The 67,630-nt window shown below is 62.9% G+C and overlaps 4 protein-coding genes across 4 annotated transcripts; all 4 read right to left on the bottom strand.

The window, feature by feature from the left end:
- Positions 1 to 12,804: 12,804 nt before the first annotated feature.
- VSIG10L (V-set and immunoglobulin domain containing 10 like) lies at positions 12,805 to 19,753 on the bottom strand. Its single transcript, XM_065420289.1, has 11 exons — positions 19,696 to 19,753; positions 17,702 to 18,034; positions 17,205 to 17,468; positions 16,754 to 17,038; positions 15,861 to 16,115; positions 14,912 to 15,184; positions 14,475 to 14,762; positions 14,152 to 14,265; positions 13,289 to 13,350; positions 13,018 to 13,161; positions 12,805 to 12,897 (listed from the first exon to the last, which is right to left on the bottom strand). Exons 1-11 carry the CDS (start codon positions 19,751 to 19,753, stop codon positions 12,805 to 12,807), a joined length of 2,169 nt encoding a protein of 722 aa, XP_065276361.1.
- A 1,388-nt stretch (positions 19,754 to 21,141) lies between these two features.
- On the bottom strand, positions 21,142 to 25,762 carry ETFB (electron transfer flavoprotein subunit beta). The gene is made up of 7 exons (XM_065420290.1): positions 25,695 to 25,762; positions 25,001 to 25,156; positions 23,963 to 24,121; positions 23,514 to 23,576; positions 22,861 to 23,019; positions 21,638 to 21,819; positions 21,142 to 21,333 (listed from the first exon to the last, which is right to left on the bottom strand). The coding sequence occupies exons 1-6, from the start codon at positions 25,749 to 25,751 to the stop codon at positions 21,649 to 21,651; spliced, it is 765 nt and encodes a 254-aa protein (XP_065276362.1). The 5' UTR covers positions 25,752 to 25,762; the 3' UTR covers positions 21,142 to 21,333; positions 21,638 to 21,648.
- An 834-nt stretch (positions 25,763 to 26,596) lies between these two features.
- On the bottom strand, positions 26,597 to 27,992 carry LOC135892228 (lens fiber membrane intrinsic protein-like). The gene is made up of 4 exons (XM_065419933.1): positions 27,815 to 27,992; positions 27,102 to 27,251; positions 26,762 to 26,881; positions 26,597 to 26,673 (listed from the first exon to the last, which is right to left on the bottom strand). The coding sequence occupies exons 1-4, from the start codon at positions 27,990 to 27,992 to the stop codon at positions 26,597 to 26,599; spliced, it is 525 nt and encodes a 174-aa protein (XP_065276005.1).
- Positions 27,993 to 28,969: 977 nt separating this feature from the next.
- LOC135892179 (protein NKG7-like) lies at positions 28,970 to 32,242 on the bottom strand. The gene is made up of 5 exons (XM_065419891.1): positions 32,219 to 32,242; positions 30,922 to 31,140; positions 29,951 to 30,097; positions 29,545 to 29,679; positions 28,970 to 29,022 (listed from the first exon to the last, which is right to left on the bottom strand). Exons 2-5 carry the CDS (start codon positions 31,094 to 31,096, stop codon positions 28,970 to 28,972), a joined length of 510 nt encoding a protein of 169 aa, XP_065275963.1. The 5' UTR covers positions 31,097 to 31,140; positions 32,219 to 32,242.
- Between the last annotated feature and the right edge of the window lie 35,388 nt (positions 32,243 to 67,630).

The raw sequence follows: 67,630 nt of genomic DNA, 5'->3' as shown, positions 1-67,630 counted from the left end.
CGGTGATGGGCACCTTGGAGAGCTAGACAGTTTAGGGTCCCTGGGAATCCCGGCTTGTTGGGGTATCTGACCCTTGTGTTTCTAACCGTGCTCACTGGGTCTCCACGCTGGCTGGAGTGAGAGCGGGTGTGGGGGGGTGTTCTTCTTCCTACCTGCGGGGGGTGCTGCCGGGCACCTGTGATATCATAGCTTCGGTGGCGGCATCCTCTGGCGTCCCAGCGTTGAGCCTGATGTTAGAGTCCAGGTGTCATCAGCGCCTGTGACATCACAGTCATGGGATCAGCCTTGTCTCTGATGTCACAGTCACAGAATCGCCCTCCCTGGTGACATCACATTCATGGGCTCAACAGCCATCAAGCCCTAGGGGGACCCTGCTCCCTTCCTCCTGCGTGTGGCCCCCTTGGGACAGCTTCAGATCTTGGTGTAGGTGGGTGTAGTAATTCATCCCCCCATCCATGCCCCCATCCCCCATCCATCCCCCCCACACCTCCATCCATCCCCCATCCCTCTCACTGCACACGCCCCACCCATCCCCCCTCGCGTCCATCCATCTCTCCAGCCCCCACCCCTCCATCCATCCACAAATACACCCCTCTGGCCATTCATCCATCTCCACACACCCCACCCATCCCCCATCCATCCCCCCCTACACCCCTCCATTCATCCCGCCCTCCAGCCCCATACACCGCCTTCATCCTTCCATCCCCACATCCCTGCCCTCCGCTCCCATCGGTCGGGCAGTATAGTCTAGGCAAAGCCAGTCCACGCTCACAAGGGGCTGGGGGGGGGGGGGTCATTGGAGTCGTAAACGTCTGCAGAATCATCATTTCAATGGTGTTCGCTCTGCAGCGGGGGGGAGCACTCGCTCCGCTGCCCCCCCCCCCGGCTCCCAGCCCCACGGCTGCCGGGTGGTGGCAGTTTTGCTAACACCTGTCGTTGGCACTGGGGCGAGTTGGGTATCGCGGGAAAGGCCCCTCTACCCTGAACCCCAGGGCGCCCCCGGGATGTTCCTGACGCGTTAGCCCCTGGCCTGCTTTGCTCGGCCTCGCACGCAGGACTCACCCCACAGAGTCCCCAGCGTCCTGGCTGGCGTGGGTCCCCCGCGAGCCGCGTCCTCACGCTGCCCCGCCGCCGGCTCCGCTTCACGCCCGTCCATTCGGGAGCCCGGGGTATTTCACACACCACTGGCCCCATGATCCGGCCTCCAAGACCCATCCGTGCCCGGTGCCCCGGGCTCAGCCGTCCCAGAGGCGCTGACTTTTATATTTCCTGGGGGGGGCTTCGCCCCCCACTCCACCCCGAGGCCCCGCCCCCACTCCGCCCCTTCCCACAAGGTCCTGCCTTCGATCTGCCTCTTCCCACCCCCCACTCCGCCCCTTCCCACAAGGTCCCGCCTTCGATCTGCCTCTTCCCACCCCGCACTCTACCCCAAGGCCCCGCCCCCCACTCCGCCCCTTCCCCCGAGTCCCGCCTTCGATCTGCCTCTTCCCACCCCCCAATCTGCCCTAAGGCCACGCCTTCGATCTGCCTCTTCCCATCCCCCACTCTGCCCCGAGGCCCCTCCCCCCACTCCACCCCTTCCCCCGAGGTCCCGCCTTCGATCTGCCTCTTCCCACCCCCCACTCTGCCCCGAGGCCCCTCCCCCCACTCCACCCCTTCCCCCGAGGTCCCGCCTTCGATCTGCTTCTTCCCACCCCCCACTCTGCCCCGAGGCCCCTCCCCCCACTCCACCCCTTCCCCCGAGGTCCCGCCTTCGATCTGCCTCTTCCCACCCCCACTCTGCCCCGAGGCCCCTCCCCCCACTCCGCCCCTTCCCCTGAGGTCCCGCCTTCGATCTGCCTCTTCCCACCCCCCACTCTACCCCAAGGCCCCGCCCCCCACTCCGCCCCTTCCCCCGAGGTCCCGCCTTCGATCTGCCTCTTCCCACCCCCCACTCTGCCCTGAGGCCCCGTCCCCCACTCCGCCCCTTCCCCCGAGGCCCCGCCTTCGATCTGCCTCTTCCCACCCCCCACTCTGCCCCGAGGCCCCTCCCCCCACTCCACCCCTTCCCCTGAGGTCCTGCCTTCGATCTGCCTCTTCCCACCCCCCGCTCTGCCCCGAGGCCCCTCCCCCCACTCCACCCCTTCCCCCGAGGTCCCGCCTTCGATCTGCCTCTTCCCACCCCCCACTCTGCCCTGAGGCCCCTCCCCCCACTCCACCCCTTCCCCCGAGGTCCCGCCTTCGATCTGCCTCTTCCCACCCCTGCTCCGCCCCCTCCCCCAAGAGCCTCCCGCCTCCCACCAAACAGCTGATTGTAGGTCCCGCCGAACAGCTGTGGCTGGTGGGTGCTGAGCACCCGCTATTTTCTCCCCATGCGTGCTTCAGCCCCGGAGCCCCCACGGAGCCGGCTTCTCCCGGAGCCTTTCCCCCGCTTGGTCATTTGCCCTCTCGCCAGCAGGTGTAACTGCTCCCCCTGTCCATGGCACGGCTGCACCCCCCGGTAGCCCTGCGCGGGGCATCGTGCTGGGCTTCCCACGAGAAACGCGGCGGCGGGACGCCTCCGGGCCAGCACGGAGCTCAGCGATGACCGTCTCCGCCGTCCCGAGAGAGTCTCCGGGGGCTGAAGCCAAGCGGCGTTCCCCCGGTGCCCTGCAACCTTTTCTCATTTGCAGACCCAGACACGTTTGGAAGGGGGGGCGCAGCCCCCATCGGCATAACCTGCAGAGCCCAGGGTGAAAACCACAGCATCACGCCACGCGCCGGCCAAGTCCCTCAAAGGACAATTCCCACACTGGAGACTTCGTCCTGCAAGCAACGAGGTTAACGCCACCTCGGTGTAGCGTCTTTGCTGGGCCGTCGGGAAGCTCCGTGGAGTCACTGACTTGCCGGACAGGTGCCGCACCGCGGGGTCTCCTCTGCGGGAGTATTTCCCATTGATTCCTCCGCATACGCGTCAAACGCGAGGTGGATTTCGTCCTCGGGCCAGTGTTTTCCCTGGCGCCTCATAACAGACAAATCTCAGCTGGCGTTAGCAGATCCTCGTGTGTCGAGCGCTTGTCCCTCTGTGATCGCCATGTGGAAAGGGCTTGGTGGGAAGAAGGAACCGTCCGCGGGTGTTGGCGTCGGCCATGCCGGACGTGTGTTCGTTTGGTTTTCACCCGGCCCCCCGGCATTGTTCCGTCGCATTCGAACAGCAATCGTGCTGCCCTGGAGAACTTGTCCTGACCCAAAGTCTCATGTCGCTGAGCTCTGGACACGACCAGCAAACGGCGACCCGGCCTGCGGTTAGCTCCGTCCCCACCACCTCCTTCTTTGCATTCGAGCTCAGTGTGACTCTGTTCTTCCTGCCGCGCACCAGGAGAGCGACGGAGCCTTGGATGATTCTCATGACCCAACGTGCCCATTGGACTGGCATCTGGAGCGAGCTCCTCGCCGCTTCCCTCTTCCCGTGCCGTTCAAATCGCCCCAGCACATCATGAATGTAGCTGGAGCTTGATTAGCTCTGGGGACGTCATCCCGGCCAGGCTAAACGGTTCGTTCGGAAGCCAGCGGCGCTCTTGGGTGGTCAGGAGAGACCGGGACAGAGTGTTTGGACGTGTCCCACCCGCCAGCCCCCGGCGGCTGTCACAGCTGCATTTCGGGTGCTGGGGGCCCCCGGAAGGGAACGCGGGCCGGGGACTTGGCAGAAGGGGAAACTCGCCCACAGCTGGCGTCAGTTGTCCCGCTGCTCCGAGTACTTCCTCTCCCGCCTGGCAGCCCATGGCACGTAAGGGGCCACCGAGCGATGTGCTTACCCGGCCCCTCCACGGGGGGGTGCTCCAGAGAGTCAGCCGCGCCGACACTCGGCCCCTCCACATGGGACCAAGCCCCAGGGGATCCTGAGGTCTCTGGAATTGGTGCCTCTGGGATTGTGCTTCGTTCTGGGATGGTGGCCAGAACGTGGGGGCCCCGCCTGCGCCCTGCCTCTTCCCATCCCCTCCATTCACCACCCCCCGGAGGTCCCTGCTGCTCACCTTGTCCCTCTCCTCAACCCCTCTCCAGTGAGGCCCCCCGCCCACCACTCGCGGCATCCCTGTGGGTGGGGGGAGCTTGTAGGAGAGGGGGGAGGAGAGGAGGGACACGGCGAGCGGCAGTGGGCAGGCCAAGCGGGGATGGGGCCACGTGGGGGTGGGGCCTGGGGCGGAGTGTGGGCGGGGCCATAGGTGGAAGAGGTGGGGCAGGGAGCTAAACTTCACCCTCCCCAGATACCCCATCCATCCCCACACAAGCCCCTCCCTCCCTCCCTCCCTCCCTCCATCCATTCCACACACACCCCTTGGTCTGTCCATCCACCCCACACACATCCCTCCAACCATCCCCAAATACCCCTCCATCCATCCATCTATCCACCCCTCTGTCCATCCGTCCATCCATCCCCACACAACCCCTCCCTCCATCCCCAGACACTACTCTGTCTATCCATCCATCAATCTGCCTACATACTCCTTCATCCATCCATCCATCCATCCATCCCCAGAAGCTGCTATCCACCTGTCCGTCCCCCCCACCCCCCTGCCCATCTGTCCATCCATCCACCCTCCCCAGATACCCCATCCATCCCCACACAAACCCCTCCCTCCCTCCATCCATCCCACACATACACCCCTCGGCCTGTCTATCCATCCATCTCCACATCCCGCTATCCACCCATCCATCCCACACACACCCCTCCAACCATCCCCAAATACCCTTCCATCCATCCATCTATCCACAGGTGCACCCTCCGTCTGTCCATCCATCCATCCATCCATCCACCCTCCCCAGATACCCCATCCGTCACACAAACACACCCCCAGTCTGTCCATCCATCCATCTCCACATCCCGCTATCCACCCGTCCATCCTACACACACCCCTCCAACCATCCCCAAATACCCCTCCATCCATCCACCTGCATACACTCCATCCATCCATCCATGTACCCCTCTCTCTGTCCATCCATCTCCACACACACCCCTCCATCCCTCTATCCACAGCTCCATCCCTCCATCCACCCCCATGCTCCTCCATCCATCCTTCCTTCCTCCGTTCCGTGCCGCTCGGCCCGTCTCAAGCCAGGTGAGCGACCAAGGCCTTGCACGTGGGAGGAGCTGAGATCTGACTCCTGGCAATGGGGGCGTTTCCTCTGAGGCAGGGGAGCAGATTTCAACCGACTTCGGATGTGTAAACGGGTTCATTTGCCAGCCTGAAAGCTCGTGCTGCTTGCATGGAATTATGGGACAAAAACATGGCTTCCTCCACCCAGGGCATTATGGGAACACTCACAGCCCAAGTTGCACAATGGTTCGGAGCTCAGGGCTGGATTCGGATCTTAGCTCCCCTAGGGAGAATCTGGAGTCACTCCACATAACTCGGCAATATTCCTCTGTCTTTGGAGTGCGTAGCCCAGAATACAGCTTCTGAATTCTTTCCCTGGCACCCGGGTTCTGACACTTTGTTATTTCCGTTGCTAAAAGCCCCTGGTGTTAATATTGAGTTTCCGTGAGTGAAATAACGGTTTCTGTCGGTTTTGCAAGGTTGTTCACTTGCTTTACCTTGTGTTTACAGCAAAACTAGATGCTGAGTTTGTAAGCGTATGCAAGCCACGTAAAAGGGCCGGCTGACGTATCGGCGAACAGTGCCAAACTGTGTGCAGACACTTTGTAAAGCTGATGTAAGCGAGTGACTCATGTAACCGATGAGTAACCCGTATGTGAAGCACGCATGAACAATGTGCAAGGCATATGGAAGCTACGAGTAAATCATAGAATCATAGAATATCAGGGTTGGAAGGGACCTCAGGAGGTATCTAGTCCAACCCCCTGCTCAAAGCAGGACCAATTCCCAACAAAATCATCCCAGCCAGGGCTTTGTCAAGCCGGGCCTTGAAAACCTCTAAGGAAGGAGATTCCACCACCTCCCTAGGGAACCCATTCTAGTGCTTCACCGCCCTCCTAGTGAAATAGTGTTTCCTAATATCTAACCTAGACCTCCCCCACTGCCACTTGAGACCATTGCTCCTTGTTCTGTCATCTGCCACCACTGAGAACAGTCTAGATCCATCCTCTTTGGAACCCCCTTTCAGGTAGTTGAAAGCAGCTATCACATCCCCCCTCATTCTTCTCTTCTGCAGACTAAATAACCCCAGTTCCCTCAGCCTCTCCTCGTAAGTCATGTGCTCCAGCCCCCTAATCATTTTTGTTGCCCTCCGCTGGACTCTTTCCAATTTTTCCACATCCTTCTTGTAGTGTGGGGCCCAAAACTGGACACAGTACTCCAGATGAGGCCTCACCGATGCCGAATAGAGGGGAATGATCACATCCCTCGATCTGCTGGCAATGCCCCTACTTATACAGACCAAAATACCATTAGTCTTCTTGGCAACAAGGGCACACTGTTGACTCCTATCCAGCTTCTTGTCCACTGTAACCTCTAGGTCTTTTTCTGCAGAACTGCTTCCTAGCCACTCAGTCCCTAGTCTGTAGCAGTGCATGGGTAAACCATGTGTAAACAATGCAAAGCACTTGCAAGCAATGAATAAGATCTAAAGTACATGTACGCTATGAGTAAACCATGTGCAAAGCATGTGTAAACCATGAGTAAATCATGTGTAGACAAGTAAACCATCTGCAAACAATGAGTGAGCAGTGTGGAAAATCATATGCAAAGCATGTGTAATTCATGAGTGAACATTTGAAAGCCAGATGTGCAAGACACATGCTAATCATGAGTAAGCCATATGTAAAGCATGAGTAAACCATATGCAAACCATGAGTAAACACAGTGCAAAACACAAGTAAACTATGTGCAAACTTCATGCAAATCATGGGTAAGCCACTGTGTAAAGCATGAGCAAAGCATGCATTACCCATGATAAATCATTTGTTAACTGTGTGGAAATCACATGTAAGTGTCCCGCTACTACATGTAAACAATATGTCTGCCACAGCCATGTGCAGAGATCATAGAATCACAGAATATCAGGGTTGGAAGGGACCTCAGGAGGTCATCTAGTCCAACCCCCTGCTCAAAGAAGGACCAACCCCAACTAAATCACCCCAGCCAGGGCTTTGTCAAGCCTGACCTTAAAAACCTCTAAGGAAGGAGATTCCTAAGGATGGAGATCATGTGCACTAACACATGCTAAGCATGTGAGTTACATGTCCACGCTATAGTTAGTAAATATGCAAACCATGTGCCATACTGTATCATGTAACATGACGAATCACATGCAATACACGTCAATGCTAGTTAATATAGACACGTGGCAGCCAGCGTCTGCTTTCAGTGCGCGTCCTGAGTGACTCCGTTGGGGTGAGTGTTATAGCAAATGGCTAGGGAGGCTTTGATTTGCACCTGTTCACGTGTGACTCAGGAAGTGCTCACCGGTGTCACGCATGTGCAAACAAGGAGCACACTCTGTGCAAAAGCGGTGCAAGCAATGCGTAACCATAGCGTAAGCTGTCTGTAAAGCAGGGGTGAACGAGGGGTAAACTGTATGCAGCCAAGGCGTCAACTACAGGTCAAACCTATGTAAACAAGGCGCAAACTCTGAGTAAATCACGTGCAAACAATGGAGGAGCAAGGCGTAAGCTCTGGGTAAACCAGCTTGTGTACAGGGCCTGCGGACTCACCGTAAAGCGTGGGTCCATTCAGTGTCAAGCAGATGCAAATCCATGTAAATGAGTTGTACAGTCTGGGTAAAGCATGAGTCAGTTACATGCAAGCCAATTGTAAGTGCCGTGTAAAGCACATGCAAACAGAATGTGAGCTCGTGCAACAACCCCCATAGCTAAACCCTGGGTAAAGCATGCGGAAACAGGGTGTACCCACTTTGTGACCATCATCTAAACAGGGTTTAAACCACATGCACAAGAGCATGTAACCCTGAGTAAACCAAGTGCAAGCCCCACGTAACCATGGTGTACATTTCAGGTATGGTATGTGCAAGCCGAGTGGGCATTTTGTGCAAACTCCTTGTCGGTTCTGTGGAAGCGAGGCGTAGACCGGCGCCCACCGAATGTGTGAACCTGTCAAACAGGGTGTAAAGGTTTTGCAACCTGCGTGTAAATCAGGTGTAAAACCACGTGTAAACTGTGCAAGGCTGGTGCAGGCAGCGGGTCTAGTCTGTGCAAAAGACATGTCACGCCCTGTTTTTGAAGCACAGGTAAACTGCGTGGACACGGTGTGGACAGTACAGGTAAATGTGGTGTTAACTCTCAGCCAAGTGTGTGTAAACACGCATAAAGCACATGTCAACTGAGTGTAAACCTGGGGCAAGACCTCTGTAACCCTAACGTCAAGTCTGTGTAAACAGGGTGTAAACATTGTGCAAAGCAGGTGTAATCAGGGTGTGCGGACTGTGCAAACAGATGGAAACATGGTGCGAGCCATGTGTTACCACAGTGCAAAACACAGCTAGAGAAGGGGAAATCGCCCACGTGGCCTCCTTTTTGGTTTGCACGCTCAGCGCTCGTGATGCCCAACGGAGTGAAAAGAGAAATGGAATATGTGAGGGAGTGGAGAGGTAGCCGAGGGAGAGAGGGACCGGAGAAGGGACCGGAAGGAGGAACGAAGCAGAGGAGGGAGTGGAGGGGTAGGCCAGGGAGAGAGGGACCGGAGAAGGGAATGGGAGGAGGAATGAAACAGAGGAGGGAGTGGAGGGGTAGCTGAGGGAGAGAGGGACCAGAGAAGGGAACGGAGCAGTGGAGGGGTAGCTGGGGAGAGAGGGACCGGAGAAGGGACTGGAAGGAGGAACGGAGCAGAGGAGGGAGTGGAGGGGTAGCCAAGGGAGAGCGGGACCAGAGAAGGGAACAGAGCAGTGGAGGGGTAGCCGGGGAGAGAGGGACCAGAGAAGGGAACAGAGCAGTGGAGGGGTAGATGGGGAGAGAGGGACCGGAGAAGGGACCGGAACGAGGAACGGAGCAGAGGAGGGAGTGGAGGGGTAGCCGGGGAGAGAGGGACCGGAGAAGGGAACAGGAGGGATGAAGCAGAGGAGGGAGTGGAGGGGTAGCTGGGGAGAGAGGGTCCAGAGAAGGGAACGGAGCAGTGGAGGAGTAGCCGGGGAGGGACTGGAGAAGGGAACAGGAGGAGGAACGGAGCAATGGAGGGGTAGCTGGGGAGAGAGGGACCGAAAGGAGGAATGAAACAGAGGAGGGAGTGGAGGGGTAGCCGGGGAGAGAGGGACCGGAGAAGGGAACAGGAGAAATGCAGCGGGGAAGGACTAGGGGCAGGCCACAGGGACCGCAGCAGCCCCCCCAAAGGAGGCCAGGCGTGATGGCCATGGGGGGCACAGGGGGCAGGGCATGCGGCTCGATTCTGTACCTCAACGTTTGCAACACAAATGGGAGAAAAAGGACAAAAAATCTATTGTAAAAAAAAGGAAAAAAACTTTATTGCAAGAAACCACTAAAAAGCCACTTTGTCTTCCATTCCCACCGGGGGTCTGGGGCCGTGGGGGGCAGCTCCCCCCCATGCCCCCCGGATCCCCTTCACGAGGGACTCGCCGGGGTCTCTCGGTTGATTCGCTCGATTTTCCTTTGATCAAAACGCCCTTTTGTTTAATTTGTCAAAACTCCATGGGGGGCGGGGGAGGGGACCGACGTGAAAAAAAGATCATCAAAACTAATTCACGAAAATCCTTTTTCCAATAAAATGCAATAAAAGCAGCGTCGCAGGCCTGGCATTTGGTGTGGGGGTGGGGCTGGGGTCCGAGCCTCTGTTTGCAGCGACAGGGGATGGGTCACTTGGTGGTTCCCTGTTCGGTTCCTTCCCTCTGGGGCACCTGGCATTGGCCGCTGTCGGCAGACGGGACACAGCGCTGGATGGACCTTCGGTCTGACCCAGTCTGGCCGTTCTTATGTGGGGAGGATGGATGGAGGGGTGTGTGTGGAGATAGATGGTTGGGGGGTGGCTGGTTGGAGAGGATGAGGATGGATGGATGGAGGGGTGTGTGTGGAGATAGATGGGGGGTGGCTGGTTGGAGGGGATGGGGATGGATGGATGGAGGGGTGTGTGTGGAGATAGATGGTTGGGGGTGGGTGGTTGGAGAGGATGAGGATGGATGGAGGGAAGGGTGAGATAGATGGTTGTGGGGGGGGTGGATGGGTGGATGGGGGGAGGGGATGGCTGGTGGGAGGCGGTGAGGGTGTGTGTGTATGGAGATAGATAGTTGTGTGAGGGGGTGGGGGTGGCTGGTTGGAGGGGAGTGTGTGTGGAGATAGATGGTTGTGCGTGGGGGTGGATGGAGGAAAAAGGATGGGGGAAGGGCTGGCTAGAGGAGGAGGAGATGGTGGGGGAGGAGGGGGAGGTGGACTGGTGGTGTGATAGGATGGATGGGGGAGTGGGTGGATGGGGGCAGGGGATGGCTGGTGGCGGAGGAACTGGATGGTGGGTGGGATGGAGGGAGCCCCCTCCCCCCCCCCCAACTGGCTGAGACTGGCCATTCTTCTGCACCAGTTCCAGGTGGCTCTGCTCCGGGAGACAGGTGGGGCCTCACAGGTGGTGGGAAGCAGAGACTGACCAGAGCCGAAGGGGCACTGGGGTCTGGCCAGGGGGCAGAGAGGAGCTGGTGGGAGGAGCCAAGAGGCAGAGAGGAGCTGGTGGGAGGAGCCAGGGGGCAGAGAGGGGCAGGGGCTGGGGCCAGGGGGTGGAGAGGAGCCCTCGGCTGGCTGGGGGGGCTGGCCAAGAGAAGCAAGCGGTGGGCGGAGGGGGGCAGCGGGGTCTCGGGGCACAGTGCAAGGGGAACAGGCCGGGGCCCCTTCTGAGCATGGGCCCAGCTCCATTGGTGCCATGGCAAACCCGGCACTGAGTGAGGGGCACCGGCAGAGCTGTAGGGATTGGGGGGAGCCCAGCACTGGGCTAGCAGGGGGCTGCGGGTCGGGAGTGAGGGGCACTCAGGACGTGGGGAACTGCTGGGCTCAGGCACTTTGTGGCCAAGGGGATCATTTTGCAGAGGATGGGGGAGGGGGAGAGGCCAGCATGTAGGGGTGGGGGGGGGGGACGAGAAGCTGGCAGCCAATGGCCACTCAGTGGGGGCCTAACAACGGGAACCCCCCACAGCACGGACACGTATCCCCCTTCGCCCCCCCCCCCCCAAGGACACCTGGGTTCCGTCCCCAGCTCTGGGAAGGGAGTGGGGTCTACTGTGGTGGGGGAGGCCTGGGGGGAGCCAGGACTCTTGGGTTCTATTATTAGTTGTTTGCACCCATTGCTATGTGCACAGATACCGTATCCCAGCCCTGCCCCCCCCCGTCTGGTGCCTCTCAATCCCGACCCGCAGCCCCCTGCTATCCCACCTCCTACTTGAGGGTCTCTCTCATTTCCCTGGCCTGCCCTGGTTTGTTACCCTCCCTTCCACCCCATGGAGCAGCCAGCCTGGGGGCTGCCCCCCAACCCATGCCTGGAGCTGGGGCCCCATGCAGCCCAGCACTGGGGTCATGATTCAAATCCAGAGTCCATCAGTCTGGAGGGGACGGATTGTCTGTGCGGGAGGGGGTGCAGCGAGCTGGAGTTTGGGGGACCCTGGGGGGAGGGGCTGAGATGGGGGGGTCAGCATAGGCTGCAGCCAGGAAAACACACCCAGCAGGGCTTGTCCCCTCCCCGAGGAGGGGGCAACTCCAGTCCTTTCAGGCTCTTCCTGGCCCTCATATCATGTGGGAGGGAGTTCCACAGGTTAATCGGGTTTAAAAGAAAATGTGCCCCAATGACAAATCTTTCCCAGTGGATTCAGGCCGGGCTAGGTAGTCAACAGACACCAGCCTCCACCGCAGGCGCCGGAGGGAGGGGTTGGATTGGCAAGAAAAGTTCCGGAAACACGTTATTGAAAATATAAATCGCTGTTAGGCACAAAATAGATCAACACCTGTAACAGTTTATGATTATGCTCCAATACATCTGTTAGTCTTAAAGGTGCCACAGGACTCTCTGTTACCTGTAACAGTGGCACCTACTGCCAAAACACCCACTGTCAATCTCCCGTCCTTCCTTTCACCACCCCGCCCCCAGTCAGCCAAACCAGGCATCTTCAACCGTGTAACAAATGGGGGGTGGATGGATCGATGGGGATGGAAGGATGGATGGAGAGAAGGATGGAGATGGAGATGGATCAAAGGAAGGATGGAGGGATGGATGGAAGGATGAATGTGGATGGATGGAAGGATAGAGGGCTGTGTATGAGGATGGATGGATGTGAACGGAGATGGATGGATGGAAAGATAGAGGGCTGTGTATGGGGATGGATGGATGGATGTGGATGGAGATGGATGGATGGAAGGAGGAAGGCAGGGAGGAAGGAAGGAAGGATGGAAGGATGAATTTTTGATGGATGGATGGAAGGATAGAGGGCTGTGTATGGGGATGGATGGATGTGGACGGAGATGGATGGAAGGATGGGTGGACCAAGGGGTGTGGATGGGGTTGGGGGATGCAGGCACAGACAGACGTAATTCTCTCTCTCTCCAGAGATCTAATCAGAGCCATGTATAACCTGAGATAATTTGCAAAAACAGGAAGTCCCACCCTCTCCCCAAGCACACCAAGAAAGACAGGAAGTCCCGCCCCCTCCTGGCCAGTCGCTTTCTCCCAGCAGAAGCATGTGGACCCCTCCTAGACCCATAGTCAGTGCTGGGGAGGTTGGGGGGCCAGCACAGGGCCAGGGGACACTCAGGGGGGCTCCACAGAGCCTCGTCCTATACAGGCTCAGTCCATTCTATCGATGCCTCCCGGTCACCTGGGTTCATTGCTGGCACTCAGTCCCCTATAAGGCTCTCCCGGATGCCTGGCTCCCACGCTGGCTCTCCCATGCCAGTCACACCCGCGTGGCACTGCGCGCTGTCCTGGGGCCCTGCCAACTGGCCAGAGATGGGAGCCCGGGGCCCCTGCCGTCTCCAGGACGCCCAGGCTGGGAAAAGGAAAGTGAATGAGAGACGTACAGCCGGGGGACAGGGTGGGGGCTCTCCCCTGGCAGTCAGGGCTATGGGGAGCAGAAGGGGGTGCCGTGTTGCGGGGGGGGGGCACTTACCCAGGGGGCGGGGGGGCCGTGGATGCGCAGATGCTCCTCGTAGCTGATGGAGGACACGTCGCCATCCCCCCAGGAGCAGCGCGAAGACGCCCGAGAGGGGTGGGCCGGGGGCTCGACGGGGTCGGATTCTCTCCCGTTCGGGAACTGGAACAGAGCGACGCGTCGTCAGCGTCCCGCTTCAGGATGGGGAAACTGAGGCATGGGCCAGTCATCCTCGGCAGAACCCAGTGCTAGGCCCCGCCCCCATCTGGCCCCGCCCCCTCGCACTCACCTGACGGGGAAGGTAATGCTGGCGGATCCCAGGCGGGGTCAGGGGCATCTTCTCCCTCTTTCCTAGGATGGAGAAAAGGAACCCAATTGGCTGGTGCCAGGAGCACCCAATTCTCATTGGCTGGTGGTAAGACCACTGACTGATTCCCTTGCTTCTCATTGGCTGGTGCCAGGGCACCCCCCCCTTCCCATCTCCCTGTATTTTGATTGGCCAGTACCAGCCCCCCTTCCCCAACTGAAACAGTGAATTCTGACTGGCTGGTGCCCGAAGCCCCATGTGTCCGTTCCCCCCCCCCCCCCCCCCGAATCCCAATTGGATAATACCAGAGCCAGTGCATTTGGATTGGTTAATGGCAGCATGAACCTTTGGTGCTCACTGGCCAATGACAATGGCCCCGTCTTCCTGATTGGGCAGTAGAAGGCCACTGAGCCCATCCTGGCATCGGATTGGCTGAAAACAGGAGACTAATTCTGCCTTTTGGCTGTGATTGGACAACATCTCAATGACTCTGCCCCTTGCAACTGATTGGCCAACAAACAGTGACTCCCCCTTGCCATGTGATTGGCCAAAGCCTGGGGAAAAATCCCACCCCTTGCATCTGATTGGCTAGAAACAGCTCAATGACCATAGCTGCATCTGATTGGTCAGCACATATTTTAGCAACCCCATCCCCACTTGTCTCCTGGTTGGCAGTGATTCCAATCTTTGCATTTGATTGGATAAGAGCAGCCCTCCCTCCCATTGGCTGGGACTAGGGTAGCAATTCTACCCTTGCGTCTGATTGGCCGAGAGCAGCATATCCTGCCCCCAGACCTCCTTCCCGGGATGCTCTGGGGGTGGGGGGACCCCAACTTCGGACTCACCCCATCGTGCCCGGAGGAACCAGATCAGGAGCACGAGGAGGGCAAGGAGCAGGATCATGCCCAGGATTGAGCCCAACACGATGCCCGCGATGGCGCCGGGGCTCAGGGTAGAGGCTGCAGAGAGAGAGGAGACAGGGAGAGAACCCAGGATTCCGGGCTCCCAGCGCCCCCTAACCACCAGACCCCACTCCCCTTCCAGAGCTGGGGATAGAACCCAGGAATCCGGGCTCCCAGCCCCTCTGCTCTAACCACTAGACCCCATTCCCCTCCCGGAGCTGGAAAGAGAACCCAGGAGTCCGGGCTCCCAGCCCCCCCGTACTCACCTGGCAGGAGCGTCTGTGTGTGGCTGGGCTCCCCAGCCTGGGCACCCAGCAGGGGCAGCAGCCGGAAGGAATAGGGGGTGTGGGGCTGGAGCCCGCCCACGGTGCTGGAGCGAGTGGCGCCCCCTAGCGTCTGCAGCGTCTGCCACTCCCCAGCCGCCCGGCCCCCGGGGGGCCCCGGGACCTGGACCAAGAACCCAGTGACCACGGAGCCCTCTGGCACCTCCCAGCTCAGCTGGGCTGAGCCGGGCTCCGACCCACGCACCAGGCTCCAGCCGGAGACGGACGGACCTGCAGGGAGGAGGGCGGGTTAGAGGCGGGGGGGAGATCTGTGGGGACAGGACTCCTGGGTTCCATCCGCAGCTCGGGGAAGGGAGTGGAGTCTCGTGGTTACAGCAGTGGTGGAGGGGGGTTGGGAACCAGGACTTCAGGGTTCTCACCCGTCAGCGTGAGGTTACTCTCCTGCGAGCCCAGCGGGTTTTGGCACCGCACCGAGTAGCCCCCCAGGTCCTGCGGGGCCGTGAAGTTGCTGATGGTGAGTCGGGCCCCGTCGGCGCTGACCCGGTACCGCCCGCCTGGACCCAGCGGCGCCCCGTCCCGGGCCCAGGCGATTTCCACGGGCCGGTAGGTGCCCTGGCACTGCAGATCCAGCAGGACGGTGCCCCCGGGGTCCAGGGAGGCCTGGAATGAGAGAGAGACCCCCGAGGGGGCTTCTGGGGGTGGGGGGCGGGGAGTTGATTTGGGTGGAGTTGCCAGATGTTAACCCCGCCCCATCATCCAGGCCCTTCCCCCTTGGGGCTAGCCCCACCTGCAGAGTCCTGGACCCTCCCCCTGGATGCTAGCCCCACCCATAGCATTCAGGCCCCTCCCCCTGGAGGCCAGCCCCACCCAAAGTATCCTGGCCCCTTCCCCTGGATACTAGCTCCGCCCATAGTACCCTGGCCACTCCCCCTGGATACTAGCTCCTCCCATGGTATCCTGGCCCCTCCCCCTGGATGCTAGCCCCACCCATAGCATTCAGGCCCCTCCCCCTGGATGCTAACCCCACCCATGGTATCCTGGCCCTGTCCCCATCAGCTGGACTTTAGCTCCACCCTCACACTCCAGGCCACACCCATTGAATGCTAGCCCCGCCCACTTGATTCACACCCCACCCACTGGACATCCAGGCCTCTCCCCTGCATTTACTCCTCCCGTCCCGCCCATCCATTGGACACCAACTCTGCCGACATGGCCCATGCCCCGCCCATGTGGCAGGGACCCCTGCCCCTTCCCCCTGGGGGTGCCAGCCCCTCCCTAGAATTAGGGTCAGGGTCAGTGCCCAAGCCCGGTGCTGCCCCCCATGGCCGAAGCCGGTACTGCACCCCGGCAGTGGAGCTGGGGTCTCACCGGGTGTCATGCTGCAGTTCCCCTCTGCGGCGAGGTGTCTCCCCAGGCAGGTGACCTGGGTACCATTGAGGGCGGGCGGGGGGGAGCTCAGGGTCCGCTCGAGGGTGGGGCCGACCCCTTGCTCCCCACCCCCCGGCAGCCCCTGCAGATTCAGGCTGGGAGCCGGGGAGCCCCCCGGCCATGAGCAGAGGAAGCGAAGGGCTGTGCCATTGGCCACTGAGTCCAGGGAGCAGAAGGGGGATCCGGGGGGGATCTCTGGGTGGGGGAGAGAGAGAGAAACAGATCAGCCCGATAGTCCCTCCCCCACGCCTGAGACAGCCAATCCCCTGCCCTGGGGCTGGCTGGGAACCCGGCGCCCCCTAGAGGGGAAAGGCCCCGTGCCCCATTCCCCGCCCCCCTGAGCCAGCCAGTCCCTGCCCTGGGGCTGACTGGGAATCCAGCGCCCCCTAGAGGGGAAAGGCCCCGTGCCCCATTCCCCGCCCCCCTGAGCCAGCCAGTCCCTGCCCTGGGGCTGGCTGGGAACCCAGCGCCCCCTAGAGGGGAAAGGCCCCGTGCCCCATTCCCCACTCCCCTGAGCCAGCCAATCCCCTGCCCTGGGGCTGGCTGGGAACCCGGTGCCCCCTAGAGGGGAAAGGCCCCGTGCCCCATTCCCCGCCCCCCTGAGCCAGCCAGTCCCTGCCCTGGGGCTGGCTGGGAACCCAGCGCCCCCTAGAGGGGAAAGGCCCCGTGCCCCATTCCCCGCCCCCCTGAGCCTGCCAATCCTCTGCTCTGGGGCTGGCTGGGAACCCGGCGCCCCCTAAAGGGGAAAGGCCCCGTGCCCCATTCCCCGCCCCCACCCTGGGGACAGATGGGAGCTGGCGCCCCCTGGAGGGGAAGGGCCCGGCAGCACCCACGGATGACGGTGAGGATCAGGGTGGCGCGGAGCTGGCGCTGGGTTTGCGGGTTGCTGGCGAGGCAGGAGTAGAGCCCGGCCTGGCTGAGCTGCACCCGGGGCAGCGTCAGGTCCGGCTGGGCCGGGACCAGGGGGTCGCTGGCGTCGGCCAGGCTCCAGTAGATCTGGGCGGGGGGGTCCGACGGAGCCCGGCAGCCCAGCTCCACCGTGCTGTTCACCCGGACGTAGCGCCGGGGCTCCGGGTCACGGTCCGACGAGAGGCTGATCGTGGGGGGCTCCGGCCCGTCTGGGAAGGGAACCAGAACCGAGTCAGAACCGGGGAAGCGAGTCTGGTCTCCCCTGCTCCCTGCTTGGCCCAGGCAGCCCGGGATCCCCGACCCAGATGGGCCCCGCCCCCCCACCTTTCTGGCCCGGCTCAGGCCCATCTGCCCCGGCGTCCGGCCTGCACTCACAATAGACCCGGATCTGGGCGGTTCCGGTGCCGGTGCTGAACGGGTTGGACACGGTGCAGTAGTAGGTGCCGCTGTCGTTCCGGTTGGGCCGGCTGATCTGGAGGGTCCCAGCCGAGAGCCGGTACCGGGGGTTCTGGTCCAGGCTTTGCCCGTCCTTGGTCCAGGTGACGGTGCCCCGCACGGGGGCGCAGGTGAGAGCCGCCGACCCGGCGCCTTCGCTCACCGCCAGGGACGGGGGCGTCACAGAGACGTTCCCTACCAGCTCTGCGGGGGGGAAACAGGCATGGGGAAAAAACCCAGGTGTCCTGGCTCCCAGCCCCTCCCCCCTCTTCTCTATCCACTAGACCTCTCCCCCCCCCCCCCCCCGCCCTCCCAGAGGGGAGATAGAACCCAGGAGTCCTGGCTCCCAGCTCCCTCCCCCTCGCTCCAACCACTAAACCCCACTCCCCTCCCAGGGCTCGGCATAGAACCCAGGCGTCCGGGCCACCCCCACTTACCATACACCTCCACCTGGATGTGCCCCCTCCACACCTGGCCCCCCAGCGGGAAGACCTCGACCGTGTAGGGGCCGGCGTCCTGCAGGGCCACGGGGGCGATGGTGAGCGCCCCCCCTTGGGGGTCCACGCTGAGCCGGTCCTGGTAGGCCGAGGCCACGGCCACCGAGCCGTTGGGACCCAGGCGTCCGTCTGCCAGCGCCGTCAGGTTCCTCTGCCAGACAATTCTGGGGGGTGGCTGGGCCGGGGGGTAGGAGAGGGGGATCGAGAGGTTCCCCCCCAGCAGCACTGCCAGGGGGCCGGGAGGCAGCTGGAGGGGGAAGGGGAGTGCGGGGCCTTGGGGGAGACAGAGGGAGGCTGGTCAGTTCTGGGCTCGGTTCCGCCCCTCACCCCTAGCCAGGGAGCCTTTGCCCTCCCCCTCTCCCGCTGCTGGCCCAGCCCCCCCACCCCCAACACAGAGACTGAATCCCCCCGCCCCACGCGTCAGCTATGGGCAGCCAGTGGCAATGGAGGAACAGAACCCAGGAGTCCAGGCTCCCAGCTCCCCCCAGCTATAACTGGACCCCACTCCCCTCCCAGAGCCAGGCCTGACAGCTATCGGCAGAACACTGGGGGGGGGGGGGCAGGGCAGCTGGTTTAGCAGGGGGCTGCGGGTCGGGAGTGAGGGGCATCGGCAGGGCTGGGGGGGAGCCCAGGGCTGGGCTAGTGGGGGCTGCAGGTCGGGAGTGAGGCCTCTCCCAGATGAGTCAGGGACCCAGCTGCATGGGGCCAGGGGGAGAAGGAGCCATTGATGGGAGCAGCTGCCTTGTCCCAAACTAGATCAATGCAGAGAGGAATCGGGCAGGTCAGCGCTGCCGGTGCCCCTCACTCCGGACCCGCAGCCCCCTGCTAGCCCAGGCCTGGGCTCCCCCCTCCTACCCCAGCTCTCCCGACCCGCAGCCTGGCTCCTTCGTGGCCGTTAGGCCCCAGGACATTGGCCCTGGTGATTTGGTAATAGCCAAAGGAGGGTGATTTCCTGCTGCCTGATCCCTCCTGTGGCTGGATTTAACACAGGATCCTCCTCCCCTCCCGGCCTCAACTCTAGCGCGCTGTGCCCGAGTGGCGTTATGTCTGGCTGTTCCCCAGTTGCCCCGCCCCAGAGGCAGCTGCAGCTCTGTGCCTGGTGATCTGTGCCCGTGTTATATGTGGCTGTTCCCCAGTTGCCCCACCCCAGAGGCAGCTGCAGCTCTGTGCTGGGTGAGCTGTCCCCGTGTGGTCTTATATGTGGCTGTTCCCCAGGTGTCCCGCCCCACAGGTGGCTGCATCTCCACACTGGGATGAGCCGTCCCTACTGTTCCCTAGAAGCAGCCCGGCGATTGCAGGTTGGCCGTGGGCTGGGCCTGGGCCCAGAGGCTGTGGGCTGAGTCGGGGCTGGGGGGGGGCCGCGAGAGGCGCTGGCAGACGCGGGGTGGCTGAGCCCAGCGGGCACCGGGCGCTCGCCGCGGCTCTGATTCATCGGGTCCCTGGGGGGTCAAATGAGGCCTGCTGCTGTGGGAGGGGAGTGGGGTTTAGTGGTTACAGTGGGGGGGGGGCTGGAAGCCAGGACTCCTGGGTTCTCGGGGGGGCGGATCTAGTGGGGGGGGCTCGGAGCCAGGACTCCTGTGTTCTCTGGGCAGGGGGGGGGGTCTAGTGGGGGGGGGGGGCTCGGAGCCAGGACTCCTGTGTTCTCTGGGCAGGAGGGGTTTAGTGGCGGGGGGGTGGGAGTCAAGACTCCTGGCTTATCTCCCGAACCGTTTCCTCCCCCTGCCCCAATTCCGGGGGCACCGAATCCCTCGCGGGGGGGGGGGGTCACTACGGGGCGGGGGGAGGACAGGTCCCCGGGAGGTTCCGGTGAATCTTCCCGGAGCGAGTCTGTCCCGTGGTGACGTTTCTGGGACCGCGTCCCCCCACAGGTCCCGGGGGGAGGGGCCGGGTCCCCCTTGACCCCTCCCGGCAGGACCCCCCCAGCCCGCACTCACCCAGCAGCAGCAGGAGCCGGGCGGCGCCGGCCCAGGTGTCCGGGCACCTGCCGGCCATGACAGGGGCGGGGGGGAAGCTGGCCGGGGGGGAGGGGCCGGGACACAAACACCCGGGGGGGGGGGGGAGGGCGGACAAAGGCTCATTCTCCCGGCGAGGCGGGCGGGGAACCGGTTAAGCCGGCGGGGCGCGCGGGGGGGAGGCTGCCCGGGAGGGGTCGGGACCTTTCTAGCAATAGCTCCTGGGGGGGGAGAAACGACTGCTGTAATTAGCCACAAGCATCATCACCTCTGTGCCCTGCTCCTTGGGGGGGGGGGGGCTGCTCCTCGACTCCCCCCCCCTCTGAGCAAACTGTCCCCCGGCAGCGTTATATGCGGCTGCTCCAGCCCAGAAGTGACTGCAGCAGGGCCCAGCTCCCAAGTGCAGGGCAGGGAACATTGTGCATGTGGGGGGATGAAAGGTGTGGGACCGGTTCTTCGGCTTTGAAGAAGATAGACTCCCAGACACCCCCCATCCCCAGCAGGGGGCCCGGCTCAAGGGGCGAGGACAGCCGTACACACCCAAAACCTCCTCCCCCCTCCAAGGGGCCCCCCATGCCAGCCCCTGCTGCCAGGACGCTCTGAACCCCCCTTCTCAAGCTGGAAGGGGGGGCTCCTCCCCCCTCCTGGGCACTGAACTGATGGACCCATTGTGAAAGTTCCCCCCCCGGGCTGGGCTGCAGCAGGGCGGGGACCGGAGCCGGGATGGGGTGCGGCCGGATGAGCCCAGGCCCGTCTCCTCCAGGATGGGCCCTGACCGGGGCCAGCTGCGGCAGAGGAAGATGTGGGAGCCGGGCTGTAGCCGCCAGGGGGCTCCTCTCCCCCTCCCCCCCACAGGGGCTCTGCTACACCAGCAGGGGGAGCAGCATGGGAGGATGAACATTCGCAGCCTGGTCAGGCCTAGGGGCATCCAGCGGCAGGGAGTTCCAAAGGGGAACAGCAGGATCCCCCCTCTTTGCTTTCCCTCCACTGGGCCCCACATCCTGAGTTGGGAGTGAGGGGAAGAGCCGCCCGCCCGAGCCCAGCCGGGATCGATCCCGGCTCTCGTGAGGGGCCCCCGTCCGTCCGCGTCTCCCTGGGGGGCCCTACAGCAGCTCCTGGGTATCATTCCTCCAATAACGCCCCCACATCCTCCCAAGTCCCACCCCCAGACCTCTATCCACCCAACCCCACCCCTACCACTCCCCCCCCATAATCTGCACCCCCTCCTCTTCCCCACTAAGCCCCACCTTGTCTTCCCAAGCCATGCCCATCCTACAATAATCCCCCCCCCAAGTCCCCGTACGCCCCACCCTTATTCCACAACGCCCCCCCCCAAACTCCGCCTCTGGGCCTGGGCGGCCCCCCAAAGCCAGGGCCCCTCCCTGGGCGCGGCTGGGCCGGCCGAAGGACAGACGGACAGCGACTCTCCAAAGACCCAGCGGGGTTTATGGTTCCTGAGCACCGGGGGCTGACGGAGCAGCGGCTCAGGGGCAGCCGGCGGGGCCGGAAGGCAGCACGGTTACAATCATGGGGGGCAGTGCCAGGTCCCGGGGATGGGGACCCCCAGGGCACCGCCCGTCACAGCAGCAGGAGAGCTGGGCGCAGCGGCTCCAGGAGGGGCTGGAAGAGAAACAAGCCACAGAGAGATCAGTGTGGGGTGACTCCAGGGGTTATGGGGGGGGGGGAGCCAGGATTCCTGGTTCCCTCCCCAGCTCTGGGAGGGGAGTGGTCTCTAGTGGTTAGAGGAGGGCTGGGGGGGAGGGGCTGGGCATCAGGATTCCTGGGTTCGCTCCCCAGCTTCGGGAGGGGGGTTAGTGATTAGAGCGGGGGGGGGGGGGGGAGCTGAGAGCCCAGACTCCTGGGTTCTCTCCCCAGTACTGTCAGTGTCTGCAAGGGGAGAGCCGGGGCTAGGGGCCGCACTCACCGGCTGGGGGCTCAGATCAGGCCCCCCTCCTTCAGCTTGCCCACGAGGTCGTCCACTGTCTCCACCTTGACGCCGGCCTGGCGCTGGGGCGGCTCTTCCACGCACTGCACGGCCAGCCGGGAGGAGAGATCGACCCCCAGGTCCGACGCCTTCAGCACCTCGATCTTCTTCTTCTTGGCTTTCTGGGGAGAGAGCCAGGCGTGGAACCCAGGAGTCCGGGCTCCCAGCCCCCGGTGCTCTAACCACTAGACCCCACTCCCCTCCCAGAGCTGGGACAGAACCCAGGAGTCCCATCAGGCTCCAGTTCCTGACATTTCCCGCACAGGTAACTCCGATATTGTGATCTGGTGTCGTGTGGCTGTTACGGTGACACACTGCACCTCCAAACCGCCCCTGGTGACCCCCGTATTCACTCCAGCGTGGCTGGGATGTTCCATAGGGAGCAGGCCAGGTAAGGCATCTACGATCTGCTGAAACCCGCTGTTCTGTCCAAACACACACACCCTCCCGGGGCGCAAGAGGGGATGAGATTTTGCTGCGTGAAATACGCTAGTGACACACACAGGACCCCCACCCAGAGCGCTGGGGAAGAGAAAACTTCAACCGAGGAGCCTGGTCCTGGTATCGGAGGGAAACCGGCAACGTGCAGCGGGGTGAGAAAGTGGCAGATCTCAACCCTGCCCAGTGTGAGACGGTGTCAGATTGACATTGGGCCTTTAGCTTCTCTTTTCTTTGCTCTCTGCCCTTTGACGGCGACCAATCACGTACCATCCAGCTCTCGGGGGTTAATCGGCTCTGAGCTTTCCCTAAAACGGGGCGCTCGGGAAATCTCCGCTCGATTTACAAAGGCTGGTGCGTGTCCTGTCCGCATCGAGGGGGGGCTGGCCTAAGTAATGAACTTACACTGGTCAGGCAGCCGCCCAGGGCCGGAGAGTACAGACGTGGGGTGCCAGGCCTGGGCCTTTTCCTGGGTGAGCGGCTCTGGGAGCATTCCCGCGGCCTGACTGGGGGTGGGGTGACACCTGCTGGCGGCTGTGCGATGCCAGCGCCCGGAGGGTTTTGCGGCTTGGCACTAGCGAAGAGTTGTGCGAGACCCCCCAGGGGAAGGGTCCCCATATAACCAGCCCCTGCCCCGCCCCAGAGGTGGCTGCATCTCTGAGCCGGGGGAGGGGTCCCGGTATAAGCAGCGCCCCCGCCCCGCCCCAGAAGCGGCCTCCCCTCACCATGATGTTGGGCAGGGTGGCGTAACGGGGCTCGTTGAGCCGCAGGTCGGCCGTCACCACGGCCGGCAGCCTGAGCCGGATGCTCTCCAGCCCCCCGTCGACCTCCCGCTCCACCGTTAGCTGCTCCCCCTCCAGCGTCAGCGCCGAGGCGAAGGTCCCCTGCAGGGGCACGGGGGGGGGAGGGGGGTGTTATCGCCCATCACCCAGGATCCCCCCCCCCAGGCCCAGAATCCTTCGCCCCCAGCCCCTAGAATCCTACACTGCTGGGATCCCCCCCACCGCAGCTCCCAGAGCCCCCCGCTGCCAGGATCCAAACACGCCCCCCGCCGTAGGTCTCAGAGCCCCACGCTGCTGTGATCCCCGCCCCCCCCAGCTCCAAGAACCCCCCACTGCCGGGATCCTCCCCCCCTCCCCCCAGCTCCCAGAGCCTCCCCCGCAGCTCCCAGAGCCCCCCGCTGCCGGGATCCACCCCCCAGCTCCCAGAGTCCCCCGCTGCCAGGATCTGACACCACCACCCCCCAGCAGCTCCCAGAACGCCCCACTGCCAGGATCCTCCCCCTCCTTCCACCCCCCACCCCCCGCTGCTGGGATCCTCCCACCCGCAGCTTCCAGAACCCCCTGCTGCCAGGACCCCCCACCAGGGGGGCAACCACCTGGGGCCAGTCCAGCAGCGCCGCCGTCATCTGCCCCGTCTGGTTGCAGTCGTCGTCGATGGCCTGGGAAGGAGAAAACGAGTCACACCCTGGACGGGCCCCTTGGGCCCCTTCCCATCACTTGCCGCAGGGAGCAGTGTCACGAGCTGGGCCCGAGATGGGCTGAGTGGGGAGGAGGCGGGATAGCGGGGTAGATGAGCCCGAGGGGCTGAGCGGGGAGGAGGCGGGATACCGGGGTAGATGGGCCTGTGGGGGTGAGCGGGGAGGGGTGGGGGGCAGGGAGGAGGCAGAATACCAGGGTAGATGGGCCCATGGGGGTGAGCGGGGAGGAGTGGGGGGCAGGGAGGAGGTGGGATAGCGGGGTAGTTGGGCCTGTGGGGCTGAGCAGGGAGGAGGCAGCATACTGGGGTAGATGAGCCCGTGGGGCAGAGCGGGGGAGGGGAATTCACCTGCTTGCCCAGCAGCACCAGGCTGACCCCCTCCTTCTTAGCCAGCGCCGCCAAGATCTTGGCCACCTGGTAGGGGCCGAGGCTCTCGTACTGGGGGGCTGGGATCTCCACGTGGAGCCCCCGGTCAGCCCCCATGGCCAGCGCGGTCCGGATGGTCTCCTGCAGGGGGCAGAGTTTGAATTCAGGGACAGGCGGGGCAGCCCCTGGATCCCAACCCACCCAACACACGGTCCCCCAAATGTGGCCCCGACTCCAGGGGGGGGGCTGGCTCCCCGGGGTCCACCTAGCCCTTGGCCTCTCAGCTGGAGGGGGCGGGTCAGCAGCTCTCCCTCTGCCAATAGGGCTGAGGCCTGGCACTTGGGGCTGGGGGGAAGCTGGAGAGGGGCAGGGGGACGTCAGGGGGAGCAGGGGGTGGGGACTGGTACCTGGCTTGGGGTGAGGGTCAGGAAACATTGGGGGGGGCGGTACCTGGGGGGGAGAGTCTGTAAGAAGGCAGGGGGGTCTATATGAGTCGGGGGGGTGGTACCTGGCACTGGGAGTTCGGGGGAGGCGATGAGGGCTGTAGGGTGGCAGTGGGGGGGTCAGAGGGAGCTGGGGGGGATGCTGCCAGAGAAGGGGAGGCCAGTACCTGGCACGGGGGATCTATAGGAGCTGGTGGGGGGCCATACCTGGCACTGGGGGGGGGCTGTAGGAGGGGGGCCTATAGGAGCAGGGGGGGCAGTACCTGATGGGGGGGTCTATGGGGGGTGGTACCGGGCGGGGGGGGTCTGTAGGAGGGTGGGGGGGTCATTGGGGAGCAGTACCTGGTGGGGGGGCCGTAGAAGAGCAGGGGGGTTTATGGGGGGGCAGTACCTGGTGGGGGGGCCGTAGAAGAGCAGGGGGTCTATGGGGGGCAGTACCTGGTGGGGGGGCCGTAGAAGAGCAGGGGGGTCTATGGGGGGCAGTACCTGGTGGGGGGGCTGTAGGGGGCGGAGGGATCTATGGGGGGCAGTACCTGACGGGGGAGTCTATGGGGGGCGGGGGTCTATGGGGGGGTACCTGGCACTGCTGCGGCCCGCAGCTGACCACCACGATCTCCTGCAGCAGGCGCCGCTCCCGCAGCCGCACCGCCTCCTCCAGCGCGATCTCGCAGAAGGGGTTCATGGAGTGTTTCACCCCGTCCGTCACCACCCCGCCGCCCGGCCGCACCCGCACCTGGGGGGCAGAGCGTCACCGCGGGACCCAGGCGTCCGAGCGCCCCCCCCACCGCGGGACAGGGACCCAGGCGTCCGAGTGCCCTCCCCCGCCCCGAGGGACAGTGACCCAGGCGTCCGAGCGCTTCCCCCCGCCCCCGAGGGACAGGGACCCAGGCGTCCGAGTGCTCTCCCCCGCCCCGCGGGACAGGGACCCAGGCGTCCGAGCGCCCCACCCTCGGGACAGGGACCCAGGCGTCCGAGCGCCCCCCCCTCGGGACAGGGACCCAGGCGTCCGAGCGCTTCCCCCCGCCCCCGAGGGACAGGGACCCAGGCGTCCGAGCGCCCCCCCCTCGGGACAGGGACCCAGGCGTCCGAGCGCTTCCCCCCGCCCCCGAGGGACAGGGACCCAGGCGTCCGAGCGCCCTCCCCCGCGAGACAGGGACCCAGGCGTCCGGGCGCCCCCGCGGGACAGGGACCCAGGCGTCCGAGCGCTCCCCCCCAAAATCCTCGCGGGACAGGAGCCGTGGAAGGGACCCAGGCGTCCGAGCCCCGCCCACCTTCACGGCATAGTCTATGACCCGCTTCACCCCAACCAGCGCCCGCAACGCCGCCATTGTCCCGCTCCGCGACTGGCCACGCCCCCTTCCGGGATCGGAGCCAATCAGCGCGCTGGGTCGGCGCCAGGGCGGGGCTGGATCCCTGCGGCCAATAGGCTGAGGGGCGGGCCGGAGGCGGAACCAATTGGCGCCGATCGGAGGCGTGACCTCAGGCTCGACCAATGGAGACGCGGCATGTGGGGCGTTCAGCCAATCGTAGCCAGGCCGCGCGATGGTCCAATCAGGAGAGAGCGAATCCAATCAGCGCTATCAGTGGGCAGATGGCGCAAAGCCGACCAATCAGAATGTGCAACGGTTCGTGAAACAGCCAATCATGGCGGCCAGACCGGGCCTTAAACGTCTAGCCAAGCACGAAGGGGGCAGTACCTCTCCCGGAACCAATCACCGCGCCCGGTGGGCGGGACTCAACACGCCGGCCAATCGGCGTGCAGCATGGGCCCCTGCAGCTCCATGGGCACGAGATGAGGCGGGCAGGGCCACGTGACCCAGGCTCCAGCTGCAGGTCACGAGGGGCGGGTCTCTGCCGCCCCCTGGTGAAGATTGACGGGGCTGGACCCGGCCCGGGCCCTAGAGCCCCGCCCCCTCGGGAGGGAACCCAGGCGTCCGGGCTGTTAGTTAAACCCAGCTGTTCCCCCCCCAGAGGCGGGGCCGAGCCCTGGGCAATCGATCCCCGTGCGCTGTTATATGCGGCTGTTCCCCAGCTGCCCCGCCCCAGAGGTGGCTGCATCCCAACCCCAGTCGGTCCAGAGTCCTGCAGGGCATCTCTGGCTTGCAGACAGGGTTTAATAGCTTGGGGGGGGCGAGACTGGGGGACCCAGGCGTCCAAGCGCCCTGGGCGGGCATCACCCTGAGCTGGGCGATCCTCTTGGGGCTCTGTGCAGGTGTCGCTCCCTCCGCCAAGCCTGGCAGTGACAGGTGCCTGGAACAGATCGGGCGGGGGGGTCAGTGTGGCTGTAAGACGCTTCTCCTCCGTGTGTCCCCCCCCCCCGTGCCCTCCGGGTGCTCACCTGCCAACCCGGCCATGGGCACCGCCGCCCAGCCCACCGCCAGCGACCAGGCCCAGCTGCCGCCGGCTTCCCCGGCCGATCCGCCCATGAAACAGCCTAGAGCCACCATGGCCAAGGTGCCTGCGAGACACAAGATGTGGGGCTGGGGAGAACCGGGGGGTGGGAAGTCAAGGTGGGGGGTACTGGAGGAATTTGGGGGGCAGACGGAGGGAGGGTGGGGATCAGGAGTGTGGAAGGAGTTGCGGGTCAGATGTTGGGTTGGGGGTCAGGAGGGCTGGGAAGGGGGGGAGGCATTATGGAGGTCAAAGGGTAGGAGAGGGGTTTGGGGGGTTCCCCTTACCTGTGAGGAAGCAGAGGGCAGCAGCCCCCCGGGCCCAGTCAAGCCCCCTGGGGGCCGGGCGGGGGGCGAGTGCCAGGGCCCCACACAGCACGGAGAGGTACCCGGCCAGGAGGGCCAGAACCAGGCAGCCCTTCGATCCTCCCACATACGCTGGGGGGGAGGAGCAGAAATGGGGGTGTCAGTGAGAGCTCGCCCTGCCACCCCCACCCCTCTGCACACCCTGGCGCCCCCCCCCCCAACTCCTGCCCTGAGATCCCCAGTACCTGGTCTGGGTTCACCCCAGCCCCCAGGACGTCTCCATGACCTGCCGTGTCCCCATGTGGCCGGTGGATGGCGCCAATGCTCCATGCGCGGTGCATTGACAGCAGCGAAGTGGGGAGGAAAAGGGGGAGCTGCACACCCCCCCGAAACCAGGCCTTCCTCCTGGGTGGGTAGAGCTGAGCCCCCCCACGCTTTCTTTCAGTCAGTTTCCCTATCCAGCTACTCCCTGATGATGGAGCATGAGGGACTCCCCACCACTGGGCCTTAAATTGGCAGGGTTAAGCCGGGTCACTGCCTGCCACTACATAGGAGCTGGGTTAACCTGTGGGACTCCCCGGCACTGGATAAGAGCTGGGTTAACCAGTGGGACCCCCTGCCACTAGATCAGAGCAGGTTTAACCAGTGGGACTCCCCGCCACTAGATCAGAGCAGGGTTAACCCGATGTCCCTACCTGGCTGGCCCTGGAGGGGGGCGCAGGCCCCCAGCTGACACTCCCTCCACAGCCCCCGGTGAAAGACGATGCCCAGGACCCAGAGCTGGAGCCAGGACTCAGTGGCAGCAGATACCGTCAGCAGCACGGTCGACACGCAGGAGAGACAGAGCCCGGCCGCCCCCAGCTTGGAGCCCATCATAGACAGGGGAAACCAGGCACAGCAACGCTGAAAAAACTGTGGGGTTAACCCCTGGGACTCCCTGCCGCTGGGCATTGGCGGGATTAACCCCTGGGACTCCCTGCCGCTGGGCATTGGCGGGGTTAACCCCCGGGACTCCCTGCCGCTGGGCATTGGTGGGGTTAACCCCCAGTACTGCCCACCACTGGGCATTGGTGGGGTTAAACCCCGGGACTCCCTACCGCTGGGCATTGGTGGGGTTAACCCCCAGTACTGCCCACCACTGGGCATTGGTGGGGTTAAACCCCGGGACTCCCTGCCGCTGAGCATTGGTGGGGTTAACCCCCAGTACTGCCCACCACTGGGCATTGGCGGGGTAACCCCCTGGGACTCCCTGCCGCTGGGCATTGGCGGGGTTAACCCCCAGTACTGCCCACCACTGGGCATTGGCGGGGTTAACCCCCGGGACTCCCTGCCGCTGGACAATGGTGGGGTTAACCCCCAGTACTGCCCACCACTGGGCATTGGTGGGGTTACCCCCCGGGACTCCCTGCCACTGGGCATTGGCCAGGTATCCCTCGGGGTCAGGCCTAGTGGTTAGAGCCAAAGAGCCAGGCCCCCCTCCCCCGGCTCTAATCACATCTTGACTCCCATGGTAACCCCAAGATTCTGGAACCCCCATGGTCCAGGCGGCCCCCCCGATCGGTCCCGGGCCCACCCAGCCCAGTCCCCGCTGTGGGTCCAGTAACTGGGGGGAGACGGGGTTCGGATGCAAAGGGACAATTTATTTCAAAGCAAGAAAAGGCCCAAAGATGAACAGACCCTAAAACCACCGACTAGAGCATCTGGGGGCGCTGGCTGCCCTCCAGCCCCACGGCAGAGGGCGGGGATCGGCTGTGGCAGGGAATGGGGCATGAGGCCTTTCCCCTCTAGGGGGCGCCGGCTCCGCTCCAGCAGGGGGGTCCATCCAGTCCCCCATCTCTCCGGGGCTCCGGTCACTGCCTCTCGTATCCCGCATGGCGCTGGTGGGCCACAAGGGCGAAGGTACCTGGGGGGAGATGGGAGAGATTGGAGACAGCCCCACAGCCCCCTCCAGCACCCCCTGCCCCACAGCGCCCTGCCCCCCACAGTGCCCCCATCTCCCCACAGCCCCCTCGCCCTGCGCAGCATCCCCTCCCTGCAGCCCCCCAGCCTCCTCCCCCCAACACGGCACCCCCACAACCCCAGCCGCCCCCTGCCGCCTGCTGCCCCATGGCTCCCTACCCCATTCCCCCCAGCACCCTGCCCCCCGTGGCACCCTGACCCAGATTCCCACGGTGCCCCCTCCCACCACGCCCCCTAGCACCCTGCTCCCCACGGCGCCCCCTCCCCTGCCCCCCAGCACCCATCCAGTGGCTCCTGCCCCCCATGGCTCCCACAGCACCCCATCCCCTGGCCTCTCCCCACAGGACCCTGCCCCCCGTGGCTCCCTGCCCCGCTCCCCCCAGCGCCCCCTCCCCTGCCCCCCAGCACCCATCCACTGGCTCCTGCCCACCCCCACCCCCCCCCGGCACCGCGGCCCGGCTCTCACCGCTCAGGGCCAGCAGCGGCAGGGCGGCCCAGCCCAGATAGAAGGACCATTCGAAGGTCAGTTGGATCTGCCCGTCCTGGTTCTTGTGCCACGATTCGCCGGTGTATACGCCCATGGCAATGAGGGTGCAGCTGCCTGTGGAGGGGGGGGGGGAGTTAGAGCCCCTGAGACGGCCGTTCTCCCCCGCCTCCCCGTGGGGCCAGATCGGACCCCCTCGGACAGCCCCCTCCCCCCATGGGGCCAGATCGGACCCCCTCGGCCAGTCAGTCCGCCACCCTGGGGCTGGATGGGAGCCGGCGCCCCCTAGAGGGGACAGGCCCCGTACCCCATTCCCTGCCCCCCCGCCCTGGGGCCGGACCAGCGCCCCCCACCCACTGACGGGACAGGCCCTGAGTCCGGTCCCTACCGGCGGTGAAGGCTGCGATGGAGGCCAGGAGGTCGGTGCTCACAGGGATGCGGATGCAAGACGTCACGGAGAGCAGGAGGGACAGGACGGACGCGGCGGTGGCCAGCGCGGCCAGGATCAGGAAGGCCCGTGTGGCTTGTATATACCCTGTGGGGGGACAGGGACACGAAGGGTTAATGAGGAACCCCCCTGCCCCGCAGTCCCAAGCCCCCGCCTGCACTGGGGAGGCCAGGGCTGGGGGAGCAGGGGGCTGCGGGTCGGGAGTGAGGGGCATCGGCAGAGCTGTCCATGTACACCCCAGGATCGGGCAAGGGGGCCCTGTATAAATACCCCCCATGTCCCACCCCAGAGGTGGCTGCATCTCAGGGCAGGGCAAGGGGCCCCTGTATAGGGGGGGGGGATAGCTCAGTGCTTTGAGCATTGGCCTGCTAAACCCAGGGTTGTGAGTTCAATCCTTGAGGGGGCCACTTGGGGATCTGGGGCAAAATCAGTACTTGGTCCTGCTAGTGAAGGCAGGGGGCTGGACTCGATGACCTTTCAAGGTCCCTTCCAGTTCTAGGAGATGGGATATCTCCATTATTAATTATTATTATAACCAGCCCCCCCGTCCCACCCCAGAGGTGGCTGCATCCCAGCACCAGGCGAGGGGTCCCTGTATAACCAGCCCCCCTCCCGACCCCCAGTGATGGCCATGTCTCAGCGCCGGGCGTGGGATCCCCATATAAACACCCTCTGTGCCGCACCCCAGAGGTGGCCGCATCCCAGCACCAGGCGAGGGGTCCCTGTATAACCAGCCCCCCTCCTGACCCCAGTGATGGCCATGTCTCAGCGCCGGGCGTGGGATCCCCGTATAAACACCCCCCACGCCGCACCCCAGAGGTGGCCGCATCCCAGCGCTGGGTGAGAGGCCCCTGGATAAGTACCAGCCCCCGCCCCACCCCAGAGGGGCCACATCCGAGCCGTCTGCTCACCGGTGACGTGGGCTGGGCTCTGGCACCCAACGGGCAGGCACTCCTGCCACAGCCCGCTGTGGGCCGTGTCCTTGGCGCCAATGGCCAAGAGCCAGTAGTCGGTGACGAGAGCCATGGAGAGCAGCACCAGGCTGAGCACGGCCAGCAGGCAGCTCCCCACGCTACAGGCCCACATCTCCCGCCGAGCCGGGCCGCCGGGCAGAGTCTTGGCTACCGGACCTGCAAGAGAAACCCGAGCTGGGCCCAGGAGCCCTGGAATCGGGGGACACCCCCCCCTCATTGCTGGTATCGCCCCTCCCCCGCCCACCCAGCGTCCCAGTCGCCCCAGCTGGGCCCCGCTGAGTCAAACTGCTGCAGTGACTCATGTTCTCCCCCTGCCCCGGGAAAGGGGAGTGGGGGCTAGTGGTTAGAGCAGGAGGGCGGGGCTGGGAGCCAGGACGCCTGGGTTTTCTCCCTGGCTCTGGGAGGGGAGTGAGGCCTAGTAGCTAGAGGGTGGGGGTGGGGGTGGGGGCTGGGAGCCAGGACGCCTGGGTCTCGCTCTAGCCCCGGTGGGGGCGGGGAGGAGCGTTCTCCAGTGGTTAGCGGAGCTGCTGTTCTCTGCGTCTGCTTTTCACACCCCAGCCACTTCCCTGAGCTGTTCTTACACCTTCCCGTCAGCCTGGGACCTGCGCAAACCCAGCCCCCCTCAGCCAGCTCGCGGCCCCCGCCCTGGGGATCAGCCCCATGGACCCCCCTAGCCCGGTATCCTGCCCCCTCCCTGCCGCCCTGGCTCAGCCCCATGGACCCCCCCAGCCCGGTATCCTGCCCCCTCCCTGCCGCCCCAGCTCAGCCCCATGGACCCCCCTAGCCCGGTATCCTGCCCCCTCCCTGCCGCCCTGGCTCAGCCCCATGGACCCCCCTAGCCCGGTATCCTGCCCCCTCCCTGCCACCCCGGCTCAACCCCATGGACCCCCCCTGCCCAGTATCTGGCCCCTCATCCCCCTTCCTCACTTTGGTTTCATTTCTTTCCATTGCCCCTGGACGGTCACCCCATGGACTCTCCTCCCAGCCCCTCTCCGCTACTGGGGACCCACGACACCACCCACAGGGCTCAGGACCCCTGGGTTGTCCCCCCAGCTCTGGGAGGGGAGTTGGGTCTAGTGGTTAGAGGAGGGGACGCTGGGAGCCAGGACTCCTGGGTTCTCTCCCTGGCTCGGGAAGAGGAGTGGGGTCTAATGGTGGTGGGGGGCTGTAGGGTAGAGGGGCCCAGAGCGGGGCGCATGGCGGGGTTGGGGAGCAGAGCACAGCGTGTCCTTACCTTCCTGGGTGCCCCCTGCACAGTCTGTCCGGCTGCACCCAGCCCGGGCTGTCCCTCCCCAGCGGGTGGGGTCACGGGGGGCGGGGCTGATATTTAGCAGGAAGGAGCTTGTGGGGCTGGGTGGGGAGAGTGAGCGTCCGAGGAGACAGTATGTGTCCAGCCCTGTGTACCCCGATCCCTGTGTACCCCCATCCCTCCAGCCCTGTGTACCCCGATCCCTCTGTACCCCCATCCATCCCTCCAACCATCCCTGTGTACCCCGATCTCGGTGTACCCCCAACCATCCCTGTGTACCCCGATCCCTCTGTACCCCCATCCATCCCTCCAACCATCCCTGTGTACCCCAATCCATCCCTCCATCCATCCCTCCATCTCTGTGTACCCCGATCCCTCTGTACCCCATCCATCCCTCCAACCATCCCTGTGTACCCCTATCCATCCATCCCTGTGTACCCCGATCCCTCTATACCCCATCCATCCCTCCAACCATCCCTGTGTACCCCGATCTCTGTGTACCCCCAACCATCCCTGTGTACCCCAATCCCTGTGTACCCCCATCCATCCCTCCAACCATCCCTGTGTACCCCAATCCCTGTGCACCCATCTAACCCTCCAACCATCCCTGTGTACCCCAATCCCTGTGTACCCCCATCCATCCCCCCATCCCTGTGTACCCCGATCCCTGTGTATCCCATCCATCCCTCCATCCCTGTGTACCCCATATCTATCCTTCCCCAGACACGCCGTTTATCTCCCCATCCCCACACCCAGCCCTTTCTCTCTCTCGCTGGCTCTGAGCTGTCTCTCTCTCTGCACCCGGCCACCTCCCCCCTTCCCCCCCCCCCCCTCCCCGGCTTCCTGTCTCTGTGGTTCTTGAGGGGGCATCGCAGACACAGCTCAGCAACTCGCCAGCGACAAGGGGACAAGAAATCCCCACCCCCACTTGCCCCACTTTGACTTCAATGGGATGCTGCTGCTTCAGGACTGGGAGCCAGGACTCCTGGGTTCTCTCCTGGCTCTGGGAGGGGAGTGGGGTCCAGTGGTTAGAGCAGAGGGGGTGGGAGCAAGGACTCCTGGGTTCTCTCCTGGCTCTGGGAGGGGAGTGGGGTCCAGTGGTTAGAGCAGGGGGGTGGGAGCCAGGACTCCTGGGTTCTCTCTGTGGGCAGGGAGTGGGGTCTCTTTGGGCTGTGTTTGGGTGGCACCAGGGGGCCGTACCCCCCTCCCGGCCGGAGCCAGGACGCTGCTGTTCTGCAGCTAATACACGTTTCCAAGGTGGCGATGGCGAGAAAATCGCCTAAGCGAAGTAGACGAGTCACCGCCGGGAAGTGGAGCCAAAACCTCCCTCCCCAGGGCCGAGAGGCCGGGCTGGGCCCAGCGCGGAGCCTTGGGTGGTCGCTGGGTCCGGTCGCTGGCTTGGCCTGGCGGGATGGGCAGGGTCCGATTAACTGTCCCGTGGGCCCGGGGCTATGAGATTTTGTGGGGCCCCTGCATACAAGTCTTTCCTGGGAGGGAGTTTGGGTGTAGGAGGGGGATTCTGACCTGGGGCAGGGATCGGGGTACAGGATGGGGTGCGGGGTGCAGGCTCTGGGAGGGAGTTTGGGTGCAGGAGGGGGCTCCAGGCTGGTGCAGGGGATTGGGGTGCAGGCTCTGGGAGGGGGTTTGCTGCAGGAGGGGGCTCTGGGCTGAGGCAGGGGGTTGGGGTGCAGGTGAGGGGGTGCAGGTCTGGGAGGGAGTTTGGGTGCAGGAGGGGGCTCCAGGCTGGCGCAGGGGATTGGGGTGCAGGTGAGGGCTGAGGGGTGCAGGCTCTGGGAGGGGCTTTGGTGCAGGAGGGGAATTCTGACGCAGGGCAGGGGTCGGGGTGCGGGAGGGGGTGCGGGGTTCAGGCTCCGGCCGGTGGCGCTTATCACAGGCGGCTCCTGGCCGGTGGCGCGGCAAGGTTCAGCCCGGCTCCCTGCCTGCCCGGGCCCCACGCCGCTCCCGGAAGCGGCCGGCGGCTGGCACGTCTCTGCGGGAGGGGGACAGCGAGTCTCCGTGCGCTGCCCGTGCCTGGTGCCAGGGGTGGGGGCAGCGCGCGGAACCGTCTCCCCCACCATCCGCCAGGAGAGACGTGCCAGCAGCCGGCTGCTTCCGGGAGCGGCGTGGGGCCCGGCCAGGCAGAGAGATGGCCCGGGGTTGCAGATCGCTGCTGGTGATTGATTTTTGCGGGGTCCCCCTTGAGCCGGGGCCCTGGGCTGCAGCCCCTAAAGCCCCTGCCTTAATCCGGCCCTGGGGGTGGGGTGGAGGGGACACACACACACACACACACACACACACACACACACGCTCCCCTGCCCAGGGTCCATCTCCAGCCCTGTCACTCCCCAGCCAGCTGCTCCTGCTTCCTGGTATGCAGGTGCGCGTCGGGCCTCAGGCATGGCCAGCGCTGGGGCCCCGGCTCAGGGTACAGGACATGCGTGAGCAAGCTGAAAACACCTGAAGAGAGGAGAGAAGAGAACCCAGCTCAGCGCCGGGCGAGGGGTCCCTGGATAGCCAGCCCCTGCGCCCCACCCCAGAGGTGGCTGCATCTCAGCGCCGGATAACCAGCTCACAAGGTGCTTTGGGATCCGCCAGCCCGGAGGCTGCTGGGGGAGATACCCCAGCACTAGGAAGCTGCTGAGCCCGAGAGATGATAGATAAGGGAGCCCTGCCCCCATGGCCTTGCCTTCCCCCCCCCCCCCCGCACGCGCCCCCCAGGCTCACTCACCGTTCACTATGGACAGTGTGAACGCCAGCCAGGCCAGGCAGAAGGGCCAGGTGATATTCAGCGTGGCCGCATGGCGGGCCTCAGCCAGCGTATACAGCACCATGGCAGTTAAACCGGACAGCCCTAGAGGCAAGTGGGGCAGAATTACCACTTCCTATGGCCGCCCCAGGGACCTGCTCTTCCGCCAGCCCCATGCCCCACCCCAGAGACAGCCGCATCTCAGCACCGGTGAGGGGTCCCTGTATAACCAGCCCCGTGTCCCTCCCCAGAGGTGGCCGCATCTCAGCGCCGGGCGAGGGGTCCCTGTATAACCAGCCCCCGCACTCCACCCCAGAGGCGGTTGCATCTCAGCACCGGACGAGGGGTCCCTGTATAACCAGGCCCCGCGCCCCACCCCAGAGGCAGCCGCATCTCAGCGCCGGGTGAGGGGTCCCTGTATAAACAGCCCCGTCCCACCCCAGATCCGTCCGTGTGCCAGCGCCGGGCGGGGAGGAACGCAGCGCTACCTGCGGTGAAGCTGGCTGCTGCGGAGATCAGCAGGCTGGGCACCTTCCCGACGCGGGCGAGCCGGGAGCAGCGGCTGAGCACGGCCACGGCGGCCACGAAGCCAGTGAGAGTGGCGAGGGTCAGGCAGATGCGAGCGGCCCTCAGGAGATCTACGGGGACACCAAGGGCAACGTGGGGTTAAAGACCCACCACCCTGCCCAGTCCTTTTGCGTGAGAGGGGGGCAGGGCTGGGCCAGCAGGGGGCTGCAGGTCGGGAGTGAGGGGCACCGGCAGAGCTGGGGGAGGGGGGAGCCCAGGGCTGGGCTAGCAGGGGGCTGCGGGTTGGGAGTGGGGCGCACCGTCCCCCCTTACCGCTGGCCTGTCTGGTGCTCCCACAGGCTAGCTTGGTGCACAGCCCGGCGAGGACCCCGGCGTCCTGGGGGTGGCCCCCGTCCCGCCAGCCGGGGCCCAGCAGGGCGGCCGAGAGCAGCAGGAAGCTGAGGCAGGCGGAGCAGCTGCTGACTGCTCTGTAGGGCGACGTCCCGTTCAGCCACCGGGGGGCGCCACGGGGGAGCCTGGGCATCGCCCCCACCCCACACGCTGCGGGGACCCCGGGGCCTCCTGGGGCGGCAGCAGAACCTGGGGGCTTCACCCCGATCTCCCCAAAGTCCCTTCGCAGGAGTCCCCGGTGCGCAAAGCCCCTCCCTCCCCCCCGCAGCTCCCTCCAACTGCCATGGAACCTTCCCCCCTCCAGGGGGCACCGCACGGCAGGGCACGGGCGGCATCACTGGGGGCAGGTCCCAGCTGCCCCGCCCCAGAGGTGGGTGCATCTCAGCCCCTGGTGAGCTGTCCCCGTGCGGTGTTATGTGCAGCTGTTTCCCAGTTGCCCCGCCCCAGACATAGCTGCATCTCAGCACCGGGTGAGCCATTCCCATACAGCGTTATGTGTGGCTGTTTTCCAGCTGCCCTGCCAAGAGGTGGCTGCATCTCAGTGCCGGGCGAGCCTTCCCTGTGAGTTATGTGCAGCTGTTCCCCAGCTGCCCCACCCCAGAGGTGGCTGCATCTCAGCATTTTCTTCCTCTGAGGCACACTGCTCTGCGTGGCAGGCGGACGATCGCTCCGAAGGGGTGAGTGGATCTGAGTCCAGCCGTCCCCCAGGAGCTCAGAAACTGTCACCCACTGTCCCCCGAATTCCCTACTTTGGGAATAAAGAGCCCGGCTTCAGGACAAGATCCTTCCCCAGACGGGGTCAAGCGGAGTCACACCGGAGTGTGCCAGGGGGCCCGTCCTGGTCACGCCCCCTAGTGGCTGGGCGGGGGTTCTGCTGGGACCAGGTCCCCGGTCACGCCCCCTAGTGGCCAAGCAGCGGATCAGCTGGTCCTGTTCACCGGTCAGGCCCCCTAGTGGCCGGGCGGGGGTTCTGCTGGGACCCATCCGCGGTCACGCCCCCTAGTGGCCGGGCGGGGGTTCTGCCAGCACCCCACCCTCGGCGTCCTCAATCTCCTCCAGCCCCTGGCGGCGGGTTCCCAACCCCTTTAGGTCTTTTCCTTCCATGGACTCATGGGTGCTGGCCTGACACCAGCCCGAGGCACTTTGCTGGCCCCCTGGCAGCCGGGCGTCGGGGATCATCTCTTTGGGGACGGGGCACTATGCGGACGATGGGGGGGGGCTTCGTGCGACCCGCTAGCTCTGGCCCTGCCCCGGGGACCAGCTCCCACACGCTCTGGGCAGGATGTGGGCGAGCAAAGGAGATTGGGGAGCGATCCCTGCGACTTGGGTTTCCTAGGAGGGCCCTGGAGATGGGGAGGGGAAATGACCCAATTCCAGCCCCCCCTTCTGGGGTGGAACACCCCCTTGTCCACTCCTCCCCTGGGAACAGCAGCCCCCCGGGATCTCAACACCGCTCCGGGGGAACACTGTGGTGAGCGTCCGTGGGTCTGTGTCCCCTCCCCGCGGTCAGAGGTTGAGGGGCGCCGGAGCTTGGGGGTGTGTCTCTGCCCGCCCTGGCTAACAGCCATCGATGGGCCGCTCCTCCCTGAACTCATCTCATTTCTTTGGGAACCCCATTGGCCCTCGCGGCGTCCCCCAGCGAGGCGTTCCCCAGGTTAACGGTGCTTCCGTCTCGTTGTACGCCACCGGATGCCCGCTCATGTCATCGGGCGACCGGTGGGGTTTGTCCCGTGGGAGGGGTCAGACGCATTTCTCTGGTCACTCTCCAGCCCCCGCGTGGTCACCTTTCCCCACCGCCGTCTCATTCCTACGCTGACCCGCGCCGGCTTTTCCGGCTCTTCCTGTACGGAAGCTGCCTTGCACCGAGGCTCGGCCTTTGCCCCTTTCTGCCCCTTTTCCATTTCTAAGGTGTCTCTCTGGAGCTGGGCCGGCCCGATCGGCACCGTGTCCCAAGGGCGGCGGACCTTGGCTTTAGAGAGCCGCGCTCGGGCCTTTTCTGCCTCCTTCTCGCTCCCTGGCCTAGCGGCTCCCAATACTCCTGCAGCCCGGTCGGCCGCCACGGCGCATTGGGGTGATGTTTTCAGCAAGGGTGCCCAGGGGAGTTGGGCACCCAAATACCTCTGGGGAGCGGGTCCCGCCCGGGACACCCAATTTGGTGTCAGTCCCCCCGCGCCCCTCACACACACACACAAAACTCAGGAGCCGACAGACCGGTTGTGTCACAAATGGAGCCTTCATTTGAGTGATTGAGAACTAATTAATCGGAATAATTATGAATAAGGAGAAACAGCTTCTCTGGTCAGACGACGCGGACACGTGTGTCCAGGGAAATGCGGAGGGAGATTCGCCGGCTTTGGGCAACGCCAGGCAGCAAAGCCCAGACACACAGACACAATCACACCCGGCAACACAACTGCACAATCTCTCCCCTCCCCCCCCCAATGCAATCACACAATCGCCCCAGCGCATACCCACAATCGCACCCGGCCCAGTGCCCGCTTCGCACCCTGGGGCTCAATGGCAGCAAAGGGCACCTATGGCAAAACACCCCCTTTGAACTCACCCTCGGGCTCCTGTGCCACCCCCTCCTGCCCGAGCGGGAGGGGCTCTGCCCCCGGCCCCCCCTCCTGCCCCCCCTGGGCTGGCGTCACCTGTCCCAGCGGGAGGGGTTCTGCCTCCGGCCCCCCCTCCAACTCCCCCTCCAACCCCTCCTGGGCCGGCGTCACCTGTCCCAGCGGGAGGGGTTCTGCCCCCGGCCCCCCCTCCAACTCCCCCTCCAGCCCCCCCTGGGCTGGCGTCACCTGTCCCAGCGGGAGGGGTTCTGCCCCCGGCCCCCCCTCCAACTCCCCCTCCAGCCCCCCCTGGGCTGGCGTCACCTGTCCCAGTGGGAGGGGTTCTGCCCCCGGCCCCCCCTTCAGCCCCCCCTGGGCCGGCGTCACCTGTCCCAGCGGGAGGGGTTCTGCCTCCGGCCCCCCCTCCAACCTCCCCTCCAGCCCCCCCTGGGCCGGCGTCACCTGCCCCAGTGGGAGGGGCTCTGCTCCCTGCCCCCCCTCCAGCCCCCCCTGGGCCGGCATCACCTGCCCCAGCGGGAGGGGCTCTGCCCCCTGCCCCCCCTCCAGCCCCCCCTGGGCCGGCGTCACCTGCCCCAGCGGGAGGGGCTCTGCCCCCGGCCCCCCCTCCAATCCCCCCTCCAGCTCCCCCTGGGCCGGCGTTGCCTGTCCCAGCGGGAGGGGCTCTGCCCCCGGCCCCCCCTCAACCCCCCCCTCCAGCTCCCCCTGGGCCGGCGTCACGTGCCCCAGCGAGGCCGGGAAGGGCTCTGCTCCCGGGGCCCCCTCCAGCCCACCCGGGCCCGGCATCTCCTCGAGGTCCTGGCTGGGCAGGTCCCGGGGTCCCACGCGGGAGCTCAGCACCGGGAGACTGCTGTGGACAAACAGAGACAGGATCCCTGGGGGGCAGAGGAGAAAGGGTCAGAGGGCAGAGTCCCCGGCTGGGAGGCAGGGCTCACCCCCTCCGGTCTGTCCCCCGGGGCGCAGGGATGGGGGGGGCAGAGGTGCATAAAGATTTATAAGGGCCCTGGGCACAGAGAACAATTGCCCCCCCACACCTGGGGGCCGGGGAGGCTGGGGGGGCCATGCCCACGCAGAGTGGGCGTTGCCCCCCAAACTGCCGGCCTCAGGCCAGGGGCGGCAGGAGCGGCGCTGCGCGTGGGCCTCGGGCACAAAGGCCAGGCGGCAGTGGGAGCAGGAGGAACCCGGCGGGCGCAGCCCGGCAGCGGAGGGACTCGGGGATCCCCGCAGAGCGCGTCTGCAGGCCCCGGGGACGGGGCAGGAGCCCGGAGTGGAGCCCCCGCGTCTGGGTCCCACGGGCAGCGGTGCACCCTGGGGAGCAGGGACACGGGCTGGGGCAGCTCTTGGGGGTCCGGGGCTCCCTGGGCGGCTCTTACTACAGGCTGGCCTTGCCAGGGGGCAGAGCCCTGGGGGGCAGAGGAGGAGCGGGGGTGGGTCTCACCGCTGAGGACGAAGAGGGGGCAGAGGGTCCAGCCGAGGAAAAAGGCCCATTCGAAGAAGGCCCTGGCCTGCGGGTTGACGGAGTGCAGCATCACATGGGCCGTGAAGATCACGACGCTGATCAGCACCAGCAGCCCTGGGGAGACCAGACACCCCCAGAATGCAGCCAGCCCCCCACCCCCTGCCCCCGGGCACCTGTGATGGGATCTACAGGTAAACTGCTCCCATGGCTGGGGCCACTAGGGGGCGTTTGCATCGTCTCCTTGGTCCACCCGTAACCAGCCACCAAGGGGCAATGCACAGCCTATGCGGCTGTTCCTCGGCTGCCCTGCCCCAGAGGTGGCTGCATCTCAGCACCGGGCGAGCCGTCCCTGTGCACCGTTATGTGCGGCTGTTCCTCGGCTGCCCTGCCCCAGAGGTCGCTGCATCTCAGCACCGGGCGAGCCGTCCCTGTGCACCGTTATGTGCGGCTGTTCCTCGGCTGCCCTGCCCCAGAGGTGGCTGCATCTCAGCACCGGGCGAGCCATCCCTGTGCACCGTTATATGTGGCTGTTCCTCAGCTGCCCCGCCCCAGAGGTGGCTGCATCTTGGTGCCAGGTAGCCGGGGCTGGTGGCTGCCTGGGGTGCGTGTGTCCCCAGGGGGACGGGGGAGGGAAGGGAGGTGATTGTTTTACCTGCAATGAAATTGGCCGTGGCCGAGACCAGGAAGCGAGAGCCCCGCCATCGGGCGAAGGGTCTGATGGAGACGAGTAGAGACGCCACGGCCACGGACGAAGCCAGCAGCGCAAACAGCAGCAGGGCCCGGATCGCCTTAAAGTAGGCTGCGGGGAACCAGGAATCCAACGGGCTCAACGGAACCATCAGCACAGCTGGGTGGGGGGAGCCCAGCGCTGGGATAAGTGCGGGGGGGCTGCAGGTCGGGAGTGAGGGGCACCAGGAGAGCTGGGGGGAGCCCAGGCCCTGGGAGCAGGGGGCTGCGTGTCAGGAGTGAGGGGCACCAGCAGAGCTGGGGGGAGCCCAGGCCCTGGGGGCAGGGGGCTGTGGGTCGGGAGTGAGGGGCACCGGCAGAGCTGGGGGGAGCCCAGGCCCTGGGGGCAGGAGGCTGTGGGTCAGGAGTGAGGGGCACCAGCAGAGCTGGGGGGAGAGGGGGAGCCCAGGCCCTGGGGGCAGGAGGCTGCGGGTTGGGAGTGAGGGGCACCGGCAGAGCTGGGGGGAGCCCAGGCCCTGGGGGCAGGAGGCTGTGGGTCGGGAGTGAGGGGCACCAGCAGAGCTGGGGGGAGAGGGGGAGCCCAGGCCCTGGGGGCAGGAGGCTGCGGGTCGGGAGTGAGGGGCACCGGCAGAGCTGGGGGGAGAGGGGGAGCCCAGGCCCTGGGGGCAGGAGGCTGCGGGTCGGGAGTGAGGGGCACCGGCAGAGCTGGGGGGAGAGGGGGAGCCCAGGCCCTGGGGGCAGGGGGCTGCGGGTCGGGAGTGAGGGGCACCGGCAGGGCTGGGGGGGGAGCCCAGGCCCTGGGGGCAGGGGGCTGTGGGTCGGGAGTGAGGGGCACCGGCAGAGCTGGGGGGAGCCCAGGCCCTGGGGGCAGGGGGCTGTGGGTCGGGAGTGAGGGGCACCGGCAGAGCTGGGGGGAGCCCAGGCCCTGGGGGCAGGGGGCTGTGGGTCGGGAGTGAGGGGCACCGGCAGAGCTGGGGGGAGCCCAGGCCCTGGGGGCAGGGGGCTGTGGGTCGGGAGTGAGGGGCACCGGCAGAGCTGGGGGGAGCCCAGGCCCTGGGGGCAGGAGGCTGTGGGTCGGGAGTGAGGGGGCAGAGGGGGGGGGCAGGCCCGTCCCTTACCCGTCTCGGTGACGATGCCGGCGCACACGGGGCGGGAGCAGAGCCACCAGACCCCGCTGTGGTACCCGTCGTCCTCGGAGTCGATGAGGAGCCAGCGGGGGCTCAGGACGGCGACCAGGAGCATTCCCAGGCAGCAGCAGGTGGTGCCAGCGCCCAGGCAGCGCAGGGTCCACGGGCCGCGGGACGGGGGAGCCCTGCGGGGAGACGAGAGGCTGAGCGGGGGCGGGGAGACACCTTCTGGCACCACCCCAACCCCTCATCCATCCCCACATCTGTCCGTCCCTCCATCCCTGTACAGCCCCTGTCCGTCCATCCCTGTACACCCCCTGTCTTTCTGTCCATCCCCGTAAAGTCCCTGTCCGTCCATCCATCCCCGTACACCCCGTGTCTGCCTGTCCATCCCCGTACACCCTCTGTCTGTCCGTCCATCCCATACACCCCCTGTCCATCTGTCCAGCCCCGTACAGCCTCTGTCTGTCTGTCCATCCCTGTACAGCCCCTCCCTCCCTCTGTCCATCCCCATACACTCCACGTCTGTCTAGCCGTTCCCATACAACTCATGTCTGTCCATCCATCCCCGTATACCCCCTCTATCTATCTATCTATCCCCCCACACACACCCTCCCTCCCTCCCTCTCTCTCTTTCTGGGCCCGGCTGCTCTCAGGGTGTTTTCGGGGCCCAGATCTCTCCCCCCCCCCAGCCTTACTCACTCACTGGCTGTTCCCGGCATCGGGACCCTTGTTTCCATCGGGGCTGCAGGACCAGGTCGGAGAGCCGATTGCAGCCCCATCCCATGGCCCCAGAGACCCCGTCCGCCCCGGCCTGTCTGCAGCCGCCTCCAACTGCCATGGAACCTTCCCCGGCACTAGGGGGCGCTGTGCTGCAGGGGGCGGGGTGGGGGGCTCTCCCCTGGCAGCCAGGGCCGGTCCCGATGCCCCAGGGCGGCGCTAGGGGGCGCTGTGCTGCAGGGGGCGGGGTGGGGGGCTCTCCCCTGGCAGTCAGGGCTGGTCCCGATGCCCCAGGGCGGCGCTAGGGGGCGCTGTGCTGCAGGGGGCGGGGTGGGGGCTCTCCCCTGGCAGCCAGGGCCGGTCCCGATGCCCCAGGGCGGCGCTAGGGGGCGCTGTGCTGCAGGGGGCGGGGTGGGAGCTCTCCTCTGGCAGTCAGGGCCAGTCCCGATGCCCCAGGGCGGCGCTAGGGGGCGCTGTGCTGCAGGGGGCGGGGTGGGGGCTCTCCCCTGGCATTCATGGCCGGTCCCAATGCCCCTGGGCAGCACTAGGGGGCGCTCTGCTGCAGGGGGCGGGGTGGGGGGCTCTCCCCTGGCAGTCAGGGCTGGTCCCGATGCCCCAGGGCGGCGCTAGGGGGTGCTGTGCTGCAGGGGGCGGGGTGGGAGCTCTCCCCTGTCAGCCAGGGCCAGTCCCGTTCCCCCAGGGCTGCGCTAGGGGGCGCTGTGCTGCAGGGGGCGGGGTGGGGGCTCTCCCCTGGCATTCACGGCCGGTCCCAATGCCCCTGGGCAGCACTAGGGGGCGCTCTGCTGCAGGGGGCGGGGTGGATGGCTCAGTAGGGGGCACTGTTGTAACCCAAGTCCCTGCCCCCTCTTAGCATCATTCCAGCCCCTATCGTCCTGGTCTCTAATCCAGGGATGAAGGTACGAGCGTCACCCTGAGACAGTCCGTTTTTCAATGCCTCTCCTGCCCCATCCGCCTCCCAGAACTGGGGAGGGGGGTCCCGGTCTAGGAGAGGAGTCCCAGCCTGTGTATTGAGGATGCGTGATTCAGATCCTGCTCAGTCCGTGCAGCTCCGATGGCGAATTGCCTTTGATTTCTTAGGTAACCAACTGTGAGCTCTACCCTCGCTGCTTCTAATCACTTTAACTCTGTCTGCAGTTAACCAACCTGCTTCGTATTCCCCCTAAACCGGTGTGTTTGGTACGGGGAGATCTCAGCTCAGTTTACAAAGGCTGGGGCGTGTCCTCTCCAATGAGCCCACATTGGCCAGGCTTCTGACCAGGGCAGGACCGTACAGGTCTGGGCTGCAAGGCCGGGGAGCCGGGGGGAACTGGCTGGAGTCTCCCTATTCATGGTGTGTCCCTGCCTGGGGATGGCCGTGAAAGGGCAGGACCTGCCAGAGGTTTGTCGCTTGTCACAGCATCACCGTGCGAGAGGGCTCGGCGGAACTACCATGGCGTGGATACAGAATTGGTTCAAACGCAAACAATGAGTGACGGTTAATGGAATGGCCGATTGATGGCAGATCCCAAGTGGGGTCCCACAGGGATCTGTGCTGGGTCCCGTGTTGTTTAACATTTTTATCGATGACCTGGATGGAGCACTAGGGAGGAGACTGGGTGGGAGGGATAGCTCAGTGGTTTGAGCATTGGCCTCCTAAACCCAGGGTTGTGAGCTCAATCCTTGAGGGGGCCACTTGAGGATCTAGGGCAAAATCAGTACTTGGTCCTGCTAGTGAAGGCAGGGGGCTGGACTTGATGACCTTTCAAGGTCCCTTCCAGTTCTAGGAGATGGGATATCTCCATTAATTATTATTATTACTGGTCGGATCTGCAGAGGACACAAAGCTGGGGTGAGTTGCCAACACTTTGGAAGATGGAGCTAAAATTCAGAGGGATCTTGATAAATTGGAGAACTGGGCTGTAGACGACACACTGAAATTCATCAAGGAGAAATGGAAGGGGCTCCACTTAGGGAAGAAAAACCAAATACAGGATGGGGAAGAACTGGCTTGGCAGGAGCACTGCTCAGGGCCGGCTCTAGGTTTTTTGCTGCCTCAGAGCTGGGGCAGCAGAGGGTGCGGGGCGGGGGGGGGGGGAAAGCCCAGGGCTGGGGCAGCAGGAGGTGCGGGTTGGGGGAGAGCCCAGGGCTGGGTGGGGGCCAGAGCTGGGGCAGCAGGGGGTATGAGTGGGGGAGAGTCCAGGGCTGGGGCAACACAGGGGTGCGGGGGGAGCCCAGGGATGGGGTGGGGGGTGGCAAGAAACCTAGAGCTTGCTCTGTCCCTACCATTCACAGCAAGCTGCAGGTTTCAGTTCCATACTCCTTCCCCCTCCCTTTCCTGTTGCTAGTGGCCGAGGGAATGCTGGGCAATGTAGTTCTTTCCCTGCTCCAGGGCTGGCTCTATAGGCAGGGAGCTAACCAAGGAACTACAGCTCCCAGGGCCCCCTGTTGGTTCTCAGCTCCCATGCTGGATTCTTGCGCCCCTGCAAATGTGCCGCCCCAAGCAACTGCTTGCTTTGCTGGTGCCTAGAGCCGGCCCTGGCACTGCTGAGAAGGAGCTGGGAGTTGTGGTGGTTCACAATCTCGACAGGAGTCAGCAATGCGATGCTGGTGCAAAAAAAAAATGCAATTTCAGGTTGCATGAACAGGGGCAGAACATGCAAGTCAGGAGAGGTGATAGTACCGCTCTACTTGGCGCTGGCTGGGCCTCAGCTGGAGGACTGTGTCCAGTTTCGGTCACCAATGTATCGAAAGGATGCAGAGAACCTGGAAAGGATCCAGAGGTGCGGGATAAAGATGATCGAAGGGATGGAAAGGAAGCCCTAGGGGCACAGCCTGAGGGAACTAGGCATGGTTAGTGTGGAAAAGAGATGGGGGAGGGGGACATGATCGCAGTTTGAAAGGCTGCCATACGGAAGCTGGAGAAAAGTTGTTCTCTCTCGTCCCAAAGGGCAGGACAAGGGGCAACGGGTTCAAACTGCAGCAGAGCAGATTGAGATTAAATCTCAGGGAAGTTTCAACCTGTTTGCCCGGTACTGAAGTCAGGGTTACCGGCCTGTAACTGCCAGCGTCACCTCTGGAGGCATTTGTAAAAATTGGTGTCACATTCGCTATTCTCCAGTCATCTGTCCAGAAGCTGATTGAAATGCTAGGTTACATACCACAGTTAGTAGTTCTGCAATTTCACATTTGAGTTCCTAGAGAACACTTGAGTGAATGCCATCCGGTCCTGGTGACTTATTACTGTTTAACTGATCAATTTGTTCCAAAACCTCCTCTAAGGACACCTCAATCTGGGACAGTTCCTCAGATTTGTCACCTAAAAAGAATGGCTCAGGTGTAGGAATCTCCCTCAGATCCTCAGCCATAAAGACCGATGCAAAGAATTCATTGAGTTTCTCCGCAATGGCCTTATCGTCCTTGAGTGCTCCTTTAGCATCTCGATCGTCCAGGGGCCCCACTGGTTGTTTAGCAGCTTCCTGCTTCTGATGTAATTTTTGCTATAACTTTTTGAGTCTTTCGCTAGCTGTTCTTCAAATTCTTCTCTGTCCTTCCTAATTATATTTTTACATTTCACTTGCCAGAGTTTATTCTCCTTTCTATTTCCTCAGTAGGATTTAACTTCCACTTTTGAAGGATGCCTTTTGCCTCTCACTGCTTCTTTTACTTTGTTGTGTAGCCACGGTGGCACTTTTATGGTTCTCTAACTATGGGTTTTAATTTGGGGGATACATTTAAGTTGAGCCTCTATTATGGTGTCTTTAAAAAGTTTCCCTGCAGCTTGCAGGGATTTCACGTTTGGCACTGTACCTTTTAATTGCTGTTTCACTAACTTTCTCATTTTTGTGTTGTTCCCCTTTCTGAAATTAAATGTTACCGTGGTGGGCTGTTGTGGAGTTTTCCCCACCACAGGGATGTTACATTTAATTATATGATGGTCACAATTACCAAGCAGTCCAGCTATATTCACCTCTTGGACCAGATCCTGTGCTCCACTTAGGACTAAATCAAGAATTGTCTCTCGTCTTGGGGGTTCCAGGACTAGCTGCTCCAAGACCAGTCATTTAAGGTTTCAAGAAACTTTATATCTGCATCCCGTCCTGAGGTGACATGTACCCAGTCAATATGGGGATAGATGAAATCCCCCATTATTATTGAGTTTTTTATTTTAATAGCCTCTCTAATCTCCCTGAGCATTTCACAGTCGCTATCACCATGCTGGCCAGGTGGTCGGTAATAGATCCCTACTGCTATATTCTTATAATTAGAGCATGGGATTACTATCCAGAGAGATTCGATGGGACAGTTTGGTTCATTTAAGATTTTTACTTCATTTGATTCTACGCTTTCTTTCACATATGTTACCCCTCCCCTACCAGCACGACCTGGTCTGTCCTTCGGATAGATTTTGTACCCTGGTATAACTGTGTCCCATTGATTATCCTCATTCCACCAAGTTTCTGTGATGCCTGTTACATCGATATCCTCATTTAGTACGAGGCACTCAAGTTCACCCATCTTATTATTTAGACTCCTAGCACTGGTATATAAGCACTTTAAAAAATTGTCCCGTTTTAGCTGTCTGCCATTACATCATGTAATTGAATGGGACTTTTTTTCATTTGACTGTTTCTCATCAGACCCTGCCTGTATTTTATCATCTTCCATCCTCTCCTCCTCACTAGGAGATAGAGAATCTCCATTAATAGATCCTCCCCTAAGGGATGCGTCTGTCCGAACCACATGCTCCTTCACACCTGTCGGCTTTCCCTCAGCCCTTAGTTTAAAAACTGCTCTACAACCTTTTTAATGTTACGTGCCAGCAATCTGGTTCCACTTTGGTTTAGGTGGAGCCCATCTCTCCTGTATAGATACCCCCTTTCCCAAAAGTTTCCCCAGTTCCTAATAAGTCTAAACCCCTCCTCCCCACACCATCATCTCATCCATGCATTGAGACCCTGCAGTTCTGCCTAACTGGCCCTGCGCGTGGAACTGGGAGAATTTCAGAGAATGCTCCCATGGAGGTCCTGGACTTCAATCTCTTACCTAGCAGCCTAAATTTGGCCTCCAGGACGTCTCTCCTGTTCTTCCCTATGTCACTGGTACCTACATGTACCATGACCACCAGCTTCTCCCCAGCACTGCACCTACGTCTATTCAGATGTCTCGAGATGATCTGCAACCTTCGCACCAGGCAGGCAAGTCACCATTTGGTTCTCCCGGTCATCACAAACCCAGCTATCTACGTTTCTAATATTCGAATCGCCCTTTACTAATACCGGTCTCTTCCTAATAACTGGAGCTCCCTCCCCCGGCGAGGTGTCCTCAGTGCAAGAGGACCTCATCATCTGCTCCAGTTGGATGTTCTCCTTCCTTGAGGCTTTCATCCTCCTCAGCAGCACAGAGGCTGGGAGACCGAGGGTGGGACGGTTCTACTGCGTCCTGGAAAGTCTCATCTATGTCCCTCTCTGTCTCCCTCAGCTCCTCCAGCTCAGCCACTCTGGTCTCCACGTGGTCTCTGAGGGCCAGAAGCTCCTTGCACCAAACGCACACATACGCCACCTGCCCCTAGGGCGGGTAATCAGACATGCTGCATTGGGTGCAATAAACTGGATAGTTCCCACCCTGTTGCTGGACTTCTACCTGCATTGTCTTTTTACTCCTGAAGTTCGTTCCTCTGTTGTTTTATTTCTATCAGGGGGTGATTTGGGCTCTTAGTTTAAGGAATGTTAAATGTATGTAGCCCCCTCCCCCCCCCCCCCCGCTGTAAACTCCCTCGCAAAACTCCCCTGTTCGATCGGACAAGGCCATGAAACAATGTCATTGTTTCCGTGACACCAAGAGCAGCATTTTCCTTCTGCACAGTAACATCTCCAAGTGGTATGAAGTCAAGGTTGAGTTGGAAAGTTTGGAAAAACTAGGCAGCAGGTTCTGTTCAGAGTCACCCTCCCTCTGTTCCCAATGGGTTCGGATCTCGGCGGTTCTGCTGCATCCATCGATCGATCCCCACACCCCGGGATTAGCCCCGTCGCTATTTGCAAAGCCCCCCCCCCCCCGCCCCGCCCCGGGCGCCGGCCATGTGGGCCCGGCCATGGGCCCGGCTCGGCGGGTGGAAGGTTCCACAGCAGTTGGACGCGCCCAGAGGTTCCACCAGCCGTTGGGGGCCCCCGGACGGAGCCGCCGTCGCAGCCGAGGGGCGTCGTTTGCTGCTGCCCCACCCGGCCGCCCCAGCTCAGCGCGGCCAGCCAGGGATGTGTCTGTGAGAGCGAGCAGTGACCAGGAGCCCCCGGCGTCAACGCTGGGCGGAGCCGCAGAGACAGGGTTGGTGGCTGGAGTAAGGGTCCATCCCTCTGTCCACATCTGTCCACCCCTCCATCCCCATACGCATCCCTCCACCCCTCCATCCACCTCCATCCACCCCTCCATCCCTCCATTCATCCGTCTCTATCCATCCATCCATCCCTCCTCCATCCCACCATACGTCCATCCCCCTCCCTCCACCCCTCCATCCATCCGTCCATCTGTCCATCCCACCATACGTCCATCCAAATGTCCTTCCCACCATACGTCCATCCCCCTCCATCCTCCCTCCATCCCCCCTCCCTCCATCTGTCATCCCCATCCGTCCACCCCTCCATCCCCATACACATCCCTCCACCCCTCCATCCACCTCCATCCACCCCTCCATCCATCCATCCATCCCTCCTCCAACCATCTGTCCAGCCCTCCTCCCTCCATCCCCCTCCCTCCACCCCTCCATCCCCCTCCCTCTGTCCCCATCCGTCTATCTCTCCATCCCTCCATCCTTCCATCCCCCTCCCTCCATCCCTCCTCCATTCATCCGTCCCTCTGTCTCCATCCATCTATCTCTCCATCCCTCCTCCCTCCATCTCCCCCTCCATCCATTCGTCCCTATCCATCTATCCAACCATCCATCCCCCCTCCCTCCACCCCTCCATCCATCCGTCCCTCTGTCCCCATCCATCCACCTCTCCATCCATCTATCCCTCCCCCCATCCATCCCTCCTCCATCCAAATGTCCTTCCCACCATACATCCATCCGCCCTCCATCCTCACTCCATCCCCCTTCCCTCCATCTGTCATCCCCCCTCCATCCGTCCATCCCTCCACCACCCCATCCATCCACCCCTCCATCCGTCCATCCCTCTGTCTCCATACACACCCCTCCATCCCCTCTCCCTCCCTCCATCCACTCCTCCCTCCACCCATCTCTCTATCCTTTCCTCCCTCCATCCCTCTGTCCCCATATGCACGTCTCCATCCATGCCTCCCTCCCCCATCCCTCCATCCCCATAAACACTGCATCTGTCCCCACCTCTCCATCCCTCCCACCATCCCCCTACGCCCCCCTCCATCCATTTATCCATCTGACACCCCCCCTAGAGCAATGGGCTCAGGCTTTCTGCAGACTCAGGCGCGTACATTCTCCGGGCTTTTCCCCCGGCCAGCGGCCCTCAAGCGGTCCTGTTAGGCCGGAGCTGCTGTCCCCAGCTCTCTACTGCCCATGCATCAGCCCAGCTCCTCCCATCCCTGGCGTCTCTCCCTACAGGTTACCTCAGCCCCCCGGAGCCCGTCGCCTCACACACCATGTTCCCCTACCGGGTGGTGAGCATCTCTCTAACCTGCTTCAGTTTCCTTCTCATCCTGGTCGTCGGGGTGTGTCCCTGCTGGCTGCTTTTCAGCTCGGACATGGGGATCGTGCATTTCGGGATATGGACTGTGTGCAAGGGGACCTTCTGCAAGAACCTGCCTCCCAGGACAAGTACGTGTCCCCCTCTGGCGTCCATCGGCCATCGGCCCGACGGGGCTGGGTCAATCGGCCGTAGATCCGCAGGAGTTGACAGGGCCGGATCTCCCAGCTGGCGTTGATTGGTTGTAGATCCACCAGGGTTGACGGGGCCGGATCCCCCAGCCGGTGTTGATTGACCATTGCTCCGCCGGAGTTGACGGGGCTGGATCCCCCAGCCGGCGTTGATTGGTTGTAGATCCACTGGGGTTGATGGGGCCGGATCCCCCAGCCAGTGTTGATTGGGCATTGCTCTGCCGGAGTTGACAGGGCCGGATCCCCCAGCCAGTGTTGATTGGCCATTGCTCTGCCGGAGTTGACGGGGCCGGATCCCCCAGCCGCTGTTGATCGGCCTTCACCCAGATCCCCCATCCAGCTTCAATTGTCTGTAGCTGATCATTGTTCATTGTTCTTGCAGCTGAGATGGGCATGTGTCTAGGGCTGGGAGGGAGGGCGGGTGGGCTGAGCTACCCCTCTGATTCTCCAAATGCCCCCCAGATGTGCTGGATGCCAGCCGGGGGTTCGTGCTGGTGGGGATCATCACCGCCATCATCGCCGTGTTGTGCTGCCTGGATTCCTTCCTCCGCCAGGCGAGCAAGTTCTTCCCGGAAACCAACGTCTCGGCCATGACTTGTTTCACAGCAGGTAGCACAGGGGAGGCTGGCTGGGCCTTGAGACGCAGCCACCTCCCCAGTGGGGAGCAGTGGCTGGTTGATAACCAGCGTTGGGTAGAACGATAATGCCTGTTTCTTATACGGCCCTTCTCATCGGTAGATCTCAAAACGCTTCATGGTCTGTAAGGGATTAGCTTCACAACACCCCTGTAGGCAGGCAGCCAGCCCCACTGTATAGATGGGAAACTGAGGCACGGAAAGGCTGAGTGACTTGACCATGGTCAAGCAGGGAGCTGATGGTAGAGTAAGGAATTGAGCCTGGGACTTAGGCAGCCTAAGCCAGGGCCCTAATCAGGGGACCATCCTTCCCCTCTAAATCCCCACCCCTCAGTATGGATAGCTAGAGGGGTGGGGACGGGGGTGGCTGGGCAGATGGATGGCTAGAGGGGTGTGTCTGGAGAAGGAGGGAGGAATAGATGATGGGGTGTGTATGGTTGGATGGACAGGGTGGGATGTGGAGATAGGTGTGTGGGTGGGGTGGATGGATGGATAGAGGGGAGTGTACAGGGATAGATGGGTGGGTGGATAGAGGAATGGGGATGTATGTGGATGGATGGATGGATGGATGGAGGCAGGCAGGAAGGGAGGGAGGGATAGAGGGGCACATATGGGGATGGATGGGGATGTGGATGGAAGGATGGGGGCACGTGGGGATGGATGGATGGATGGATGGAGGTGTGTGTTGGGGGGATGGATGGATGGAATGATGGATGGATGAATGTATAGAGGGGTTGTATGGGGATGGATGGAAGGATGTTGGGGGGATGGAAGGATGGGGTGTATGTGGATGGATGGAAGGATAGAGGGATGTGTTCAGGGGATGGATGGGTGGGGGGATGGAAGGATGGATGGAGCGGTGTGTATGTTGATGGATGGATGGATGAATGGATGGATGGATGAATGTATAGAGGGGTGTGTATGGGATGGATGGATGGATGGATGGATAGAGGGGTGTGTTGGGGGGATGGATGGATGGAGGGGTGTGTTGGGATGGATGGATGGATGGATGGATGAATGGATGGATGGATAGAGGGGTGTGTATGGGGATGGATGGATGGATGTGTTGGGGGATGGATGGATGGATAGAGGGGTGTGTTGGGGGGATGGATGGATGGATGGAGGGGTGTGTATGGGGGGATGGATGGATGGATGGATGGATGTTGCTGGATGAATGGATGGATGAATGGATGGATGAATGGATGGATAGAGGGCTGTGTTGGGGGGATGGATGGATAGAGGGTTGTGTTGGGGGGATGGATGGATGGATGGGGATGGATGTGGATGGATGGATGGATGGATGGATGGATGGATGGATGGATGGATAGAGGGGTGTGTTGGGGGGATGGATGGATACAGGGTTGTGTTGGGGGTATGGATGGATGGGATGGATGGATGGGGATGGATGGGTGGATGGATGGATAGAAGGGTGTGTTGGGGGGATGGATGGATGGATGGATGGAGGGGTGTGTTGGGGGGATGGATGGATAGAGGGGTGTGTTGGGGGGATGGATGGATGGATGGAGGGGTGTGTTGGGGGATGGATGGAGGGGTGTGTATGGGGATGGATGGATGGATGGATGGATGGATGGATGGATGGATGGATAGAGGTGTATGTTGGGGCGATTGATGGATGGAATAGCCAGTAGGGGATTATTTCCACACATCGGCTCACCTGAATAGAAGAGAAGCTTGACCCAAGAGTGCCAGCTCCCCCTGGTGGTGATGGATGGCATGTGCCCCTGACACTCTCCCTTTGGCCTGTAGGAGCTTGCGGGCTGATCACCTCGGTGACGTTCCTCGTGTTTGTGGTCTACGCGCCCCAGCACCCCCAGATCCAGTGCAGGTACAACTGGGCCTTCTACCTGTCCTGGGCCGTGGGCCCCGCCTTTGCCCTCTCCGGTAAGCAGGGTCAGGGTCAAAGGACCCCCAGACTTCATTCCATAGGACCCATCACTGTAGGGCTGAGCTGGGGATCCCAGACATGCCTTGGGAGGTGAAGAACATAGGTCGTTTCCCCGGTGGGTTCCCTGGGACGAGGGGTCGAGCTACAGAACAGGGGGAGATTTTTTCCTGCCATAAACAGATTTTTTAATCCAAATCAAATTTGGAGGGGGGGATGTCAAATTTTTTCATTTTGGTGGAAATTTTTCTGAAAAGAAACCAGAAATTTGTAATTAAAATGTTCACTGAATTTCCCTGTAAGTATTGTCCAGTTTTCTGATGGAAAAATGAAACAGAAAAATGTTCAGGTTTTGAAAAGCCGTTTGAGTTTAAAAAAAAAAAATCCATTCTCAGAAAATGTCTTTTCTGGGAAAAAATCTGTTTATTACGTGTGTTGGGGGGGGGGGGGCAAAAGCCATTTTTTGAAAACCTTTTTCAGTAAAAGAGTCTGTTTTTCATAACAGTTAAATGAAAAGTTTTGATTAAAAATGTATTTTTCATTAAAAATGTCAGGTTGGAAAACCATTTTTGGTTTTAAAATTCCATTTTCAAAACTGTTTTTTATGAGAAAAAAATCTAGTTTTGAAATGCACTTTTGGGGATAAATATCAGTGAAAACTCATGTTAATCTTCAGTAAATGTTTCAATTTCCAGTAATTTTTCAAAAATCTGCTCTCCTCTTCTCCTCTCTCCACGCCCAGGGATATCCAGCCTGATCACCCAAAAGCATTCGCCTGCCCTGGGCACGAAGTTGGGCACCCAGGTGGCCCCGGAGGGGGAGACGGGCGCAGCACCAGTGTAGCCAGGGGGCGCCATCCCTCCTCGGCTCCCAGGGCCCGTCTCCCCGCTCAACCAGCCATCCTACTGCGCGGGATTCTGGATGCCGATTGGTCCGTGGATATTCCAAGCTCTGACATCGCCTGACTCATTACACTATCGGGAGATCCATCCGCCAAGGGACTCATTTTTTGCAGTGCAACTGGGAACTGTTGAATATCCTTCCACTGCTGGGACTATTTTCCCATCAATGCTAGACAACATTATTGGATATCCCTTCACAGTCATGACTAACTTTCCTTTCACGTGTCTTAGCACTATCAAATATCCCTCCACTACTGGGACTTTTTCCCGAACCGTCTCACTTAGCACTGCCATCTATCCCTCTATCACTGGGACATTTTTCTCCCCATTAAACTTAGCACTATTGAGTATCCCTCCATGACTGGGACTTTTTTCCACTCAGCGCTATTCAATATCCCTCCACCACCACCAGGACTGTTTCTCTTTTGTGACCCTTTGTGCTATAAGATAACCTGCCACTGAGGGACTTGTTTTTCTCAGCACCACTCACTGCCGTAGAGTATCCATCCATCGCTGGAACTCGATTGCTCAGTCCCAATTAGCTCTATTGACTGGCCTGCTGGTGCCGGGGTTTTTTTTTCCATTCTCACTCAGCATGTATTGAATATCTCGCCACTGCCGGGACTTTTTCCCCCTCTAGGCTACTCAGCACCATCAAATATTCCTCCCCTGCCAGGACATCGTCCTTCTGGATCAATTAGCTCCATCACGTATCCCTCCACCCCCAGGACTATTTCCTCTGTAGGCCACCTATTTTTGCATTGCTCTGCAATTCCCCTGTTACAATCATCTCGTCCACGGGGCTCGAGCCAGGCTCTATTACTCCGGCCATGGCGTCTGGGTTGAGCTCAGCTGTTAGAGGAATCCCGCAGAGCCACGCCTCCCCGGGACCCCTCGTCTGTTTCTCTCGGTGCCCACCATCTGTGTTTGTATAAAGTCCTGAGAATTTAATCGTTGTTTGGTTTGGACGTGTGAGTCATTATGAGATCGGGAACCTGTTGTCCTGGGCACTCCACAGACCCCGACTGAGATCTGGGCCCCATCGTGCTGGGCGTTGCCCAGACATAGCCAGAGGCAGTTCCTGTCCCAGATCAGGGCCCCGCCGTGCCAGGCCCTGCCCAGACACAGCAAGAGACAGGCCCTGCCCCTCTTACATACAATCTATGTAGCCAAAGGCAGATTATCCCCACTTTACAGATGGGGAAACGGAGGCACAGCAAGCTGATGTGACTCTCCCAAGCTTGGACCTGAAGCCAGGAGTCTGGATGCCAGCACATAACATACAATCTGTAGAAACACTGTCCACCCACAAACCAGTGGGTCACTAAATTGTACCGGTAAAAGCTCTCTGCTTTTCTCGGGCCATTTCGACCTCAAGGATCCGGACTCAATTTTCAGGTGGTACAGCCTCATCCAGAGCTGAGATGCAGCCACCTCTGGGGCAGAGCAGCTGGGGAACAGCTGCACATAACGCTGCACCGGGGCGGCTCGCCTGGCGCTGACGCAGCCACGTCTGGGGTGGGGACACAGTGGCTGTTTAATTCACAACAATTCAGTGCAATTTCGGATGGGAAGTGAATGAAAAGCTTCACTCGAGGGAGGATTTAGGGAAGCCGAATGGATCTGGGGTTTGGCCCAGATCCCCGGGTTCAAGCCCTGCCCTTTGGAGGACATGCTAGGGCCTCTGGGAGCACAGCACCCCCTAGTGCTGCCCTGGGGCATCGGGGCCAGCCCTGACTGACAGGGAAGAGCCCCACGCCCCGCCCCCTGCAGCACAGCGCCCCCTGGTGCCGCCCTGGGGCATCGGGACCAGCCATGACCGCAGCGGGAGAGACCCCCACCCCGCTCCCTGCGGCACAGCGCCCCCTAGTGCTGCCCTGGGGCATTGGGGCCAGCCCTGACTGCCAGGGGAGAGCCCCCACCCCGTTCCCTGCGGCACAGCGCCCCCTAGTGCTGCCCTGGGGCATCGGGGCCAGCCCTGACTGCCAGGGGAGAGCCCCCACCCCGTTCCCTGTGGCACAGCGCCCCCTAGGGGAAGAGCCCCCCGCCTGACCAATTCAGACCAGGAAGCAGGTGCCCAGTGTGAGCAGGGAGGGGAGCTGGCCGCTGGGTCTCCAGCCCCCCTGGGCCGTTTCTCAGGCTCTGGTTCGAACAGGGGTGCCGGGGCCCCAGGCCGTGCAGCAGGAGGGGGCCGGCCGACGCCAGGTCCCTTGTGCTGCATAGTCGCTGGGTGGGTGCTGGGTGCCCTGGGCCGGGGGGGGGCAGCGGGGGGGGGGGAGATTCTACGGCAGTTGGAGGCAGCCAGGGCCCAGCGATGGCAGCTGGGGCTGCCGGGTCACGGGGAGGCCGCGGGGATCTGGCTTTGGGGCTGATCGGGGTGTAACCCCAGCCCCCCTCCACCCCACAGAGTATCAGGGTCACCCCCTGCAGCAAGTATATGGCACCGGGATGAGATGAGGGACCTAGCTAATGGCGGGGGAGGGGGTCATTCTCGGGGGTCTGAATAATGGGGGGCAGAGGGCTGTTAAGGGGGGATCTGGCTAATTGGGGTGTCGGGGGTCGTTATGGGGATATAACGGGCAGGGGGTTGTTATGAAGTGATGTGATTATTGGGGGCTGGGGGGGCATTATGGGGGGAGCCATCTAATGAAGGGTACTGGGTTGTTACAGGGGACAGGGGCGATCTGGCTAACGCGGGGGCAGGGGGCTGTTATGGGGGATCCCTGCCCCCCATTAATGCATAGCCGCCCCTCCCCCCAGTGTGTCCTGGGCTGGCTGAGAAGCTGAAATTCAAGAAGATAACCAAGGTCCTGTCCTGCCTGAGCCTGCTGACCGAGGTGCTGGCGCTGGTCTCCCCGTACTGGATGGAAGTCGGCAGCCCCGGGTTCGAGACCAACCTGGGGCTCTGGAACATTTGCCTCAACTGGTTCTGCAGCAAATTGCCCATGGGGACGGGTACGGAACCCCATCCGGCCCTGGTATCCCCCAGCATAGACAGCGCGACGGTGCCCCTCAATCCTGACCCACAGCCCCCTGCTAGCCCAGCCCCACGCTCCCCCCTCCCCCAGCTCTGCCGGTGCCCCTCAATCCTGACCCACAGCCCCCTGCTAGCCCAGCCCCACGCTCCCCCCTCCCCCAGCTCTGCCGGTGCCCCTCAATCCTGACCCACAGCCCCCTGCTAGCCCAGCCCCGCGCTCCCCCCCCAGCTCTGCCGGTGCCCCTCAATCCCGACCCGCAGCCCCCCCCAACCCACCTGCCACAGTGCAACCCCAGTCCCAACCTTCATCCCCCTGCTAGCCCAGGTCCCCCCCCCTCCAGCTCTGCCGTTGAATCTCAGGCCAGTGGGGTTGGGGTGCAGGGGGGTGCAGGGAGATTCCCGTCGCTAACCAGCCTGGCCCTTGATCCCTCAGTGGCATTCGAGGTGGCCAAAGCGCTGATGACGCTGTCCACTCTGCTCGGGTTCATCGCCGTCTGCTCCGTCCTCACCTCCTTCCACACCTTCCGCAAATACAGGCTGGCCGCTGTCACCAACCTCTTGACAGGTACCGCTCGCCTGGCGCTGGGACGTGGCCATCTCTGGGGTGGGGTGTGGGGACTGGTTATACAGGGATCCCTCGCCCAGCACTGAGATGCAGCCAGGTCTGGGGTGGGGCGTGGGGGCTGGTTATACAGGGATCCCTCACCTGGTGGCCAGCTCTGGGGTGGGGTAACTGGCTAACAGCCAACTGGGGCTGGATAAGGGAGGTTGCAGCTAGACCCTCCCCCCCCACACCACAGGGATTGTCACGCTGGCGAGCGTCCTGGTGTTCGGCGCCTCGTTTACCACGATCTCGGAGCCCTTCCACCCCGAGATGAAATTCCAGCGTGGCTGGGCCTTCTACGTGGGCTTCCTGGCCTCCTTCCTCTTCCTCCTGAGCGGTGAGACCCAGAGCACGGGGGTGGGGGTGATGGGGATGGATGGGGGGCATGTCGGGATAGCTGGGTACCCAGGTAGGTGGGGCTAGGGGGGTTGGGGGAGGGGTGGGGTTCTGGGGAGGGGATTGGGAGCACTGGGGCTATGGGGGTTGGGGGAGGGGCTGGGGGGTTCACCCCATGGAAGCATTGGGACCCCCTCTGAGACCACCACTCACCCCCGCTCTGCCCCTTCCCCACAGCGCTGGTGAGTCTCATCACCCACATCCAGTGCAACGAGACGCCCACCCAGAGCCTCAGCCAGGTGTCCCCACAGCAGGGCGGCCTGTGGCCCGGCTCCACCGCCCGGCTCCACCAGGACGAGCCCCGGCCGGAGCCACCCCCGCCGGTGTAAGGGCAGGGACCAGGTCGCTCTGTGTGTGTGTGTGTGTGTGTGTCGCCCCTTGCTGGAGGGACTGGGCCCTGCACTCTGTGTGTGTGTGTGTGTGTGTGTGTGTGTGTCGCCCCCTGCTGGAGGGGCTGGGCCCTGCTCTGTGTGTGTGTTTGGCCCTGCCGTGTGTGTGTGTGTGTCCCTGTCGCCCCCTGCTGGAGGGACTGGGCCCTGCGCTCAGTGTGTGTGTGTGTCCCTGTCGCCCCCTGCTGGAGGGACTGGGCCCTGCTCTGTGTGTGTCCGTGTGTGTGTGTGTCCCTGCTGCCCCCTGCTAGAGGGGCTCTGCCCTGCACTGTATGTCCCTGTGCGTATCCCAGAGCATGTAGCTACACGTGCTCCTTTGTCCGGCCGGCGTGTGTCTGTGCGTCTCACACAGCCTGTGCCTCCGGGGGGGGGGGGGGTGATTCTGCGTCCGGGGGCTCGGGGATGCACCGGCTCACACAGAGCGGGGACCCCCACCCCTCTGGCCAGCGCATGCCCCTCCCCCAGAGATCCTTGTGCCGAAGGATACGGAATCGGGACAATTTATTGCACTGAATTAAAAAGAGAGTTTGCAATTCGCTGGCTGTGCATCGCCCCAAGTGGAATCACATCGGCCCCACGAGGCCTGACGCCGGTCTGATGGGTTCCTGGGGTGCAGCCTGAACTGGGGCACCGCTGAGCCCTCTGTCCCACCAGCCTGGGCTCCCTCTCACATGGTGATGTTGTGACAAGCTACAAACCTCTGGCAGGCCCTGCACTGACCCAGCCATCCCCAGGCAGGGACACACCCAGCTGAGCTCCAGGAATGGTCTCCCAGCCCCTCAGGAACCAACAATAGAGACGCTCCAGCCAATCCCCCAGCTCTCCACCTAGGACCCCAGGGCTGGACCGTCCCGCTCTGGTCCGAAGCCTGACCCGTGTACGGTTATTGCCCCATCCGCCCCTCCCTCAACGTGGAGAGGACACGGCCCAGCTCTGGTTCCTGAGCGGATTCCCTGGCACTTCCACCGCAACCCCCTGTTCTAGGTAAAATATAAACCAGGTCTATTCACTACAGAGCGATGGATTTCCAGGGATTGGGAGCAGCGAGTGCAGAGATCAACGTTGGTTACCTGAGAAATAAAAGGAAAATCGCAACTGAGTTCTCTAAACTAGGCAGGATTTGAACTAAGCCATGTCTCGCACTGACAGACAATACAGGCAGGTCCCAGCTCCTCCATACACCAGCTGGGACTCCCCATCAGGCTATGGCCCCCTCCCCTGGTCAGTCTTCGTCCGCCAGACGTGTTTCCAGGGGTTGGATTGTGGGGGGAGTGAGGCCCAGGGAGTGAGGCCCACTTCCCCTCCTTTATCGTTTCGTCCAGCTCTGGGGTGGGACGTGGGGGCTGGTTATACAAAGATCTTTCGCTATAATGTGAGTCAAGCAGCCTCCATTGTCTGCCTGCTCCCTCGGAGAAGTCTCCATTGTCTACGGTTCCTGGGATAGTCCCTGGGCGTGTGGATTCCTTCAATGGGCCATCAGCGCGTCTGGCTGCTCCAGTGTTGTACCCGAAAGGCTGGTCGTGGGGGGTTCCCAACCTCACAACATATTTCAGTAACACACACGTAGCAAAACCTCACAGCTCCCCTTGCACTGACAGCACAGCCAATCCAACAGGGTATTCATGTTCAACAGATCCAGCCTTTCACACCGATACCTCACACAACAGACTTGGTACACAACACATCATACCTATGTGACAGTGGTGAATATGGGGGTTTCAGGGGGCTGCTTTGAGGCACAGAGTGGCACAGCTGGACAGCAGGGAGAGGGGGGCATCTATGGGGTTAGTTAGATAGATAGGATAGAGGGGATGGATGGATGGCTACTGTCATGGAGTGTGGGGGGGAGTCAGGGCCCTGCACCCCTCTTCCTGAGATTCACTGGGACTCTCAGCCAGCCAGTAAAACAGAAGGAACAGAGTTCCAAGCAGAGCGTGTAGGTACAACCAGAACCCCTCAATCAAGTCCTTCTGGGGGGTTTCGGGAGCTTAGACCCCAGCTTGGGGTTCCCTGCGTTGCACCACCCAGCCCAAAACTGAAACTAAAAACTCCTCCAGCCACTTTCTCCCCCCTCCCCTCTGCTCCTCCTCTCCTTTGTTCAGTCTCCGGCAAAGTGTCACTTCTCCCACCCCCACTCCTGGCTCAGGTTACAGCTCAGGGATCTTCCTTCAAGGGAAGTCCCCCATCCCCAGTGTAACCCCCCTGCAACATTCCCAGGTCAAATCTGCCCCGCTCCCTGCTCCGTCACAGTTACAGACACAGATCTGTATTTATGGGATGGATGAACGGTCTTAGAGTGACCAGATGTCCTGATTTTATAGGGACAGTCCTGATTTTTGGGTCTTTTCCTTATATAAGTTCCTATTACCCCCCACCTCCGTCCTGATTTTTCACACTTGCTGTCTGGGCACTAGGGTTACCATATTGAAACATTAAAAAAGAGGACACTCCACGGGGCCCTGGCCCCGCCCCCGCCCCTTCCCTGCCCAACTCCGCCCCAACTCTGCCCCTTCCCCAAAGTCCCCACCCCAACTCCGGCCCCTCCCCTGAGCGCCCCGCATTCCCCCTCCTCCCTCCCAGCCACGCGAAACAGCTGCCCAAGCGCAACCGGCTTCACGGTTTGCTGGGCAGCCCCCAGAACTCCAGACCCTGCGCCCCCGGCCGGGCGCTTCCCCAGCGCAGCCGGAGCCCGGGAGGGGAAGCGCCCGGCCGGGGGCGCAGGGTCTGGGGGCTGCCCGGCAAACCGTGAAGCCGGTAGCGCTCGGGCAGCTCGGCTCTTCAGCTACACAGAGCCGAGGTGTCTGGGGGGGAGCAGCAGCCGCCGCCGCGGGGGAATCCGCCTGCCGCTCGCAGCCTGCCGGAGCCGCTCAGGTAAGCAGGGGACTGGGGCAGGGATGCCGGCCAAACAAAGCTGGGAGTATTTTCCGGGACATATTCGGCTTTTTTACAATTCCCCCCGGACGGGGATTTGAGGACCAAAAAGCCAGACATGTCCGGGAAAATCCGGACGTATGGTAACCCTATGGTCACCCTAGGTCGGATGGATGGACAAGGCGGGGGAGGGGATATCTTTTACTGGACCAACTTCCTTTGGTGAGCGACGTAAACTGCCGGGCCACACAGAGCGTCCCAGCTGACTACACGGCGGGACAGATTGTTCAGCATAAGGAGTTAACGTATTTCAAGAGACCATTCAAGGAGAAGTGGCCTATTAACAGCTGTCCAGGCTGCTGCCCCCACCCCGCCCCCTGCAGCACAGCGCCCCCTAGTGCCGCCCAGGGGCATCGGGGCCAGCCCTGGCTGCCAGGGGAGAGCGCCAGGCCCGCTCCCAGAAGATGGCAGGCCACTAACATAGAGGGATCTGGGTCACTTGGTGGGCTGGACACAAGCGAAAAACGTGTTTCTATCTGGCCCAATGTCCCTGTAGACAAAGCCCGGCTTCCAGGGCGGGCGGATCTGCGGGGGGCAGGGACTGCAGAAGATCTGGGGGTGGGGTGGGGGGTGGACAAGCAGCTGATCCCAAGCGCCCCAGGAACAGCCAAGGCCGTCTGGGGGCATCAAAAGGGGACTCTCCAGTGGAAGCAGGATTGTCCCTCTGGCTTTGGCCCTGGCGCTGCTGGGATCCCTGCGCCCAGCTGCGACGAGCCCCGTTCCAGATGGACGGCAAGCCATGGGCGAGGATTAGAAAACCTGCCGCACGTCGACGCCACGGGGGGGGGGGGGGGGGGGGCGCTTCCCGCAGCCGGGCTGGGTTCTCCCGCGACAGCGTTAATCCACCTCCCCGGAGAGTCGGTACCTAGAGTCCTTCGCTCGACCCGGCCGTGGGCCTGGGGACCCGGCGCCCTCACTCAGTGTTGGGTGATCTTATGTTTGGACGAGGCCTTTCCGGGGTAGACAGTTAGTTCATCTGATTGCCCGTGGACCATTGTGCTCTGTGGGGCCTGGGGAACGTCCACGCTGCTTCCTACACGATCAACGGCCGCAGAGCAGACGGCGCATGTAGGATCCTAGATGTCCGGGACTGGCCAGTGCTTCGGAGCGACAGGTGTTCTGAGGGCGCCAGGACCATCCGGGAAACTCCAGGAACGACAGATTCGGTCATGTGATGAAACCTCCAGGAATACGTCCCACTGAACCTGGCAATGGTAGATCCATAGGGCAGTGGCTTTTGAACTGTGGGTCACGACCCAGGACTGGGTGGCGGGATGTAAGGCCCTGGGTTGCTCTGGTCAGCACCACCGACCGGGCCGTTAAAAGTCCCATTGGCAGTGCTGCCAGGTAAGGCAGGTGACTCCCTACCTGTTCTGACACCGGCCAATGGGAGCTGGGGGGTGGGGGGCGCAAAAGCTGCTTGTGCACCTCCGCCTAGGAGCCGGACCTGCTGCTGGCCACTTCCAGGGCGCAGCGTGGTCCACAGTGCCAGGACAGGCGGGAAGCCTGCCTGGCATCCCGGCTGCACCGCTGGCCAGGAGCCAACCAAGGTAAGCCCACGCCTCAACCCTGCGCTCCAATCCCCTGCCCTGAGCCCTCCACAAAACCCGGAGCCCCCTCCTGCACCCCAAACCCCTCCTCCCTGGCCCCCTCCCAATCCCCTGCCCCAGCCCTGAGCCCCCCCAAATCCAGAGCCCCCTCCTCCCACATCCCAATCCCCTGCCCCGAGCCCCCCTCAAAGCCAGAGCCCCCTCATGCACCCCAAACCCCTCATCCCTGGCCCCACCCAAGAGCCTGCATCCCCAGCCCAGAGCCCTAACTCCTTCCTGTGCCCCAACCCTGAGCCTCCCCCCAAACCCAGATCCCCCTCCTGCACCCCAAACCCCTCATCCCTGGCCCCACCCCAGAGCCCACACCTCCAGCCCAGACCCCTGACCCCCTCCTGCACCCCAACCTGCTGTCCCAGCCCTGAGCCCCTCCCACACCCCAATCCCCTCATCCCCAGCTCCATTGGGTCGCAGGCATCAACAATTTTCTTCAACTGGGTCCCCCAGAAAAGAAGTTTGGAAACCACTGCACGAGACACCTCCTGTGGGGAGGCAGGATCTAACGGGGAGGACACATGACACCCCACGTCTCCTCTGCCCAGTGGCCCCCCTGGGGCTGCTGCACTCTCCCCACCCCACCAGAGTTACCGGGGGTGGGGGGGCTCTGTCCTCCTCCCGCCGCGCCTTCCCCCCCCCCGGCACCTTTGGCCGCCCTCCCTGGGCGGGAAGCGGGATGGAGCCATGTCCGACGCCGGCTGAGGGTGGCCGCTCCCAGTCGCTGCTCTGTGCCTGAGAGACAGCGCAGCTGGGGAGGGAGCAGTGACCCGCCGGGCGCCCCCTCCGCTCCCTGCCCAGGCCTGGCTGTCGGGGACAGAGACCGAGCGGGCCCTGGGGCAGACCACCCCTGGCAGGCCAAGCAGAAATCGGGGGGGGGGGGCACTTAACCCCGCATTCCCCCACCCCGTGCATCCCATCTGGGGATATCAGTCAGGCCTGGCTGGAACGCAAGGCCGAGCGGCGAGACCTGTACGAGTTAGCTCAGCCGGCCCAGGCGTGGGGAGCGAGGTCCCGAGCCTGCTGCCGAAGACGTGCCAAGAGGAGAGGTTCCAGGGAACGGGATCGCAACACACAGCGCAGTATCGGCCCGGCCGACGGATTCGCCTGGCCGCAGGGCCCCGTCGGTGCTAATGAGAAGGGGAACCGCAACCTGCGGGAACCGTCTCTTCCAGGCCCCGCGAACGTCGTGCAGGATGTGCGGAGGGGCTCCAGCGATCGTGATGGCATGGTGCCACGGGGTCCAGCCCCCGCCGTCCGCCCGGGCAGCTGCACCCGCACGCCCCCTGCGCTGCTCACGGCGACCCCTGCTGGCAGTTCGCTGTCTCAGGCGGGTTTTCAGGGACTCAGCCCCTCCAGCCGAGTTGCACGCAGCCCGTGGGTGAATACACCGGAAAGACACCCCTTCTGGGGGCAAGAGTCCAACAGGGCCTAGCACCCCTCCCGGGCTTCCTCTGATCCGGAGCAGCCCCCCCAGAGCTTCTTCGCCCTGTTCCCCAACTGAGTCACTATTTATTGTTCGGCCCCTCCTGGGGGGCAACAAAGTTCAACAATTACTGACCCTCTGCCAGGTCTTCAGCTCCGTCTCTGGGCCACTCCGACTGTAGCTGGTGGGTAGGGGGGACCCGGGCCCACCCGCTACTCTGGGTCCAAATCCCAGCACCTACCTTGCTCCTCTGGCTCCAGTCAGCAACTGACCTGCTCCGGCCCCAGCTCCTTTTTATATGAGCCTGCTGGTCTCTGATTGGCTGCTTTCCTGAAGCCTCTCTAGGCAGCCTGGAGGACCCAACTCTACTGCTCTTTCCTGGGGCGGGGTGTGGTAGGATGGCGAGGCCTCCAGCAGGGGGCCTTAGGGCCTGGTCACATATGGGCGTGTAGGATTCCGATCTGCCTGGGTAATTGGACCTTTACTTATTGATAGAATAAAACTGGGCGTGCGGCTAAGACATGGTACTTGGGGTGTATCTGAGGTCGCTCGCCTTGGACGCGGCGTGTTCCCAGAGCACCAGGTGCCGGGCTGCCAGGTCCGATGGTTTCATCACACGCCTTAATCCTTAATTAAAGATTCGTCTTTAATTCTTGGCGACTCCGGAACAGTCCTGGAGGGTCGGGGACGCGACCCCAGGGGCGATTTCACTCCATTGAGCAAGGAACCACAGCAACCGGAGCCGAAGCCGCGGTGCTGTAATCCAGCCTCACTATCACCGAAACAACAGGCCGCACAGGGTGTGTCTACAACCCCCAAACCCCACGGCAGCACGTCTCGGAGCCGGGGTCCGCACCTAAACCTTCGCTCCACGGGCGGGTACTCGGCCCCCCTCTCCACCCAGGCCCCACCGCTTCCACCAAGGACCCACCCCCGCCTGGTCTCTTCCCATCCCTGCTCCACCCCAGCTCCACCACTTCCCCCAACCCCCCACCCCCGCCCCACCTCTTCCCCCCGCTCCACCCCCACTCCACCACTTCCCCCCAAGCCCCCACCCCTGTCCCACCTCTTCCTGCCCCCTCCCCCACCTCTTCCTGCCCCTGGTCCACCCCCACTCCACCGCTTCCCGCAAACCCCCACCCCCGCCCCACCTCTTCCCCCCGCTGCACCCCTCCTCCCAAACTCCCTTTCCCGCCCTACCTCTTCCGACCCGCTCCCCCAGCTCTTCCTGCCCCCACTCCTCACCCCCCAAGTGTCTCCTGCACTGAACAGCTGATCGTGGCAGGCGGGAGGTGCTGGGTGGGAGAGGGAGGCGCTGATCCGCGGGGCTGCCAGTGGGTGCTCAGCACCCACTGGTTCTTTTCTGTGGGTGCTCCAGCCCCAGAGCACCCACAGAGTTGGCTCGGGTGCTTCGTTGACCTCCGGACATGGCGGAGGGGAGTGAAACGGCTGTGCCCCTGGGAGACGGAGCCAAGCCGACCTAAGGCCAGACAGGAGACTTCTTCCCTGCACGTCCGAGAGGTGGGTTTGCTGCAGGCGCGGCAGGACGCCCCGTAAGCGTCCCTACCACGGCCGCGGTTCGAGCGGCGACATGCGGCCCCGCGGAGCCCGGGTCTGCCAGCACAGACTCGCAGGACGGCACTAAAACCAGCCGTGCAGCCGCTCCCGTCGGGGGTTTCACAGCCTGACCAGACATGGCCACACGGCTGGTGTTAGCAAGGTCGTGCGAGCCCCTCGCTCCGGCGTCTGGGCTGGGACAGTTGCTGCTGCAGGCTGGGGGTGTGGACGCAGGCCTAGCGAGCGGCTCCCAGCATGATTTGGCCTCACAGAGGGGGAGCCCGGTCGGTACGAACCGCCACGGGAACCGCCAGCTCTGAGCGGGGCGAAGCTCGGACGGCGGGATGCGGAGTCAGGCCAGTTCGGACGGGAAGCAGGTGCCCGGTGTGAGCAGGGAGGGGAGCTGGCCGCTGGGTCTCCAGCCCCCCTGGGCCGTTTCTCAGGATCTGGTTCGAACAGGGGTGCCGGGGCCTCAGGCCGTGCAGCAGGAGGGGGCCGACCAACGCCAGGTCCCTTGTGCTGCATAGTCGCTGGGTGGGTGCCGGGCGCCCTGGGCCGGGGGGCGAGGGGCAGCGGGCGGGGGGGGGGGGGAGGTTCTACGGCAGTTGGAGGCAGCCGGGGCCCAGCGATGGCAGCTAGGGCTGCCGGGTCGCGGGGAGGCCGCGGGGATCTGGGTTTGGGGCTGATCGGGGTGTAACCCCAGCCCCCCTCCACCCCACAGAGCATCGGGGTCACCCCCTGCAGCAAGTATATGGCACAGGGATGGGGGCACCTTGGGTATGGGGGGATCTGGATAGTGGGGGGTCAGGGGGTGGTTATGGAAAGATCTGAATAGTGGGGGGCCAAGGGGTGGTTATGGGGGGATCTGGATAGTGAGGGGCCAGGGAGTGGTTATGGGAAGATCTGGATAGTGGGGGGCCAAAGGGTGGTTATGGGGGGATCTGGATAGTGGGGGGTCAGGGGGTGGTTATGGGGGGGTCTGGATAGTGGGGGGTCAGGGGGTGGTTATGGGGGGGTCTGGATAGTTGAGGGCCAAGGGGGTGGTTATGTAGGGTTACCATATTTTGAGTGTCCAAAAAGAGGACACTCCACGGGGCCCCAGCCCCGCCCCCAGCCCCGCCCACGCCCCCGACCCAACTCCGCCCCCTCCCCTGCTTCCCGCGAACATTTGATTCGCGGGAAGCCTGAAGCAGGCAGCAGGTAAGCTGGGGGGAGTGGGGGGAGGAGGCGCGGCCCAGTCTGGCCCCCCACAACCGAGCGGCTCCCTCCGGCGGCCGGCCCCGGCCCCAGCGTCTCCAGCCTGGCTCGGCTCGGGCCCTGGGGTGCCGGCCCCGGGCCAGCCCCCGGCTGAGCACCCCCGGCCCCGGCCCCCGGCCCAGCACCCCCGGCCCCGGCCCAGCACCCCCGGCCCCGGCCCAGCATCCCCGGCCCCGGCCCCCGGCCCAGCACCCCCGGCCCCCGGCCCAGCACCCCCGGCCCCGCACCCCCGGGCCCCGGGCCAGCCCCCGGCCGAGCACCCCTGGCCCAGCACCGCCGGCCCCGGCCCAGCACCCAGCGGCGCCGGCCCCTCCCTATTTTCCCGGACATGTTCGGCTTTTGGGGATTTTCCCCCGGACGGGGATTTGAGGCCCAAAAAGCCGGACATGTCCGGGAAAATCCAGACGTATGGTAACCCTAGGTTATGGGAGGGCATAATGGGGAAGGGGGTCATTATGGGGAGATCTGGATAACTGAGGGGAGCAGAGGGGTCATTGTGGGGATCCAGCTAACGGGGACGGGGGCTGTTATGGGGGATCCCTGCCCCCCATTAATGTATATCCGCCCCTTCCCCCAGTGTCTCCTGGGCTGGCTGAGAAGCTGAATTTCAACCAAGGTTCTGTCCTGCCTGAGCCTGCTGACCGACCTGCTGGCGCTGGTCTCCCCGTACTGGGTGGAAATCGACAGCTCCGAGTACAAGACCAACCTGGGGCTGTGGAACATTTGCCTCAACTGGTTCTGCAAAACCATCC

Source organism: Emys orbicularis, chromosome 20 (genome assembly GCF_028017835.1).
Source record: "Emys orbicularis isolate rEmyOrb1 chromosome 20, rEmyOrb1.hap1, whole genome shotgun sequence".
Lineage (NCBI taxonomy): Eukaryota > Metazoa > Chordata > Testudines > Emydidae > Emys > Emys orbicularis.
This window is presented reverse-complemented; position numbering and strand designations above follow the sequence as displayed.

Coding starts and splice junctions, on each gene's coding strand:
- ETFB (XM_065420290.1), bottom strand. CDS start 25,751: ATGGCGGCGTTGCGGGCGCTGGTTGGGGTGAAGCGGGTCATAGACTAT. Junction 23,577..23,962: donor TGGTGCTGCTGGGCAAGCAG/GTGAATTCCCCT, acceptor TCTCCTTCCCAG/GCCATCGACGACGACTGCAA. Junction 23,020..23,513: donor CGCTGCTGGACTGGCCCCAG/GTGGTTGCCCCC, acceptor GTGCCCCTGCAG/GGGACCTTCGCCTCGGCGCT.
- LOC135892179 (XM_065419891.1), bottom strand. CDS start 31,096: ATGTGGGCCTGTAGCGTGGGGAGCTGCCTGCTGGCCGTGCTCAGCCTG. Junction 30,098..30,921: donor GAGCCCAGCCCACGTCACCG/GTGAGCAGACGG, acceptor GTCCCCCCACAG/GGTATATACAAGCCACACGG. Junction 29,680..29,950: donor CATCGCAGCCTTCACCGCCG/GTAGGGACCGGA, acceptor CCCCCTCCACAG/GCAGCTGCACCCTCATTGCC.
- LOC135892228 (XM_065419933.1), bottom strand. CDS start 27,992: ATGGGCTCCAAGCTGGGGGCGGCCGGGCTCTGTCTCTCCTGCGTGTCG. Junction 26,882..27,101: donor TGCCCTCTGCTTCCTCACAG/GTAAGGGGAACC, acceptor TGTGTCTCGCAG/GCACCTTGGCCATGGTGGCT. Junction 26,674..26,761: donor GCCCATGGCCGGGTTGGCAG/GTGAGCACCCGG, acceptor GATCTGTTCCAG/GCACCTGTCACTGCCAGGCT.
- VSIG10L (XM_065420289.1), bottom strand. CDS start 19,753: ATGGCCGGCAGGTGCCCGGACACCTGGGCCGGCGCCGCCCGGCTCCTG. Junction 17,469..17,701: donor CATCCAGGTGGAGGTGTATG/GTAAGTGGGGGT, acceptor TCCCCCCCGCAG/AGCTGGTAGGGAACGTCTCT. Junction 13,162..13,288: donor AGCATTACCTTCCCCGTCAG/GTGAGTGCGAGG, acceptor GCTCTGTTCCAG/TTCCCGAACGGGAGAGAATC.